Source organism: Onychostruthus taczanowskii, unplaced genomic scaffold (genome assembly GCF_017590055.1).
Source record: "Onychostruthus taczanowskii isolate IOZ18803 unplaced genomic scaffold, ASM1759005v1 scaffold90, whole genome shotgun sequence".
In the NCBI taxonomy this organism is placed as follows: domain Eukaryota; kingdom Metazoa; phylum Chordata; class Aves; order Passeriformes; family Passeridae; genus Onychostruthus; species Onychostruthus taczanowskii.
The window spans coordinates 1,009,387-1,070,334 of NW_024506994.1; the positions used below are offsets into that span (position 1 = coordinate 1,009,387).

General features: G+C 42.1%; 2 protein-coding genes across 2 annotated transcripts; both read right to left on the reverse strand.

Moving 5' to 3' along the window:
* Nucleotides 1–15,061: 15,061 nt before the first annotated feature.
* CDC5L (cell division cycle 5 like) lies at nucleotides 15,062–46,219 on the reverse strand. Its single transcript, XM_041426160.1, has 16 exons — nucleotides 45,932–46,219; nucleotides 42,862–42,965; nucleotides 41,867–42,028; nucleotides 40,918–41,045; nucleotides 39,944–40,043; nucleotides 39,642–39,860; nucleotides 38,389–38,533; nucleotides 38,090–38,278; nucleotides 36,558–36,706; nucleotides 34,754–34,916; nucleotides 33,530–33,694; nucleotides 31,835–31,915; nucleotides 31,281–31,526; nucleotides 28,336–28,533; nucleotides 16,648–16,860; nucleotides 15,062–15,527 (listed from the first exon to the last, which is right to left on the reverse strand). The coding sequence occupies exons 1-16, from the start codon at nucleotides 45,974–45,976 to the stop codon at nucleotides 15,423–15,425; spliced, it is 2,412 nt and encodes an 803-aa protein (XP_041282094.1). The 5' UTR covers nucleotides 45,977–46,219; the 3' UTR covers nucleotides 15,062–15,422.
* Nucleotides 46,220–47,609: 1,390 nt separating this feature from the next.
* LOC121347502 (zinc finger protein 845-like) lies at nucleotides 47,610–53,920 on the reverse strand. Its single transcript, XM_041426205.1, has 3 exons — nucleotides 53,815–53,920; nucleotides 52,982–53,587; nucleotides 47,610–52,339 (listed from the first exon to the last, which is right to left on the reverse strand). The coding sequence occupies exons 1-3, from the start codon at nucleotides 53,879–53,881 to the stop codon at nucleotides 49,701–49,703; spliced, it is 3,312 nt and encodes a 1,103-aa protein (XP_041282139.1). The 5' UTR covers nucleotides 53,882–53,920; the 3' UTR covers nucleotides 47,610–49,700.
* Between the last annotated feature and the right edge of the window lie 7,028 nt (nucleotides 53,921–60,948).

Here is a 60,948-nt window from a genome sequence, read left to right on the forward strand (position 1 = left end):
GTGAGGAAATTCCGTGAAAGCTTCTTGGCAGGCACCACCAGTCTGACCAGTAGCTAAGAAACACATAACCTTCCAGTTATAGGGAGGGAGCAGTGTGTGGAGGAAACAAAGAACACTCTGCCTTCAGGTTTGAGCCTGGGGTCAGCTGGAAATGCATTTCTGCCACCAAAGCCACAATCCTTCTGCACAAGGGGACAGGACATTGAAGTGACAGCTCTGGGTTGTTATGACAATGTCCAGAAGAGTCTTGTCTCCTCCTCTCTCTCATTCCACCCCACTGCACTCGTGCACAGAAACACACATGTCCAGACTCCATGGGGGTGACCTGGTCATAGAGATGCCTGTATCAGCCAAATGCATAAAATTAGACCTTATCCATGTTAACCAAGAGGCATAAATTCATAATAGTTTTGGGTTAGAAGGGACTGAAATATCAACCCCTTCCAACCCTCTTCCACAGGCAGAGATTCCTTCCACTATCCCAGGTTGCTCCAAGCCCCATCCAACCTGGTCTTGAACATTTCCAGGGATGTGGAAGCCACAGTTTCTCTGAGCAACCTCTGCCAGTGTCTCCCCACTAGCCCCCTCCTCTGAGGGCTAATGAAGCACTGGAGTAAGACAGGTAGCCCAAATCTTGTCTTATTTGGGCATTAACTAATGACAAAATTTGACATGTTTCTGCCACCATGATCCACATTTCTTTGGGTAGTTAATGGGGAGCACCTTAGAGAGCCTCTAAAAGGAAAAACCTGGCTGCTGTGAGCAGGTAGGTTAGGTACTTCTGTTCTGCAAAAAATCTTCAAAGCTGTGTTTGGTTTTTTCACTCTCACCACTGATTGTGTGTGGACAGAAAGGTCTTGCTTTAAGGGAACCAATTAATTAGACACCTATAACCTTGGCACAGATTGGGGCACAGTGATGTGGATTCCAAATTAAGCTGTATGAACAAATACCAGTGACCAACTTGTGGTTGTGTTGACACAAGCACTGGGCCAAGATCTTGCCTGGTACCTCAGAGACCATTTGAGCCTCAGAGACCATTTGAGCCTGGAGGTGTCTCCATTACCCCAGCAAAATGGAGCTTATCCACAAAACTCCTCCAACTTCAGAGGTTGTTGGTGCAGACAACTGCAACTGAATTTTTCAGTGATCCCTTCTTTGTGTCGAGAGGAAAGGAAGAACAGGTTCCTCTCATCCCAAGCTGTCGAAGCACCATGTGACCTCAGGTATCATGCAGATAATCTCACAACAATTTTCTTTCATGTCCCTGTGATATATAGACAATAAACCCAGGACACACTCTTGAAATTTGGGGTGTAGAATCATTGGTAGCTCTACATTAAAACTCAACAATGCAGCATTTGCTTGCTCTGTTTGGTCTCTAAGCTCTGCACCTTGTTATCTTTTGAGGAAACCCCAAAGCATCTGTTGGGGCTCTGCATGTCTCAGGTTGTAGCACAGAATCTGAGGTGCTTTGGGGTGTTGGCAGGCAGGTCAGCTCAGGGCTTTTCCAGTCACTGGTACCAAACCCACAAAGCCACAAAGCCACAAAGCCACAAAGCCACAAAGCCACAAACCACAAGGAGTAATTGACTCCAACATGTTGGGTTGGGTGATGGAAGTGAGACTGTCTGGGTTAGAGAGTGTGAAGATGATGGGGACCACCTTGCAGAGACTTGGGGACCACCAGAGAGGTGTGGGCTCCTGTTTGGGGCCCGCCAGTGCCAATATTTTAACAAGTGCTTAAGCAGAAAATGTGTGACCTGTCAATTCACCCCACAGAGTTTTCACACATTTAATTAGTTCATCAGGCAATTCAACAGTCGTGGATGATCACAGATAGAAGTCCCACTGAAATCCCAGTGCGTGAGCACACACGGGCCCAGGCACATCCAATGGAATGCGGCTCCCAGCTCCCCAAACCCCACCGCGCTTAAAATGGCCAAAGGAAACACAAATGACATTTTGTTTCTTCCCCGTGAAAAACACTTGCAAAACCCTGACCGGCAAGAATGGATTGCATTTCAGGGAGTTGTTTATTCATCCAAAGCTCAAAAGATTTAAGAGTTTAAATAAAACATCTGAATGAGGCTCTGAGTATGTGAGGCTCTGAAATGTTCTTTTTAAGAGACAGACGCCTGACGCCTTGGAGTTGCTCCTCGGTGGCAGAGAGGGGTTTAGCGGCTTCAGTTGGCTGCAATTAAAGCTGATCAGGGCTTCGAGCTGGTTGACAACACAGAAAATCATGCCCAGTTCAGTCCTCCAAAATGCCTCCCCATGTCACATATTTGCCACAGCTTTAGCTTCAAATTGCAGCATGAAATACACAGCCCATCGCCAGGTTAGGGGTAAAAATGTTCCTAGGAATTCAGAAACTTTACCAAACCGTTATTCTGACTGCTTTCCAGATTAAGCATCTTTTTTTTTTTTTTTTTTTTTTTCCTCTCCTTCTTTTGGTTGCTTTAATTTACTAGAGGAAGCAAAGGCAAATAGTTTAATCATAACCATCCCTAGGGGCAATTTAGAATCATTTTCTCATTAGTGCCTATAATATGCAGTATAAGTAATGTTCAATCAGATGGTGGCTACAAAGGCCTGTGCAGACAGTGAAATGAAATGCACTCCAAAGCCAGGAATAGATGAATGAGAATAATCTTGTCTTTTTGTATCTTGCCCCTTTGCTGGTGGGTGAACAGGATTTTTTTTTTCCCCCTTTATTCTCTTTCTGGTTTGGGGGGATGAATCAAACTTTCTCCTAAATAGTAAAATCAAGTTATAGAAGTGGAGAGATTCCAAGACTATTAAGGCTCCAGGGAGTTCAGCCACAGACAGCCAAAGGCAGGAAGTATTTGAAGGGGGAGAAGAAAATAAAAACATAAGGGAGCAGGAAATACGTGCTCCATAAAGATGACTTAAGCAGGAGACATGTGTCACACATCCATAAGGAGGGTCTAACGGGAGTACCTGAGGATATTTTGGGAGAGACAGTAGCTTCAAAGGCTTCTTCTTCCCCAAAAGATTCTCTGCCTGAGATGTAATTACCCCATCGCCAGTTTCATCACACAACCTTGTGTGGATCAGGATTGAAGTCAGATCATAGAAATTACTCCCATTAAAAAAACAAGCTATGAAGATTCAAAATGCTGGGGGCAGAAAGTTCTTGCACCATCTCTCCTGCCAAAGCTGGCACACATGGGATAATTCCCCTGAGTGTAGCTGGGTAGATAAGCAGAAGTAAAATGGTCATTATTGGATGGACACCAGCTCAGTGGTTGCCCTTTTGCTCCCGTTGTGTGGGATGTGCTGCCCAGTGACAGCTACACCACTTAAGTGGGATCTCATGGATCATCCTGACCATGATGGGGAGCCCAAAGAGCACTGCCTGTGATTCCAGCACAGGCTGGGAACTGAGGAAGGTAAATTCTTTCCTCTTTGCAGGGAAAAATTCAGTAAGACAGTTGTGCTCCTCTTTCTTAGGAGGCTCTTGGCTTGCTCAGGGTGGTACCTACTGGCTTTGATGGACCTTTTCTGGGAGAAGGGCATATTCTGTGATTTCCTGCTTTCCAGCTGGCCCAGAGTGATGACTAAGATTGGATATTGTCTCTTGAATTAGGCCTCTCCATTAAAAAATGGCTTCACTTTTCTGTCTTTTATAGGCTGGAAGAGACACTGGTGCTGCTCCCAGCATCCACAGAGATCAAAGGTATGAAATTGGACTCCATAGCAAGGGGTTTTGCAGATCATTTTTCAGGATCATTCAATGAGGGTTTGAACCTCCCAAGTTTCACTTAATTCTTCATAACTGAATAAAACCAAAAATTCAAAGTGAAACTCAACCCAGAAATCCACATTCAGCTTGGATTTGGATGGAAACCAAAGGAAATCATTTAATCCCAACATGGTTTCTACCAGAAGCTCTGCTTTGGTCTGGGTTTGGTTGAAGCTCAGCTTTTGCTTCCCTTTGCTGAATAGTTCATGTAAACTATGGGATAAGAAGAAACAAATTCAGGAAATACTTGTGTATTTTCCTTTAACGGTTCAAAAATATCCCCTGAATTCTATCAAACACATCAGTTCCATGAAACTCCAGAAAATACATCAGTCTAAACTCTGTAAATTAGAAAGAAGATAAATTTGTCACTGTTTGTCTTCAACACAAATACAGATACTCCAGCACTGAAAGAACTTTGATATGTAGCCTGCATTTTTTTTCCTATAGGTGGGGAAAAAAGACAACTTCAGAAAGGATTATTTGATTTGATAAACAAAAATGAAAGGTTTAATTAATGCCATAAACAAGCTGTCCTTTCACTTCTACAAAGCCTGAAAGAAGCAAAGCAGCAGATTTTCTGCTACAAGAGACTTGGAGGAATTTTTTTCACTGAGATCTCAAAAATGATGGTATTATACAAATGTCCTGTTGGGCAACAGGCTTCAAGTGATTAAGGACAAGCCTAATTATTGTCTTATTTAATGGATCACAACAATGAAAAATCTATTAAATAGGAGGATGGCAGGACTGTTCAGAGAGTACATGATAAGTGAATAATGGGTATGGAAAATGGATATTTCTTATTTTAGTATGTGTTTGTGTAAGTCTGTGTAAGGCTTGTCTGGCTCATATCCTCATGACTATGAGAATGTGCAGCTTCATACAAAGGGACAAGAAACCATAATTTGTGCTTATGGGATTAGCAGTTTTTTGGTTCAGCCAACAATTAGGGGCAGCCTGAACTCAGGAGATGAAGTTCTTGCTCCTGTGGGCTCACAAATGAATTGGACTCTGTAGAGATGGACTATTCAAGGGCAGGTTGGACAGGGCTTGGAGCAGCTTGGGATAGTGGAAGGTGTCCCTGCCCATGGCAGGGGTTGGAACAAGATGTCTTTAAGGCCCCTTCCAGCTGAAACCATTCTGTGACTCTGTGATACTACTGTAAACTGGTATTCCCCCTTAGGCATTTTGGGTGGTAAAAATACTTGTTTACAGAGTTTGGGGTATGATTGTTACTCCTCAGGGAGCGCTGGGCATCTGCAAACTGTGCTTGGCAAACTCACACCCTGGAGATATTTCGTGGAAATTCCACTCACTGGTTTTTTGGTTGTTTCTCCACAAATTCCTTGTTAATACATTCTCCACTAATAAATCTTTTCATTGCTCAACCAGCTCTGCAGAAAACAAAAGTACTGTTGGGGGAGCGTTTGATTGCAACATTTCTTTCTACAGAAATAATTATCATCCAATAAAGTTGGAAGGAGCTTGGCAAAGTAAAATCCTCCACTGGGATTGGATCCCCTTGAAAAGACTCAAATTAATTTTGCTGTTGCCATGATTTGATTAGATCTTGTTTCACATGTGGTTGAGCTTCAAAACAGAGATTTATATCTGTGCAGCTAACCTGTGCAACAGCACTTGTTGCTCCTTTTAACTTTATTTAATGCATTGAATGCAGTACATAAGCATATTTTAAAGCATGTAAAAAAGCAAACCTAAGGAAAATATTTAAAATACTGACTCACACACATGATGCTTTGTGCTTCTCTTCTTACACTGTCTGCAAAAACATCGTGTGTTTTGGCCAGGCCATTGTCAGAACAGACAGAGATTAATTACTGCAGCCATTTGTTCTGTTACAAAAAAGATAAAAATAACTCATGAGTCATGACAACAGTGAACACTGTGGAGCCAAATCCTGCATCTTATTTGCCATTTTCTAGCCCCAGTGTAGAAGTAGAGATATGATTTTGAGAAATGACCTGACATTATCTTCAGTCTCTTGGTGGTGTTTGCGCAACCAGAGAAGCCAGCGCCTGTCACTGCCTTTAGGGACACGCAGACGTGGTTCAGGGGAAGCTGTCCTGCTGCAGGCTGTGGAGTGAGCCCACACCTCCAATCCTGGATCTTGTTTTGGGCTCCTCATGACAAGAAAGACATTGAGGGGCTGGAGCGTGTCCATGGAAGGGAACAGAGCTGGGGAAGGGGCTGGAGCACAGGTCTGAGGGAGCTGGGGGGGCTCAGCCTGGAGAAAAGAAGGTTCAGGGGGGACCTCACTCTCTATAACTCCCTGGCAGGAGGGTGCAGCCATGGAACAAGGGACGGGACAAGAGGAAATGGCCCCAAGTTGCACCACAGGAGGTTTAGAGTAGACCTTTGGGAAAATTTCTTCATAGAAAGGGTGGTCAGACAGGCTGCCCAGGGCAGTGGTGTAGCCACCATCCCTGGAAATGTTCAGAAATTGTGTGGAAGTGGCACTGTGGGACATGGTTTTGTGGTGAACATGATTGTGGTGCTGGGTTGATGGTTGGACTTGATGATCTTAGAGGTCTTTTCCAACCTTCATGATTCTATGATTCTATAAAAATCCACAGGATGTGTTATAATAAGTATGAAATTCATAAACATGACACACATGTGTCACCAGTGTGCTGCACCCAGGGCCTGTGTTGTGTGCTCCCTTTGCAGAATATATTCCTCGGCTTTCCTCGGATGTTAGCAGGGGCCAGGGCAAATTTATGACACAGTAATCATCCTGGGAAAACCAGTTGAATAAGGTCACGTACACAATCCATGCAAGAGACAGAGATAGGTGTGGTTTAGTTTCCTGGCATAGATCATAGAATTGTAGAATCATAGAATTAAAGAATATCCTGAGTTCAAAGTGGTCTGCAAGGATCATTGAGTCCAGCTTTTGTCCTTGCACAGGACAGACCCAACAATCCCATCCTGTGCCTCAGAGCATTGACCAAAGGCTCTTTCGGCTCTCTCAGGTTTGGTGCTGTGACCATTCCCTGGGGAGTCTGTTCAGTGCCCAGCCACTCTCTAGATGAAGAGCCTTTTCCTAATGTCCAACCTAACCCTCCCCTATCAGGCCATTCCCTCAGGTCCTGTCAATGATCACCACAGAGCAGAGATCAGTGCCTGCCCCTCCTTGTCCCCTCATGAGGAACTTGTAACTGCAGTGAGGTCTCCCCTCAGTCTCCTCTTCCCAGTGCTGAACAGACCAAGTGACCCCAGCTGCTCCAGACGTGGCCATGTCCCACACAGAGCTCCCTGTGACCTCAGAGGGACAGCCAGCAAGCAGGGAGCAGCTCTGGATTCCACACCCAGGCCCGAGGACTGCTCAGATATGTTTCATTTAACAGTGACTGAATCTAATAAACAAAGACAAATCTGACTGAAGCCTCCCAACCTCTTCCTTGAAGTGCTCTTGTCTGTCTGGCCTGGGAAGGGGTGAAGAGAAGTTGAGTGCCTTGTTTCTACAGTGCAAAATTGGGCAGCTCCTGGTCCAGGCACCGCTCAGCAGCAGAGAGTTATGATGATGATGATGATTCTCTTCCAGCTGTGCTTGTCCCTTCCCTTGATTTTTATTGGGCCAAGTTCTCTGTTGAGGAGCTTGAGCCAGAGATGGCCAAAGACCAAATACGTCACCTGAGTCCCATCATCCCTGGGAGCGTGGTGATGCCAGACAGAAGGCATCTGAGGTCAGCCCTGCATGTGTTACATGAGCAGAGAAGTATCAGGACTCATTTTTATTATTTTTTAAAAATTTTGCTGGCACACGTCTTGCGTGTCAGGTCGTTCCTTCACACATGCACGTGTGTGCACTTCATTACAGCTTCTTGTCTCCCTCCCTTCCTCTGCCTTGCCCCGCTTCCCTGCAGTATCCTCCTTCCACCCTGGGGCTTGGAAGCTGTGCTCAGCCTCTGCAGGAAAACTGCTTCCAGCTGTGTGCTGTGACAGGCTCTCAGCCGCTGTGCAGCTGTTCCCGGGCTCCTGCTCCCCAAACCAAGGGGATGGGTGGGGAAAGGCTGATCCCTGCTGCTGCCTGCCTTCTGAAGCAGTCACCTGACACTGGGTTTGGAGCCCAGCCTGTGCCTGAGAGCACTGCCCAAATGTTCCTTGAGTTCTGTCAGGTTTGGTGCTGTGACCATTTCCCTGGGGATCCTGTTCAGTGCCCAGCCACCCTCTGAGTGAGGAACCTTCTCCGAATATCCAACCTAAACATCCCCTCACACAACGTCAGGCCATTCCCTCGGGTCCTGTCACTGGCCACCAGCGAGGGGATCAGTGTCTGCCCCTCCTCTTCCTCTGTAAACCACTGTCCTCGTGGGTAGGAAGGTGCCTCCCACCCAGCTGACGTCTCTCAACCTCTCCTTGCCATGCCACTATTTGTGGTCACTTTTTGCTTGGTGCTTCCAAGGCCGTGTGTCTGCCTGGCCAAAGTTCCTCTGCGAACCCTCGTCCTTCTGGCTGATTCAGCAGTTTTGTCAATTACAGTCACAGCCACATGGGCTTGGCTGTGCTCCTGCCATGCCCTGTTCCTGCTAGAAGAAGGGGAGGCAGGCAGACGTTTGTGCATTCTCTAGTGATGCACAATCCCCGTCCTGTGGTCACCGGGTAACTGTAAAATTAAATCAGATCCTTGCTGTTAACCAAAAGGCATCTGCAATGAAAGGAAGTTAAATGCAGAGCTGGAGGGGTTGTTCTGCTGCTAACAACATATTACAGGACCTGCTAGGAAATCAAATTCACTGTTCTATCCTCGCCCACATGATTAAGTTCACTCCCAGCTTAATGTAATTTATGTGATTTAGGATTAGGTGGGATATTTTATATTGATTGTAGGTTCAAGGACCTTTATTTTTTTCCTGGACTTTGGTAAAATTGCCATTATTAATGGCATATAAAATGGCCACAAGTTGCACCACAGGGGAGTTTTAGAGTAGACATTTGGAAAAATTTCTTCATAGCAAAGGTGGTCAGACACTGGAACAGGCTGCCCAGGGCAGTGGTGGAGTTACAATCCCTGGAAGTGTTCAGAAATTGTGTGGATGTAGCACTGTGGGACATGGTTTAGTGGTGAATATGATTGTGGTGCAGGTTGGACTGGATGATCTTAGTTTTTTTCCAACCTTAATGATTCTGTGACTCTATAAAATCCACAGGATGTGCTATAGCAAGCATTAAATACATAAAATAGTTTTTTTTCCCTGCTGTATAATCCTTCCATGAGGTAGAAAGTGGCCAGATACTCCCATCTTCCTCTCTAGGGACCATTCAGGAAGCCAGAGACAAAAAATTCTGCCTTCACCAGAATTTGGGTGTTTTCCAGGCAACACAGTGATGCTGGGGGGTTGACCTCTGGGACTGGCAAAAGTGTGACCAAAGGTCCAGACCTTCCAGTCCATGACAGGGCTGAAAGTTTGGCATCTCTCCCGGAAAGGGGGGGGATGCACTTTGTCACAGCAAAATGACACAGTTGTGTGACTAAAATCTGCTGCAACAGGGACAGAAACTGCTCAGGGCCCTCTGAAGCAATGCCCAACCATTTATTATGTGGGGTGAAAACACCTCATGGGTGTTCCCACCAAACTGCTGTTCCTGGCTTTGTCTTGTTTTCCTCTAAACTTGAAGCAAGATGATCAGCACTGTCTCTTTTCAACTAAAGCACCAGCAAAATGGGGAACAAAAACCCTGGAGGTCACTGTTGGAGCCAGAATGAGCTAAGGATGTAGAAGCAGCAGTTTGAAGTGAGAATATATTTGAATAAACCAGCTGGAACAGGGAGGTGAGTTTCAGAGTTCAGGGTCTTGTAAATATCTGTGCTCTTCACCTTTCTAATGGAAGACCCTACCTCTTCCCAGACCCTTGGAAGCGCTTGGCAGGAGCATAGATCAAGGAGGGATAAGTCTGTTCTGTGCTAGAGATTGATTTGGTTGAGGCAGAATCAAAAAAAAAAAAAAAAAAAAAAAAAAAAAAAAAAAAAAAAAAGGGGGGGAACACAATCTAAGGAATAATTTAACTTTTATTTATAGCTATTTTATGGTCTGCCATGGAGCCTAATTAATGTGGTCAGTAAACTCACTCTTTTTTTTAAGATTCAGCTGCAGTGATGGTCCTGCCCAAGCCCCAAGATAATTCATGAACAATTATAGATAAGAGAGAGACAGCTTTGAAATCAATGTTTTACACAAGAGCCAGATATTACAAAGATCAATGCAATAATTAGGTTTTTAAAAAAATAAATATATCATACAGTTGAATTACTCCAGGGGTGCCTTTTTGTCTGAGGCTCAACCAGTGGATTCTTTTAATCAGAATTAGTTCTGGAATAGATTTTGCTGGCTATGGAGCTAAAAACGTAATGCTGGCTAGCTCATTCAGCTTTAAGCATCATGACTATTTTTCAAAACAGGATCTCTTTCTTCTCCACACAGAAAGGCTCATCAAATACAGACAGGAGAGGAGAGGAAAGGAAATCTCAGCTCCATTGAAGCTGAAGCCAAATCTCCCATTGAATTCACTGGGGCCACAGTCTCACCTAAACTGCACAGCACACTTAAAAATGCTACTGGCCTGATAATTATACAAAATCGACCCCACATTTCTGTCCTGGAAGGGGAGAGGGAGGAGAAGAGGGGAACCTAACACACATCACTATGATCCTGTGAGGCATTTACCAGTAGCATGTACTTGGCAAAAGATGTGATGTATGAAGTGAATAAATAATAAAAGTCTGTGTTTCCTTGTGTTGCAATTCGTAAATGATCCTAAAAGACGAACTTGCATTTCCTTTGAGGAATCCTTGAGGAATCCAAACACATCAGCACCACGGTTGTGACTTGGAAACCTGAAAGTCATCGAATGAGGCAGACCCTGTCTAATCTGATCAGTGAAAGACTTTTGACTTGAAAGCAAGACTTTTCTAACCCTGACACTAAGGCATCTCTCAATGAATCACAGTAAACCCAGACAACACCCCCCAACAACTGGCAAACCATCAAACCCACTATGAGTAATCACACCAGCAGCAGAAGTGATGCTGTAAAACACTGCCATACCCACTTCTTTACCTTTTCACCTACTGTGTGCATCACAGTCATGCCTGAGGCAGCAGGAATTGGTTAAAGCCACCTCATATAAATACATAAAAAGCTAATGAGGCTTGCTGGAGGGAGATGACTCACCTAAAGTCCTGTATGAAACCAAAAAAGTGAAGCTCCTCTTTTTTTTTTATCCACAGCTACTCCCCTTTGCTTCAAAATTATTAAAGTCTCAAAGGTGCTTAGTGTGGAACTTTCAAAGGATGAGACAATTGCATGTACTTAGTGGAGATACAGGGTTGCATTGGCTTAGATATGTGTCAAATGTGTGTTTTGAAGTCTTTTTCAGGGTCTGATCTCACTCCTAATGTCAGTGCAAGTCTTCAAGATCAGCAGAACCAGGTATTTTTTGTTGGTAAGACAAGGTAGAAACTGGAGCCCTGGAAAGGCAGAGCAAGCAGGTCTGGAATCAGTTACAGGGACACTCTGCCTTGAGATGAGTATCTGGCTATTTTTCAATGTGCTTTTCACTCAGCTAGGAAAATGGGGGAAATGCTATTTGATACTCCACTTTTAAATCCTGCTTGGGAGACAGGTGTTGCTTTGAACCCACATTATGGAAGATAACTGCAAGCTGGATTCCAGAGATGAATGTGAGGCAGATTAAGTCCAGACCACAGTAATCTCTCTTCTCCAGCAACATCACTGACCGAGGATACTGAAGGCAAGCCAAAGTTCACACACTGGTTTATGATACTGTTAGCAAGTCTGCAGCCAAAACAAAAGTTCAAACATGGGTTTTTATGCATTTTATTTAGAAATCTATGTTCAGGCCATGATGACAAAAAACAATGAATTTCCAGAGATTTCATCAGGGGCACAGATCCAGCTGAGTCTGTCAGGGGACCTAATTGTGGGTAGTTACCTCATGTCAGCTACTGGCCCTGGAGCACCCAGCCCATGTTTCACACTCACTTGAGGCAGACAATGAAGTGGGACATCCTCTGACAGAAGCAATCACAGAATCATTAAGGTTGAAAAAGACCTCTAGGATCATCAAGTCCAAATATTAACCCAGCACTGCCTAGCCCAACGTTAAACCAGGTCTGTAAGCACCACATCTACATGGTTTTTGAGGACTTCCAGGGGTGGTCACTGCACCACTTCCCTGTGCAGCCCATTCCAGTGCCTGATCACCCTTTAATGAAGAAATTTTTTCCAATATCCAGTTTAGCCCTTCTTGGTGTAATTTGAGGCTATTTCCTCTTGCCCTATCACTGGTTACCAGGGAGAAGAGCCTGACCACCACCCAGCTGCCTCCTCCTGCCAGGGAGTTGTGGAGAGCCAGAAAGTCCCCCCTGAGCCTCCTTTTCTCCAGGTTGAGTCCCCCCAGCTCCCTCAGCTGCTCCCTTGTGCTCCACACCCTTCCTCAGCTCCATTGCCTCTCTATTCTGCCTCACTTCCACCTTCACTTGCACTTCCTACCTGGAAATGTGGCCCAACTCACATCTGCCCTGTACAGGGAATTGGACAATCAAGCTGGATTAACATATTTTAACCCAAATGTGCCGCCCCAATGCTTGTCTCAGCAAACAAGGGTGCAAAAGGCAAACAAGCAGCAACAGGCAAAGACAAGATGCTCCTGTTGGCACTGGAAGTGTCTTTTTAAGGCAGCCAGAGAGCTCTGATGTGTCTTGGCCACTGCTGGCTGCTGTGACTAATTAGAGTATTACACAGTGCTTTTTCTCTGGAGATTTGCCAGGTTTGGAAGAGCTGGCTTCAGCTCTGTTAGATTTCTCACAGGGAACCTCCTGTGCCTCCGAGGAGTCTCCCCCTTACCCCAAGCTCACGATCTCTGTTATCTGTCGGGTATGGATGAGACACCCAGCTGTTATAATTTAGTCCCCTTGGCTTTCCCAGGTACCGGAATCCAACTCAATTGAAGTAAATGACAGCCTTATCAACTCAACAGACTTTGAAGCAGGCTCCAGCTATGGGATTGATCCAATATATAAATGCCAAGTCTGATTCCAGGAAGGGAGGAAAATCATCAGCTGAAATTATTTAAAGGCTTGCAGATATATCTTGGCATGCTGGATGGAAATGAAGGAATTTCTCAGGGAGAATGTTAAATAATTCTCAAAATAATTGCTAGCCCACACAGCACAGCCCCCATTTCACCTCTGTCACACAGGTTAGAGCTTCCCCACTGTAGTGAAATGTTCACAAGTTCGCATTGTTTATGGTTATACTTATTGTTCTTCTTGGGAAGAATGATCAAATCAGTGACCGACTTCAGAATTTTTAAAATAAAAATTTGCTGTCAAGGTGTGCTGGTCACTCTTGTGTCCAACAAACATCTGCATTTAGCTACAGAGCCATTTAGAAGGAGATTCAGGGAGTGCTTTTCAGGACATAAACTGGGCCAAAGCCCAAGAAACAGATCAGGCAAGCTCGAGCTCCATCATCACCTGCAGCTGGAAGCACTGACATCAACCAGCATCCAAATATACTTGGACAGATTTCCTGAGCACTCCAGTTTAGGATCCCTCACCTGAATGACCTCAGGATGTTTTACCCAGGCTGTGCTGCTCCATTCACACCATTCTGGAACCAACAAATGCACAGAGCACCCTGTGTGAAGGTTTTGGGGTAATTTCAGTGATCTATGGCTACCCTAGAACAAGCAGCTGAGGGCAGGAAAAAAGCTAAAGCAGGGCACAGCCAAGCTCTAAGTAAGGAAAGACACTTTATTAATTTTCTTTCATTACTGAGATAGAAACTTCAGGACAAAAACTCTGACTAAAGACAGGAAAAACTGAACTTGCTTAAGTGTTGTGTGAACAAACTGTACTGCAGAAACACTGAGCAAACCTCCTGCAGGTACTTCCCAAACAGAACCACCTGGTGCCTGCTGCAATTAATGACTGGTTAATTGCATACATTTCAAGAAAAAAAAGTCTTTTGTGACTGATCAGCCCTGAATTTTTAATTTAAACAATTTAAGGCAAACTTTGAATACCTGTCTAGCTCCAAAGCTGTCAAAAATACAGGGCACATCAAAGAGGCTCTGCTGCAGCCCTAAAAAGAAGAGAAACAATTGTAGTTGTGGTATTGGTAAACCTACAAGGGTTTCTCTGTTAATATCTCCAGCTACCACACAACCACAGGAACTGACATGATATGCCATGATTTTTCCTTTTGGGTATAACCATCCAAGCTAAAATACCCCATATGCTACAAGATTGATGCTTAATACTTCATTCCAGATGTGTTCTGGCTTAGTTAAATATTTAACACATTTCTAGAAGAATGTAGTCTATAATTGCATTAATACTTCAGAAGAATGATGTCCTGGTGAGTAAAGGGAAAGATATTCCAAGGCTGGCTGTGTCCCTACTCCTGTCAGTGACAGCAGGACTCACTCAGGTTACATTTAAAAAAATCTAATAATCATTAATCTCCATGGATGGCATTGACAGAGCTACACAGGCACAACGCTGACAGTGTTCCCCAGTAACATTTCCAAGGCCTAAGCGAAGTGACACTGCAATCTGGTAAAATTCCAAACAGCAAAATCCCCATCTAAATTTCAAATATATCCAAGCAAAATAGCAGGATGCATGTTACTGGATGTATTTAATTGCTGGATTTTGTGCAGTTTTGCCTTTTTTCCTGTACCTTTTCACAAGCTATAGCTCAAAAAACCCAAAGTGTAGGCACATTCCAACCTTTCCCTAATTCTATCCCTTACCCTTCAAGACAAAGCAATGAGACACTTAAATCCTATTTGGATGTGGTGAAAGGAGGACAAAACACAGAGCTTCTTTCCTACCCCACACCACAGCAACAAAGCAGCAGATGATTTATAAAAATTAATACTTACAAAATTTAACAGTACATTTTCAGCTGAAATCTATGGTTCCATTAGGCATTAGGCCTTGCTGGGTGTCTTTATAAAATTTATCCCTGCCATGGTTCCAGGATGGGGAGATTATGCCAGTATGACCATTAGAGAACCAAGATAAAGCTGGGAGTGTTTATTCACAGGCACAGAGATGAGTTGGGAACATGGTATTTATTATGTGGACATCAACTATCCTGCACAGGTAATTCCCATTACAATTTAGTAATGGAAAAATAAAGGCAGCAGCAGGGGGAAGGGAAGACCAGAAACACAAGGGAGGGCTGGGATATGTGAAGATTCGATTTTAGTTAAAAGACAGACATTATTACTTCATTGTTTTTTAACATTCCAGATTTATTTAAAAGACATTATTCTGCATGTATCTTACAGGCCTTAAGACTGGTAAAACCCCAGGAATAACGTGATAACCCTAGCAAATGAAGACATGGCTAAAATCATACGAGAGTGATTTTTCTTTTCTTTCAATAGAAGTTTAGACATTTCAATCCCATTTTTAACACTGGCCAGAGCTATTCATACCCAGAGCATTTGGAATAGTCCATTGAAGGAACAAAACTTGACAAGATGGAAACAGCAGACTGCACTTGATTTCTGCAACTGCTGGCAAAAGCTGCTGGATAAGTATCTGCACACTTTAGAAATGTTACATCAGTAACAGATGGAATTTTGTGCTTTAATACTTTGCTTGAAAAGTCTCTTTATCCAACATGAAGTCAGCAAATCTCTGCTGGAGCTCCTTTTCTCTCTCCTGCTGTCGCTGCACATCTTCCTTCAGACACTGTAGGGAAAACATCATTAAACAACCAGTCAGTTTTCCACCAGGCACATCCATGAAGGTCATTACCAAAGGCTGTATTTTAGTTCCTCCAGAGGAAGAGCTTGGAATTAAGACAGAACATTGTTGAAATTACTTACTTTAAATATAAATATAAAACAGAGCAGTGGATGTAAAGTATCAAGAATCACAGTTGTCTTACTTCAAATGGCAGGTAGCTCATCCTGTTTTTGACAGCAGCTAAGATCAAATGCTTCAAAAGGAGAGATTTCAAAGTAGAACCTTGCCATTTACTAAAAACAGGTGCTATTAGCAGCTATCAAGCGATTTAATATGTTTTAACTGTTATCTTTCACTTAATCAATTAATCACTTCTGAGTTTGTAAACACATCTATCAGCATTTCTAAATCATCCTCACAAAATCAGTTTTAAGAACGGATGCATTTTATCTTTTTTTTAGCAAGTGATTGAGAGTATATAAGTATCAATGGAAGCCTCTGTTCTGGGAAAACCACATTACAATAAAAATTGTGCTTAGGTAAACACTTATTCCTTGGAAAGGAAGGATGGTGCTGGTTCAAACTTAGGACTTAGTCTTGATTAAGGGTTGTCTCATTAGCTGAATAAAAAGAGAATATCCTGGAGATCCTTAAACTAAGAAAAGTGGCTCCAAGGTAATGATTTCAGGTACATACCAGCATTTAGTCTGCTGGTTTTTAAGGAAGAAGGAGATTTTAGACAAGTTTTAAATTTACCCAAAGCTCTAACTGTAATTAAAACAAACGAAAAAAAGAAACAAACCAAATCAAGAGAGAGATGGAAGTTATGCTGATATGCATTGCAGAAGACTTATAAAATAAACCACACAAGGAAATAAAAAAAACCCAGAGTTAAAGAACACACTGCCAGATTAGTCCCAGCCTCTAATATGTGTATCACAGAATCTTTGATATTGAAGTAAAAGACAGATGAATCTGGTAACAGCCAAAAATATAATTTTAAGTGAGCATTAAAGACTTGATACCAACTCAGGCTGTAAAGGTCAGAGCTCATGCCTTGTAAAAACATCTTTTCCACGAGGTGCCTGTGTCTGACCCCAGGTATTGGATTTTGGAATCTCACCTCCAGCCTACGAGGGATTGCAGCATCCTCGTGTTTCTTCAGCTCCTCAAAGGTCCGCAGCTCCAGGTGGGCCTGCTCGATCTGGTCCCACAGATCATTCAGCTGCTTGATGAGCCCCATTGCTCGAGACTGGTAACCTCCAAGAAGGATCTTCAGCTTCTTCTCCATCTTGGCAGCCCTCTTGGCTTCAGTGGTCATGTGGCCTCTGTTGATCTGCCAGAAGGAACCCAAGAGTTGTTTTAGTTACCCAGAATTCAAAAGCCAAGAGGGAAAAAAAAAGGTAAAAATGTATCTGTGGAATTGTGTTGAGTTGATCAAGTTCTTTGATTTCTATTAAAATAATCATACTGTATATTTTACAACAACCTAGACTTCTTATAAATCTTTATAATAGAAATAATATATCTCTAAAATTGTAATCCAGACAAAATCCATAAACAGACAAGTGACACAAATTACAAAATTCTGTCAACTGGGACATGACACCAATAATTTAACATGTTTGTGTTAATATGTTATAAATGTTGTATAAAACATTTATAAATAGCAAAGGTAACAGAAGTCTTTGTGCATTTTACCACCTGGGGTAAAATTATATGAGCACTAAAAGAATGAAATAGCCACCAGGCATCAAAGAAATCTTTAACACTGAATCCCAATCACAAATGGACTACAGATGAGGATTAGATTACATTAAATATTTGGAGGAAATTGTTCCCTGTGAGAGTGGGGCCCTGGCACAGGTTGCCCAGAGAAACTGTGGCTGCCCCTGGATCCCTGAAAGTGTTCAAGTTTAGGCTGGACAGGGCTTGGAGCAACCTGGGATAGTGGAAGGTGTCCCTGCCATGGCAGGTGGTGGAATGAGATGATTTTTACAGTCCCTTCCAGCCCAGGCCATTCTATGATCCTATGAAACCAAGAAAGAAAACATGCCTCCACCATTGAGCTCAAGTGTGGAGAGGTGCAACAGCTCACATCTCTAAACAGGGACATAAGGCTCCTCGTTGAGGCTTTTTGAATGCTACTTCCTTAAAAGAATAACCCAACAAAACAAAATCATTTTTTTAGAAAGGACTGTGTGAAGAATGCCAAGCTCAAGAAAAAAACCATACTTCTCATATTTTGATTTTTGCCACACTTAATGATATATTAGTGCAGGACATGAACTACGATGTGAAAGTTTCTCAAGTATTAAAGCATAAAAGACTAATTCGTAACCACAGCGTTTGCGTCACCAATCCTTGCCTTGTTTCTTTAAAAATCAAAGCTTTGCTGGTGAATGTTCTCACATACAAAGAAATTACCAATAATCAACCAAAATGCAGCACCTTTTTCATTGCTACAATTATCCAATACATCATTTATTACCAATGAAACAGAACTCCTTTGGGAAGGAACTACTGAAGAGGGATCTGCCCTTCACAGCAATAACTACAGTCAGCCAGCACAGTCTCACACACCAAGCTACTGCAAAGTGCATTTCATCAGCCTTCCAACTGTACTAAGGTACCCTCTGTTACACAGCTGCAGGATTCTGTAACGTGCTCTCCTACTCCTTAACAATTTATCCACTCATTTAGAACAGTTTTAGTTGGTGGTGCAGAGATAAACAAAGTGAATGGTCAAGGGAGCAAACTGTTAATGGGTGAGTGAAAGAGAAATTTGACTTTCTGAGCTGTCTAGTTTGCTCCTGGGGAGAGAGATGAAGACTGCTACGCTTTTCAAACTCTGTTGGCAATGTAGACTTAAGCTATGCCCAAGGTGCTTTAAGCATACAGAAAGGCGCCTATTTTTCAATATTTATATAAATCTAGAGAAAATTAAATAAATAGATTAGGGATTTGTGAGGATACTCTCTGATGAAAAAGTATGAAAGCTTTAAATGTCTTCACTGGTAAATAATATGCTATTACTGCAACAACAAATACAGCTGTGCGGTCAATGAACTATTTTCCAATTACTGTTTCCTGGATGAAAAATGTGTGCTGAGCACCACTGACATTTAGAGATCATGGAATAGATGGATGCATAGGCAAACAGAATTTTGTTTGTAACAGAGGCCTGATGGAACAAAGATCAACTGTCCATGTTGCTCCCAGCATTACAGACAATGTAGAGTATGGATGGTATGAAAGGAAACTCCTATCACAATGTCACTCTTCAGAGCAAGCTAAACAAGACCATTTAGAGAAGTTCCACTCTTCTGTCATCTTGAGTGAAGATCTTATTCTTTACTTTGAGAGTGAGGGTGAGTCCCTGGCATAGGCTGCCCAGAGATGGGGCTGTCCCATCCCTGGAAGTGTCCAAGGCCAGGCTGGATGGAGCTCTGGGCAACCTGGTCTGGTGGAACGTGTCCCTGCCCATGGCAGGGGCCTGGAATGAGCTCAGCTTGAACCCCCTTCAACCCAAACTATTCTGCGACTCTATGATCTGTCAAAAACCTAATTTTCTAATAAAATGTTAAACACTGAGTACCTGAGGGCATAAATACAGTTATCAGCACTATTCCCACCATACAGAAAAGAGACTGGATCAGGGCACTGGTCACAAGCCCTGAATTATCCCCATGTTCCAAGCAGCACCAGCAGCAGTGGCAGTACTGGCTTGGTCTCACATTTTTACACTCTTCAGTTGGGATTCACTTTGCTTGGCTTTAGACATCAACATCTGAGTTTGTTACAGGAGATCCTTCTGTCATCAGGAGAGAAATCCAGGGCAAGGCTCATCTGATCCAGGGCCTCAGGACAAGATTAAACATTTCAGTGAAGGGCTCTTCACTGATGGTGATGGGTGCATAAACTGTTTGTTTAGACACTGTTATCCAAGACCAGGTAGATCAACCCCAACCCAAGTGTGTACTATTGTAAGGTGTTAGATATAATAAAGCATTTTAAAATTTAAAGCTTCTAAGAAAGCCAGTTCAAGTCTAATACTTATTACCATATCAGACCCTGATTATTTAAGCACTCTTGAAATTTTCAGAGAATTGGACTTAGTATTTCTGAGTTGGTCCGGATACTGGACTCTTTACTACTAGAGCTCCTTAGGTTATATGTTCCTATATTGCTTTTCTACTCAGTTCCTTTCCCATCTTGGATTATCATAGGCCTCACTGCTGTGAAAAGACAAAAACAAGAAAAAGAAAAGAAAAAAGCCTCCCAAGTTTCTAAAACCAGAAATAACAGCCCCTTCTTCCTTCTCTGTTTAGGGAGAAATGTGAACACTCACCACCTTTTCCCCTCCCTCCCAACTACAAAATTTTAGGACCTACTATGAGAAGGTCAAAAGGAGGTCTCAGCTTTTGTAACAAATACTATTTATTAAAAATTGCTGACTGCTGCATTAGTGCCAACAACTGCATATAATTTCAGTTCAAGCTTCATAAAATTTTAAGGCTCAGATACCAAGCTAAAAATTCCAAGCAGTTATGAAGAGGTGTGTTTAAACAGTAGTCTACATTATTTGCTTAAAGCAAAGAAATAGATTTGAGTAAAATCTGACAACCATTTCCCCCTGAACCTAACAGAAAGACATTTGAAAGATTTCTCCACTTACTTATTTTGTACTGTTCCTTGGCCAGCTTTGGTTCTGCTGACTTTTATACCAGCAACAGCAAAATGAGAACAGCATGTACAGACACGGGGTAAGATGATATATGATGTTAAGGCAAGTGTGAGAGCCTCATCCCATCCCAAATCTCCGATGTAAAAGCTTCCCCCATGACTCGTAAAGTGGTGTTCAGTTTTCAGTACTGCACCAGAGAACCAAGGAAGAGAAACCAAAACAAGCAGCAGACAAAAGAGCCAAAAGAGCAACAGACATAACCAAAGGTTTATAAAACATGATCTAGAAAAGGGAGACTGACTGGAAAACCAGGGTTTGTTTGATTTGTTTTTCTCTGCCTAACAAAAAAAAAAAAAAAAAAAAAAAAAAAAAAAAAAAAAAAAAAAAAAAAAAGAAGAAAAGACACAACACCCTGCTTTAAATATCCCAAAGTTAATTGTGAAAAATTCATCTGTTCTTACTGCTACTGAGAAAGGAAGATGGACTTAAATTTGGGAAGGAAATTTTAGATGTTAGTTGTAAGGTTTAACTAAGGACAACGAAGGACAGGGAAGGACTCCTTATGAGAACAAACATCCACTGGGAAAGATTTAAGAAAAACTGACCCTGTGGAAGGAAGAGCTCAATTGCCTTAAAAACTGCATTTTCAGAATTCTCATCTCACCAGGTCTACTGAGGACACTCCTCCTCAGTTCCAAGGGTTTTTCCGCTGTACTGACTGGTTTGTTTTCCTTCCCTTTAATGTGGAGCTTCTGGTAATCCCTGAACAGCATTAAGCTCTCTTGTCTTTTAATTGATCTTCCTAATCACGCTGGATGGATTAAACAAACATGGAAGAAAAACTGCTGCATGTTCAGAGCAGAGGCACAGTCAAAGTAAACCAACCTGTTCCGTGACCTTGGAGAATCAACATCATCACAAAGCTGCCTCGCTTGCGCAGAGAAATCCTCTGCCAGCTTCAGCTACGCCGGCTGAGCAGAGCACTCCTGGAACATACATAGGACTACTCTAAATGTTGCTGTAACTTCCTTCCTCACCTCAGACCCACACGTGGCCCTCCCAAATTCAGTTCTGCTGGCAGGAGGTGGATTGACTTAATTGGAATGGCAGGTTTGTGAGCTTGGCTCGTGCTGGCTCAGCTGCAGTGTCTGGGGTGAGAGCGCTCAGCTCGACAGCAGCTTGTGCTCCAGGCCAGGCACTTCCAACCACTTCAGGGACAAGGACCCCCACACTACGGAATTCTCTGGCCATGCTGGGGTCATCTGCCTTTACAAGCTTATGGTGCACTCAACAACAGCATGTTTAAAAAGAAAAAAAGTCATTAATTTCTCTACTTCAAAATGCTTTTTCAGTTCCAAGCTCTTGGACGGAATTCTCCATTTTTGGGCTGAAACACTCTTATATATGTCTAGAGTTTGACCAGGCAAAAACTCTCTGCAGAGCCCTGCCTGAGTTACCCCCAAGTCAGTAAAATATAACTCTGCTAGAAACTGAGGCTTGGAGTTAGTATCAAACCAAAACTGCACGTCCAGTGTAGAACAATAAGGCCTCAATCTATTAAACAACATTAGCTCAGCTTATCAATCAAAACCACTCCATGGGCTTGACACAATTTCACATTTCTGCTGTGGCACTAAAGGTCACAGAATCAGAGAGTGGGTTGGGTTGGAAGAGACATGAAAGATCAAATCATTCCAACCCTCCAGCCATGGGCAGGAACACCTTCCACTAGAACAGGCTGCTCCAAGCCCGACCTGGCCTTGAACACCTCACCTCCACTAAGGTGCTCTACTTAACGTAGGAGGGAGAATGAGGATCATGAAGTAAAGGTGCTGATCAGGATCAGAGCAGTCAAAGAGAGACTGACTTGTAGCTGGCAAGACATGAAAAGAAGAAATTCATTCTAATTGACTGGAATCACAGAAAGTTTTTTATGGAAAGATTCACTTTAAAAAAATCCTCAATTTAAGGCATTGCTGGTAAGCAACTACAACTTCCCAAGTGAAACTAGACCAGATGTTCAGAGCTTGCATAGCAATATAAAGCTGCCTTTTCCCACTTTAATAGGGGAGACCCAGATAAACTTCTATATTGTACTTTGTCACGTAGATCATGTACCATTATGACTTACTGATATCTGCAGAACACTATTTTCTCTACTCACAGCCAAATCTAATGACCCAAGAGCATGCTCCCCCTGAAGCATGTTCCAGAAATTATAATGACTTGTCTTCAAACACCATGAGTTGCTGTGACTGTTGAGTAAAAACAATACAGGGTATATGAAAAGCAAATGTTCCTACAGGGGCTCACAGCATCCAACTAGAACTAGAATAATCTAGGAAAGTTACTGTGTAAGTCAGTAGACATTGTTGATCTACAGCCATGACATTAAAGTCCACTTTGAAGATTTTTATTTTAGAACTGCTTATAAGACCAGCAGTTTTATGAGTGATACCCGTGTATGCTCCCTACAAAGAAAGGAAGTTGTACTGAGGTAGGTGTCAGTCTCTTCTCCCCGGTAACAAATGACAGGATGAGAGGAAATGGTTTCAAATTGCATCAGGGGTGCAATTTGAAAGGAATATTAGAAAGAAGTATTAGGAAAAAATTTTGTTATGGAAAGTGTTACCAAGCATTGGAACAGGCTGAACAGGGAAGTGGTGAAGTCACCATCCCTGTAACTGTTCAAAAACTGCGCTGATATGGCACTTGAGGACATGGTTTAGAGGTGAACAAGATGGTGGTACATAAGTTGATGGCTGGACTTGGTGATCTTCGAGGTCTTTTCCAAATTTAATGATTCAAGGATCCTATCTCAATCACAGCAGAAGCATGTCTGGAAGAGCATAGTTTATGACAAAAAACGAATAATTAATTTTTACTAAACTTTTTTGGAAACTCTCTACCACTCATTGGGAAAGAAAAACCTTGCATTAGGATCACAGACAGCAACACCCACCAGAGGCCAAGAGCTTTGATTAACCACAAGCAAACATGGGTTACTGCAGTGTCTGGTGAGGTCACAGGGCAGCCAGCACAGTGTAATTACCTTCAAACACCACTCCTGCACAACCATAGTGCCTGCACTGGCCTCTTCCAGAGGCTGACAACGTTGTGGAAGCTCAGGCAATAGAGCCTGGCAAAGAGCCTGGCTCATTCTCAATATAGCAGAAGCTCCACGGTGATCCTGCAGCACTCAGTTCTGGACAGTGAGGGTGTGCAAAGGCCTTTGCAATGAGAGCTTTGTCAATGCTGAACTTTATTTCTTAAGCATGCTAAGTTACCAGATTCTGAACAATCTGACAGTGAAGACCCCTGATACCTCTGATGTGATCTCTGGTGCCAACTACATTCCCAACAGACTTTATTTAAAAAAGTGTATTCCATAAATGCAAGACATTAGGACAAAATAAAACATGTGACCATAAAATAAATGCTACTCAGGATTTTCACAGTATTTTAGTTTTGTGAGTAATTTGTCTGTTTCTAGTCCTATAAAATCTCTTTTTTCTATGGGTGCTTTCTGAACACCAGCACACCTGAAAATGCAAAAGAAACTGCAAACTTTAGCACACAAACTAGAGAGAAATTAAATGCAATGTCCAATAAACTAAAGTGATACACCCTGCAGCAGAGTACACCATGTATCCTATAAAACTCCACCTAAGGAAGTTGTTTTTAATCTGGACTAATTCAGAGGACTTGGGCTGCAATTAAAAGCAAACATCAACACTTTGACAAATCATCACCTTGATGTATCTTGGATACTGCAAAGAATAGTTAATTTACTAGATTTTGCATATGGTAATTTACATAGATTTTGCACAGTGTATGTTGAATTTTTCCTCTGTAAGCTTCCAACAGCATTTATAATTTAGTAATCAACTGAAATGATAATGTTAACTACCACAATTTCAATTAAAGTATTTGTATTCTGCAAGCCAACTTTATTAACTGTCTTCAAAGGAAAAATAAAGATGGCAGGAAGTTTCTATGTTGTGAACTACAAAGAGAAGCAACTAGCTTGTTAAATAGATGCCTTTACTATCTCATTTCATCTTATTATATTCCCAGTTTAACATATGTTAGTAGGAATGCTTTTCTTTATAAATGTATTGTTTGAAGAGAAGGAAGCAGAGGTATTGCAGAGAACTGAAGGAAGGAAGCAGTTACTCAACACAACTGCAAGCATCAGACAACTTCAATTTCTGAGATCACTTGTTCTGCAGTGTAGCCTAGCCTTGGAAAAATACTCTGGATTTCTAAAGCTACTGGAAAGATCAGAAAATTCCACAAAGCTAAGGTATACCAGAGACACATACTGAGGGCACAGGGATTCACTTGCATAGACCTGAAACTCCCTATCTGTAATGCAAGAAAGTTCACATACTAATCCTCTAACACTCTTAACCCACATCAAGTAACACATTCAAGGAGTCCAAAATCCTCAAAACAGAGCAATGAAAACTATTACTAATAGACAGCAGTACACTCCAACATCAGAACTACTGATGAGCTGTGCATTACTGATGATGCCTGGACAAGATACCCAGCCAAACAGAAGCTCTCCACAACGGCTCCACTTTGCCTCCTCAAGTTCATCAATAACAGCACAAATCTGTTTGTGATATCAGCATCCATTTGAGAAAGATAAATGTCATGTCAACATAGGCTGCCACGACTAAACCACTCAGGCAGTGAGAACAGGACAATTAGAGGAAGATGAGTGTGTGTCCACACCATCAATCCAGCCAGGAATCTCAGAGTGACGAAGAAAGACCCAGAAACAGCTTGGGTTTTTTGCACAGGATGTGCAGGGTGTCAGCAGCCCCATATGGAAGTATTAGACAGTGACTTCCCCATGTGCAGCTGTGCCAAATATCACTACACTCTCGTGGTTTTTTCCCCCTAAAAATCTTAGTGCACTGTAAATGGGAAGAAGCAGCCCCCAAAACTGACCAACATCAGTTACTGCTGCTGGTAAACTTTGTTTTACAAGTTCTTCTCTTCTCACAAAGACAGCTAAGAATACAAGCAAGTGTCTTGGGGTACCGAAAGCTGATCTAATATCCCTGCTTTTCATTAAGCTTGTCTGATACTTCCCATTAAAATATCTATTTCAACTGATATTGCTTTCAGACAATTTTAATTGGAAAAACATTAAAATGAAAGTGGGTTTTGTCATTGCTGATAATGGGGTAGGAAAAAAAATCTGTGCTTTTTTATTGCATATTCATTTGTTCATTAAACTGCTATGCTTTTTATTTATTGTTTAAGAAACGACTCAGCAGGTGAGCTATGCTTAAAAAGCTATGCTTCCCTTTTAGGAAGGGCCTTTTAGGGTCAAGCCACAGAGCTGCACTAAACTGCATTTTACACACACCTGGGAGAGATTTTCAGGTCAAATTTAACTTTGCACAGAGTCCACCTGCACTTAACAGCAGTGACTTGTGAGAGGCAGCACAGTGCTCACTGCACCTGCAGGCACGGGGCTCTGCGGCCCCACTGAGGTGGTATTTTGGAACACAGGAAAATGGGAGAGCAGGATTTTGTGTGGAATTGCAGTAAGCCATCAGTCTCATCCAGCAGCACTCTGATCTCCCAGGGGATGTAGCTACATTAGCCAGTCTCATGACTGCAGTGACTGATAACAGACACAGATGGGGTGAGGCTGGAAGGGCCCACAGTGGCTCATCTGGTCCCTTCTCAAGTAGGGTCATCCCAGAGCACAGGGCACAGGATTGTGCCCAGACAGTTCTGGAATAATTCCAGTGAGGGAGACTCCACAGCCCCTCTGGTCTCTGTTCAGTGCTTGGTCACTGCACAGGAAAGAAGGTCTTCCTTGTGTCCAGGTGGAACTCACGGGGATCAGTCCCTGCCCGTTCCCCTGGTGCCATCGCTGGGCCCTGGAGCAGAGCCTGGGCCCTGCTCGGAGCCCTCCCTGCACACAGGGACACCCAGGGCTGAGGGCCCCTCTCAGCTGTGTCTCCTCTCCAGGCTGAACAGCCCCAGCTCCCTCAGCCTTTCCTCCTCAGGGAGATGCTCCAGGCCCTCCATCATCTTTGCAGCCTCTGCTGGACCCACTCCAGGAGCTCCATGTCTCTCTTGTCCTGAGGAGCCCAGAACTGGACACAACACCCCAGATGTGCCTCAGCAGGGCTGAGCAGAGGGGCAGGACCACCTTCCTCAGCCTGATGAGACACAGCTAACAGGATTTTGTTAACTGTCTGTCACAGAGTCCCATGCAAAGCTGGCAGAAAATAAAACCTTTTCTTTTTTTTTTCTTTTTTTGGCGAGACCTCTGATTTGTATTTTGCTTCCTGGGTGACTGTCTTATGACTGCAGAGCAAAGACCATTTAGAACAAACACACATGAGTTTGATAAATTATAAACTTGACCTTACTTTGCTTCAATATCCTTAATATGCATTCCACCACCAACTACTGATTCAAATATAGGGAAGAGAAGGACAGAAATCAACAGCACAAGAAAGCCCACACAGAAGTAACCGATTTAGACTGCAGAAACAGTGCAGAGGATAAAGACACAGGGCCACACACCAAACAATTAAGAGAAAACAAAATATTCAAGAGCTACTCATTAAGCAAGTACCATCCACCCTGCGCAGTAAATGAGTCTGTGGAAAAACTAGGCTGCAATCATGAAATTAAAGGCTGTCTCAAAAAGCATATGCACAGGCAAATTAAGGCTGTTCGTGCATTCCCTAACTTGGACTGTTTGACTTTACAACTTTAATAATGCCCTTCTAATGTCGTTTTGGACCTAAGATATTTAAATTTCAAAAGGATTTGTACACAAATTAGGTGCAGCCCTCTGACTTCTGGCGCGCTGCCTGCCAGGCCCCGCTGCCATGCAGGGCCAGGCTGCTGCTGAGCTCCCACACGGGTTTGGGAAAGCAGAGCAAGTGAGAGTCTGGCAGGCAGCGCTGGGCAGGGCAATGGTGCTCTCTGCTGGGTGAGCAGCAGCACGACAGGAGCTCCGGAGTTCAGACTTAACCCCTACTACCAGGCTACACGCAGGTGAACTGCTCCTGGCCCGAAGCTGGGCTAACAACTGCGGGATCTGCACCTGGACAACGCTCTTGACTGACAGACTTCACAAAAAACACACTCATGTTGTATTTCATGTGTATGAATCAAGGGAAAATTCAGCCTTTCTGGCCTCTCTAGTTATTTCTGGGGTAGCAGCTGTTCGGGTAGGTTTACTTCTAGCTACTGTAGCTATGTTAATGTTAAATACAAAAAACCTTTTTTTGAAAAGTTTCCTTTTACCATAGGAAAAAAAAAAATCTGATTCCTGCAGAATTTAGAGAGACTTTTACGCTAAAGCAGTATTTTAGAAAACATTTATGACTTACTTCAAGTCAGAACAAACATGTTCTGTGGGAAGAAACTTTCAGACCAGCTTACTTTGTCTATTTTTGGTTTTTTGTATGGAGCGTTTGGGTGAAAATCTAGAGCGAGGACTGGGCAAGGGAAATCAGTGTCAAAGTGAAATGGGATCACAAACATTCATTGTTCTCTTTTTTGGAGGGAATCTCGAACTGGGAAAAGATGCCAGCCTGGCAAGAATTCAAGACTACCTAACTTTCATGTATGTAACAGTCAGTCAGAAACCAAACATTGAGTTGGAAAGAGAACTTGAGAGGAACTTTGGCAGAGATGTTTTTTTTAGGCATCTTTCTCTCTGGTTTCTCCTCATACTGGCCACAATCAAGTGCAAACTGAGAAAGATCTGATCCACTCACAGTAGAAATTAAGAAAACATCAAAAAATCCACATGTAATTGACAGCAGAACCTGACCTTTTCTCCAGCAGAGAATGGAGTGGATGAACCATGTTACAGCTACTAGTGTAGAGAGAAACTTTGTGTGGGAATTCTCTGTGTGGGGATATTGTAAGGAGGAAGATGAGAGAAGGTGATTTAAGCACCTCAACAACATTTATAAACTCCCTAGGAAAATTCCTCAACAACCAACCTTTTCAAATTAATCCCTTCAAAAGACCTGACTGAACTCCTACACAGGAAAAAAATCCAAAAAACCCACAAGGAAACTCAAAAAAAAGGAGGTGCAAAAGGCAGAAAAAAGTGACACTGACCTCGAGTCTCTTTTCAAGTGACTCTATCCTGTCTTTTTTGCTGGCCAAGTTAGCCCTTGTGTAGCGGCTCTGTCCAGGCAGGTACAAGACTTGGCTGTAACATTCTTCCCACACCTGGTTATAAGCTTCACTTGACAGCTCTCCGTGCCCCATCCCTTGCTTTACCACCTCCATCTCTTGTGCCAGTAGATCCTGTGCCTGTTGGAAAGGATGAGAGAAGTTGCAGTTACAATATACAGGATACAAGGAAATTTCTCTTCTTTTCAAACCTTCAGCGTGCAATTCATGGGGGCAGCTTTTCTTTTCATACTCAAAGCTCACCATCAGGTTAAGCTAACTATGAAATCGAACACAGATGCTGTAGATTACAAATGAAACCCAGGCTAGAAGGCTCCTCACAGCACAACTATCCCTCATTTTATATAATTTGGCCAAACCTGACATCACTGTGGCGTGGCTAATGAAAGCTGTGGCACAGCGAGATACTTCATCCTGCTGCACAAGAACAGAGATAAAAGCAGAGACCTTGAGGGGAGGGAGAACGGTACAGACAGAAGCAGCTGTCCTATGAAACAAAAATCACTTTTCATTTCCTTTTGCTTGCCCTTCTCCACACAACCTGGAAAATCAAGTCTAAACATTCCCGGGTGAGCTGTGTAAGCTCCGCTGCAGGAAACACAACCCTGACTGTAACTAACACGTTCTGTGGCTGAAGTACTGGTGAGATATGAGCACTCTGCTGCTTCCAGTTTAGTTTACAAAGTTTACAATGAACTGAAAAGATTCCTGTTGGTCTCACAACTCTTAATATTTCTGACAAAGAGCATGGCCCACAAAACTACACAGGCACCCAGGTCCTTCTGATTTTATGAATAACTAAAAGACTGAAGCATCTTTGCCAATCTAGATTTCATTGGTTTTAAGAGCATGTCCATGTCCTCTTTCAACAGCATTTACAGGTGCAGCACAAATTTCACTATCAGCAGTAGCTATCTTACTGCAAGCAGCTGTTACGTTTTTTAACTGCACACTGACCAGGTAGAAATTCAGGTATCACCAGATTAGATGATTCCACAGACACTGGGGAAAAGAAAATTAATTACACGTTCTTGATGGTCAAGACAGATAAAACAGGAGTAACACAACCACACCTGACAAAGCTAAAGCTATAAATTTCAATTAGCCAAGATTAGTACACTGTGAGGAACTACTTGAGGGTATTTACTTGTGGCACCAGAAGAAGTTTCCCAGCTCCAGGAGCTCAGCACACCCTGCATAGCACCACTGCTAATCCTTCCCAAAAGAGAACTGCACATCAGGAAAAGAAAGGAGTATTTTATGAAAGGGTTTTAGGATGAAGATGTTCTAAAAACAAATGAAGTAAAATAAAATAAACAAGTCCCAGATGAGATCACAGAGATAGGAAAAATTTCTGGTTTGAACTGGATTTTAGACAAGAGGGAATATTGTGCTGAACATTAGACAGCAAGTAGGAGCAGGGATGCAAAAAACTTCTGCCCATCAGTTAGGAGACAAAACTTCCATGGACTTTGAAGAAAAGTTTCCAGACAAAAAACCACTGGACCGTGTAATAGTCTCTAAGGGAAGTGATAGCAAACCTGATTCTTGCTGCACTTCAAAACAACCATAGAAAGCACTTGGAGAACATTCCTCAGGGAACAATCTGACACTGGCAGAACAGTGAAATTCATGATCTAACTGTATTTTCCATCTTTAACGTCTCCTGGTAAGAGATCTTGAAGTATAATTTTTCATTTCACAGCAAACTGGAAGTACATACTGTTCAGTGTTTCTCCTTTTAGGCTCCACATTCATTGGTCAGATACGGTCAAGGACATGGATTTAAAATCTGCTTGTGTATCTTTAGAGTCATCTTAAAGGAATAAGGGATTTAGGTGCAAAGATACAACAGGTATTGTCAGAGGACCAGTCTAAAGAGACAGACAACTTGGTGGCACATGATTTTGCTCTTTTCACTCATTTTTATTCCTGTAGGCATTTGGTCAAAGGTTATTGGCACAGCTTCACAGGTGAAGCTCTTTGAAAGAGCTAAACCACAGGATTGCCTATCTGTCACTTGGCAGCAAAAGGCAACATCTGTAGCTGCTTAAATAAATGAACACCCTGAACTGGAACCCTGGTCCAGAGCTGCTGTTTAACTTGGGATTACAATGCAAAACAGGACACAGTGCCCAGGCCGCCCACTCACTGCAGCCAGCCATGGCCCAATCTGCCTGCTCAGCACTTCTGGATCAGGTATGGCTGCAAGATCAGCTGCCACAGCCCAGCAGGCTCTGCACCAGCACAGCTTGCCTGGATTGAGCTTGACAAACATAATTAAACAACTTGATTTGCTGCTCCAAGGTACAAGCTGACTACCATTGTCCTATTCAGTCTGCACGGTTTTGAAGAAAATGCTTTGTAATTCTGGATTAATAAAATTCAGAGGCAGCAGAAGGTGGGTATCACACCTGGTGAATGCCTCAATGATTTAACAGCAATGTACAGAAATGGCAAAGCAGAATTTGGTAACTGTTGGGATATTATTGCTCTTACCCTTATTTAAAATGATAAGCAACCACAAAACATTCAAATTTGTATCTCAGTGACAATGTCTAAGGGCAAATACAGTATCCTCATTATTCTACTGAAAGGCCAGATTAACAGCTCACAGAAAGCAGAATGTGCACTTAAATCATCCTTACTTACTAACTAATCCTTACTTAATGCTTGGCAGTGCTGGGTTAATGATCAAACCTGATTATCTTGAAGGTCTTTTCCAACCCCAACAACTCTTATGATTACAGGCCCTCACACAACCCTCTGGAGATCTCCCAGTTGAATTCTGTGCAGGCATTTTCCCCAGCATTACAGAACTATGCCCTAAGGAGACTTTAGGTCTCCTTAGGCCACACAATTCTCACCTTCTTGAGATCCTCTTTGGAAAACTTCTCATAAGGATTTTGTTCCAAGTAAGCCATGTGCTCTGCATTGTTGCTTCCAAATCCTGGGCCTTTGCCTTTCTTACCAGTAAACTGTTCTCCAAATGGATGGTGTAAAAGGTCAAAATGAAGCATGGTAATCATCTCTTTCTTTATGAGTTCTTCACTTTTCTGCAAGTCTGTTAGGGGTGGTTCCACATTTAAGGGTCTCAGTATTGTTTCATTAACCTGTCCAGAAACAAAAAAAAGTTTATAAATATAATATACACCAAAAATATTAAATACTCAAATATGAATTTTATGTATCAGTTAAACCCCAGTGGAGGTGCCAAAACCCTTGTGACACATGCAGCAATCTCAACATCTGTGCAGAAAAAATATCACATGACAACTCTGCTGGGGAAGTTTCCTGAAAATCAGCATAGTCAAAAATTTCACTGTCCTCATTATTTCCTTTGACTGTATTTCCTCCTATAATGGCTAAAGCCTTTATTTTTAGTTTTTGTTCCTTAACAGTGAATTTTGTTTCCACTTACTTCTGAAGGCCGTGGTAGATTCTTCTGCACAGCTTTGTGCATTCTCTTCAGCTCCTTGGCTCGCTCTGCTTCTCGGAGAGCCTAAACAAACAAGCCAAGTGTTACTCCAGCCACTGTTAACACAATCAGATGCTGCCTAAGAACGTATGTGATACAAAAACTAATTGATTATTGCAGCAAAGATTCCTTCCAGTACACAGACTTCATGTTACTAAGCCATAGCTAAATAATGTGATGACAACGTAATTCACTGCCTCTAAAGTGAATGGGAAGAGCACAGCAGATTAACTCCAAGAGAAAAGAGACCTTCAAAAGTCATTTCCAGGCATCACATTCTCCTTCAATCTCAACTGCAGCAAGATTTTGTTCTTCACACACATTTCTCTTTGTGTGACAGCTGCTCTAATTCTTCAGACATTAAATCCACCAGGAAAAGGAAGACTCTTAAATTAGCAGCCATGACTCTGTTTCTCATCTTCAATGACCTAAAGTACGTATTTCGCTAAAACAATACTTGTTAAAGTGGAAAAACAGGAGAGAGTTCTCTTTACAATACACTTTCAAGCAATAAATAACATGAGAAGCCAGTGTTGTCAGGAACTTCAGGAACAACAACCAACATCTTCCATGTTCTAATCCCAGCACATCTTCACTTGAAGGCAGGACGCTCTTCTCTGTATGATGGTACAACTCAGATTTCCTCTGTGCTACACACATACATTACTTGTATTTATTCAGACTTTTTATGAGGGTATGTATGCACAAGACATACAAATACAGGTATAAAACATGTTCCTCCCCAAAGAGGACACATGAGGAATCAAATTCTGGAAAATGCTTATCCGATTTAAAGATCAAAGCATAGGATTTTTAAAAATATTTTGTTCACTTGTCAAGGCACAGCCATTGTTAAAAAGTTCTCTGAACCCAAAAATCTCATTTATTTTTATAAAAATGTATATTTATATAAGGTATATAATGGAAAGAGATTTGTAACACAAAATTTAGGCTTAGCAATAAACAGAAAATGAACTGCTTTTAGAAAGATTTAAAGTGTCTCTGGTTACTGGCCAGTACAGCCATTTAACTGGCAGAATTTAGGCTTGTACTTTATCCAGCCTTCCTTGATTCTAAACCAAATCAAAACAACAGGGACCCGTTCACAACTTGGCTGTCTGGGTAATCCTCTTGTAGTGGCCACAGGTGCCAATTCCCTGCATGGCAGATTTTTATCTGTGTGCTACCTACCAGCTTGCCTAAATTTGTATACACCTGTCTAACCTTTCACAAACAGCCACTTTTAACCTTGAGAGAATAACCTGAAACTGAAAAAAGCACAGTTCTTATGTGCTTAAAATCAATCAAGTGCCACTGTAGAAAAAAGCTTTTAATTAAATTTTTATCTTCTGGGGGACAAACACCACAGGTAGGACACAGGCACTCTTAGGGACTTCGTGATAGAAAATTATGTGATACATAACATTAAGAAATTATGAAAATTATTTAGAGAGAAAACTGATTTGGCCTCTGTGTGTGTATACTCTGATAGCAGCAAAGAAAACAGGTAAATTTTTCTTTGCTATCCTGTAGAAGCTGTGCCTCTCCCACTGAAGAGGGAGTGTGAAACAATGGGAACCATACAAGGAAGACATTTTATTTTACACAAAAAGCACCATCCACATCTCACACACTGACCTGCTTGCGGGCTTCTATATCAGCAGCATCTTCTACAAAGGTTTCATCTACTTCATGTTCTTCAAGTTCCTTTTCTGCATTTTCAGGCAGAACAATCTCAAAGTCATTCTTTGGAGCAGGGAGGGCCATGAGCCCCATGCGCAGGTGCTCCCGAGACTCCCTCTCCTGTGGGAAGAGCAGGGAGATGTGATGCTTCTGGATTCATACCCTGAATGCAGTGCAGTACCCTGAGTGCAACACAGTCAGACTCCATTAATCTGCATTAACAGACAGGAACAACACACTAATTATTCCCTGGCCACCTCAGTCTGCTGCAAAGCCAGAAACCACCTAGATCTGGAAAGCACGGGAGTCCACCACGGATTTGAAGCCTCAGTTTCCCTCCTAGCAGTAAAAAGTCCTCTCACTATAAAAAGGCTAAGAGGGAACCAAAGTATAAGGACATTAAATAAACCTTCTCCTTCAAGCTAAGAGGAGCTCTGGAATTTTGAACTTGAAGAGGTTTTTTTTGTGAGAACATGTCAAACACTTGGAGTCGATATCTTCGCTAGGCCAAAAAGAAAACTGACGATAGTTTAGGTGGGAGATATTCAAAGCCACAGTTGAGGCTGCAAAATCAGCCACATAAAAGGAGTTCCCAAGGTGCTACCTATTAGGTATATGACCTTTTATACCATGTCTAATTGGCAGGGCCCATCTGGCTGAATCTCCAAGAATGGAAACATCTGTTGCCAAAGGTAATGAAAGAGTCTGGATGGGACTCAGATTTCTGAACATCTCAAACCCCAGGCTCCTAATGACAAAAATTAAACTCCTTTAGCTCAGTGTTGTCAACACGGCAGACTGATGAAAAGGTCCTGTAGGTAAATCAGGAAGTCAAGATGATGAGGAATTTGAGGATTGTGTAGGATTGCAAGAAAAACAAATCTTTGCTCAAGATGCATTTCCTGCTCAGCTTCAAAGATGGAAATAGGATGGAAACTCAACTATGCCTTCTCCAAAAAACAGTTTTAGTGTGTTTACTGAGAACAGTGAAAGCCATTCTAAGCAGCAAGACTTCTGTTCTTTTAAATAAAGACTGTATTTTATTATGTGATGAGGATAGACCCGTAGACAGGTGGAAGAAATAACATTTATTATAAAATAAAATTATTTTCAGTAGATGAGAACTAAAAACCTGAAAATTAATAGAGCACAGATTTCCACTTCTTAAGTACTACTTACCATTTGTTTTGCATAGGATGGGTCACTGTAATCTGCCATTCCCTCTTCTGGGTTGATGTTCAGTTTATCCCGCAGGGGAGTTCTCCCAGGAGTTGTGCCAAGTGCAGGTTTGGGAGTCAGTCCTCCTCGAGGAGTTAAGCTCTCTGACCCCTGAGAGGGTGTTCTAGTGAAGTGCAATTAGTCATTAGTTTTTCACTAAAGAGCTCTACTTACAGAAGTCTGAATGTTGGGAAAAGCTACATAAACACAGTCTATCTAGAATTTATTTTTTTTCCTGGGAGGCAGTCAAACTGTAAAGTGCAATTACAAGAATACTAAAAATAAATTGTTTAAGCCTGTCAAGGTGCAACCAAGGTCTTGTCAAGCTGAAATCTAGGCACATCATAATTTTAAGAGAAGCTTCAGGAACTCCACCAACACAAACTCTCACTGCTGCTTTTGAAAGAAGTCACCAGGCATTATTCTGGGATACAGTAATTAGGGTTGAATTGCAAGCTGTGATTTCCCCACCACCTGGGCAAATCATTCACTCTGAAATCATCTGGCCCAACAGCTGTCCTATGCTGCAATTGAATGGATCATCCTACAATGCCTCTTCACTTTCACTGACTATTGAAGAAGTAATTACATTATAATAATTACTTCTAAGCATCTATAGTTAGGCAACATGGATTAAGTCTTAAATTTTTTTGGCCACAATTGCTTCTCCTCTAGACTAGGAAGGAATATTGTTCTCTATTCCAATAACCTACTACTTGAATGAGGGGCTACTTCATGGATTGATTAATTTTTCCTTCTGCTCAAGGACATGGATTTTCCCACTGATAGAGCATTTCTGCAAGCAAGCCAAGTTGACCCACACGTAACATATTTACATGTGCAAACCTGAACTTCAGAAGCTAAAAAAAAAAAAACACCATAAAAAAATCCCAAATAACAAAATTAGAGCATCTCTATTTTTTAAAATATAAAATAACGCAAATCAACAGCCAGATCACTCCAGGTCAAATTCTACATTCATTTTGCACCACACTGACACCAACAGATTTTACAAAAAAGCACTCATTGCTGGAACTGCTCTTTTAATTAAAAGATCAGGAATTTTACACACAGCTTCTGAACAAAATAAAGCTGCTTTGGAAAAGCTGCCATAAAGGTCCTTTTTATTTCATTCTCCACTTTTCCTACCAACATGATACAAGTAAAATTAGAACCTAGTGGAAAAACCTGACACACAAAATGTACCAATTGTAACATGTTTTAGCTGTATGGTATTTGACATTTGTGGGATATATATTTGTTCACTGTAAGAGTTAAACCAGCAATTCTGTACTATTTAGATTGGCAATATAAGAAATATTTTATTTTGGATATATATGGCTTATAAAATATTTACTCCAGCTTTTCAAAAATTCAGTGTGGGTTTGGCTGAGGGACCTCCCACATCTTTGACTCCAAGGTAATACTTTGGAAAGGCCAGGATCCACATACAGAATGACACTCCAGCTTACTATTTATACTCCTGCATTACTCCAGAATAATTTATACTGCTCCAGACCACAGAAAGCCACATTTTGGATCAAAACTCCAGTGAGCTGTACGAACACAGATGAAGAGGACATGGCTGAGCTTTCTAAAGACACAGAGAAGGAGAAACTTGTACAACATGGGCTTGAAATACAAGTGATTTTCTTTTGAAGCTCTAATCATGACAGCATTTTACACATCAAAATCTGCTCTGTTCACCCACCTCCCAACAGACACGTGCCCACCCAGGCACCCATCAGAAAAGGAGTGTGTTTACCTGAAAGGTGTGGAAAGCACAGTATTTGGAGTCTGAACAACCTGTTTCTGTGGTGTTACCCCTGAAAAGTCACTTTCATGCAAGGGAGTATTAAGACCTCCTTTTAGGGGAGTATCCACATTTGTGAGTGCCATCAGATTCTGGGCCTCCTGTGTAACAGACAACACAAGCAGTGCTTCACCAGGACATTCACAGTCACGTTAACAGATTCAGTAGCAGAATAGCTACTGCAGCAGAACAGCCAGAACAGCTGAAGAGTAATTTGAACATCAGTTTGTGGAAAACGTTTAAAGTTTCTTAGCTTTAACACCCATACACTGGTATTTATAAACCCTACTGTTCCACTGAGAGGTATTTGAACTTCATTTCCAGTAAAATATGTTATAAACTGAAGTTGCAAAACTGAGTATGTTACTTATTGTTTCAGCTTCCTTCAGTTTGCCAGACTCCATAGATCTCCAAGATTTGTTAGTGACTGAACACTCAAGTAATCCTAAGAATCCTGATTTGAAAAGGGAAGAGCACACTTGAACTCTGAAACCTGAATTCAATCACCTTTATCCAAACTGCACTTCAAAGACAATGTTCCAAAAGACATGGTCACTATTCAGATTTTTGGTCCATGACTCAACTGAGGCTTTTATGAATAGCCCCCTTCTTTATTTAATTTTTCCTTATCACAGTGAAGAATTAAGTCTTTCTGAAAATGAGCTAATTATACTACTGCAAATAGCAAATATATTCCCAGAAGACCACTAATCCACCTATGTATATGCATAATGCTGTGACATTTATAATAAACTCCATTTGAAGGTGAGCCTGACCATTCCTGCAAACATTGTACAGACTTAGGTTATGATGTGCAGAGCCAGGAACTTTCTCCTTTCTCCTATCATGGAACTGTTGAAATACAGCTCATTGCCAACTAAGAGGGTTTTTGGGTTTTTTATTTTGGAGTGGGATTTCTGGGGTCTTGTTTTGTCCTACACACTAGCTGCACTGATTTAATTTATCCATTTCCACACACTCAATAAAATGTTACTCAACATAACCAGCCTTTGAAAAATCCAGGCAATCAGAGGTAGCAAAGGCAGGTTTTGGCTAACCTGAGTTTTAAGCCAATAAAGTGCTATGAAAATGTTCTTGCATTGTTGCAGTTAATTACTACCTGTTATTTGAAATAAAAGTTGGACAACATAAAAAGCACTGTTTTAAGGAGATGAACTCATACATCTTCAGCCCTGAGAGACACAAGAGAAGGGAAAATTATGCAAGACCCCAGGAGAATGGTTAAAAGCTTCACACAATATATGACTAAAAGAAAAATAATCAGAATGTTTTGAAACACAGTGAAAATTGATCAAATATAAACAGATCTGCTTCTATGCCCTTCAGTGTGTCCTGAAGATTGGGATTGCTTCAAATCCCAATATTGTACATGATCTAAGGAGTGTTTCTCTGGCACTTACAACTTCTACTAAGTTTACTCCTGCTCCAAAACTTAAAACCCATCCTGCACACTTATACTGTACCTGCAGGATCCTGTCCTGGGCTGCTGGAGTTTTGGGAGTCCTCAGAGCTATGCTGTTGTTGGTTACATTATATTCAGAGAGAAGAGTGCTGGAAGCTGAGTTTGTGATTCCAGATTCCTCAGCAGTCTGCCGTGCAATCTCACTTGCTTGGCCAACTTTTACAACTTCTTCAAGTTCTGTATCAGATATCTTTGAAAGAGAAAATCCCAAGGCACAGTGAGATACAACATAACTATGAGATCCATTTGATAAAACAAAGCACTGTTTTAGTGAACTTATATCATCAGTAAACACCTCACCTGAGGAGCTGGAAGCACCAGTTTACTCCTTTTCTTGGTAAATTCTGACACTCCACTGGTCTGCAGAATAGCTGAAGGCAGGTCTGACTCTTTTTTCCGTTTCATGTGTTGCTTGTCCTTTTTGCGCTCTCTTCCCTCCCTCTCACTGTAATTATGGAAAACAGAATCAGGTCAGAACACACAGAGCAGCTACAAAGCAAAGCAAACAAGCCAAGAGCAAAAAGGCTGTATCCTTATCAAACACTGGATATGCTGAAATAAAACACTGCAGGAAGAGTGAAGCACCTTTTGGGTGATTAGATGTGATCTGCAGATCTTGCAGCAGAACCTACTACAGGGCAGTGTAATGCTTTTAAATCACGGAATTAGCCAACAGATTTAGTTTTTAGGCTGAAAAACTACAATAAACAGGATAACTGGATCAATAAAAAAATGTCAGGCCAAGAATTTAGATAGTAAAAACAAGGGAATGTGAAGAGTCTCTTTTTCTCCAGCAGCTGTTAAGGGAAGGTGAACATTTTCTTTTGTGGAAAGTGGGAACCAATTTCTCTTCAGTCTTTAATAAAAATGGCATTTCCTTCAAACAGCAAGGTAGGCAGTCAGTGAAATCATAAACTTCAGTCTGAAGTTCCTACCTGAACCTCTGAACAAAGAGCCATGCAGAAAAATCAGTTAGTAACACCACATGAGTTAATAAACCAAATTGTACATGGCACTGGACTCTTTCAGTAAAAAGCAGTTTTGCCAGCAGTGGGAAATGCAACTGTATGATTAAATACGTACCCAAGAGTGGCATTTAACTTCTCAACTACACTTTTGGGGATTTTGGGGGGGGATGGGGAAAAATTAAGCATTTAAGGACATCAACTTAACAACAACTCCATCAGAAGTAATACTATAAATCTCCTATTATTTAAAGGTCACTAAATACACAAGCAAATAAACTGCTAAAAAAAACCTCAAAAAAAAATTTCAACTTAAAGAGCAAGAACATGTGTGAGAAACATTATTCTGATAAAAGGTGAACTAGAGGAAAGAAAAAACATGATCATAGACAATAGGTGAACTAGACCTTTTGGAAAAATAAAACTCAGAAAACTGAAAAGGCAGAAACCATCTGCACTCGTATTTGTCCCACGGAAAATACATTTCCCACCCACACTATGTTTCCAGGACTTAACACACATACATATGGGTTGCTTTTTTTCTTTTTTCAAATATGCTGTTCCCTCCTTGTAACAACACACACTTACGATCTTAATTCTCCATCCAGGTCTTGCTGACGCAGTCTCCTGAAATCCGCATCCAGGGACTGATAATTTTCTTCTGATGTATCATAAAAACCAGGGGCAGGCTTCTTTTCAAATGGAATTTCTGCATTGTAATCCACACCTCTCTTCTTTTTTCTTTTCTTCTGGATCTCAATTCCAGCAGCGCGAAGTTCTCGTCTTTTCTGGAGAGCAGCAAGACGTCTAAAAAAACAGTAACACCACATGATTTAAAGTGTAGAGTAAAGAAAAGCAAGTCCCAGGATATGAAACCAAATGTAAGTTACCGAGCTTCTTCCAGCTGCTTCTCCCTGGCTTTCCTCTTGGCCTTCTTTCCCTGGGTATTGGCCAGACGTGCTCGAGCCTCAGACAGCATTTCAAGCTCATCTACAATAGTACAGATAAATACAGCAGTGAATCTGCACTCAAAAGATGAGAGTCAGGAAAAAGATGACATTAAGATCAGAATACCATCTTTAAAAGCTGAATCAATCCATCACCGGTACTCTGTGTCATCACTAATCTCCAAGTTATCCCAATTATTTACTGAATCACTGATCTCAAAGTTATCCCAATGTATTTACTGAATCACTGGGCAGGTGAAATGAAGACTTTTAGAAAAAATGCCTCGTGTTGAAAATAGTATCAATAAGTATCAACACCAAATCAAAATACTTACATAAAGAGGCCAACTGACCACATTAATGAAAGTAAAACTTCATTTACATCTTTATCTGAGAGTATTATCTTGAGAACTTGTTAATTGCATGTACTTCCAGAGCTGAGAGTGCTGTTTTTGTGAACCAGTGACTGTTTGAAACCACCAATGGTCCATTCAAGGAATTTTAACAATGTTCATTTTTCAGTTTATAACACTGCTTTGTGCAAGGGAAAAAAAAAGGAAGTCAGGCAATCTTTCTGCGCTTGAATTCAGCATGGAGTCACCTGAGAGGTGTGAGCTAATGCACAGTCATGAAGATACAGAATGCAAACTAGCAGAGCAGTTCTCAAAGTAAAAAACAGCCAGTCATGGTAATAGATGAAGGTGACAGGTAAGGAGGCAAAAAACACACCAAGAAAAGGAAAACTGGAAAAGTATAACTGACTGGCCAGATAGGGAAATAAGACAAAATGTGCAAGTAAATTAATGACCAGGTGGTGGTGGGAAAAAAAGAAGAAACCAAGGTACACTGGCTGTATAAACAGAAAATTCAAACAGATCAGATTTCTGTCAAAAATGGTAAACACACTCCAAACTCACCTTCATCCATGTCAATGGGATCTGGCCTGGCAGGTTTGGTTTCTGGATTTGGATCGATTTCTCCAGGTTTCAGTTTCCGAGGATCATCAGCAGTTTCTTCCTCGTTGTCTCTCTGAGCAGCTTTGTCCCTAAAAACACATTGCAGGTGTTTGTTTTCCAGCTCTTGTTTTCCCCCAGACTCAGAATAACCACCCCTTAAATGTCTCCAAAGGCTGATTATAAAGCAGTAACCTTGTGCTCTGTACAATACAGTAAATCTGTTATACAATTCACAAACGTGGTACAGTTCCATAATCTTAAACAAGACAAGAGAAAGAAACCAACACGGTATTACATTACAATAATAAAATATTATATAAAATACAATACTAATACAGCTAGTAAAGAAATCCCCTCAGGTAATCTTTAATAATAAAAACAAGAATTCCAGCAGTGTGACAAAATTAAAAAATCAAGTTTTATATTATGTTTTTTCTACTCAATCAATTGCACCAGAATTAAGAATGCTCACATGGGAAAACAGCACATTCTTTCTTTTCTCGTGGCCAAAAGAAACTCTTTGTAGCAGAGATGGTATCTGCACATTCAGCCACTTGAACACGTGTTTTATGTCTCTTTTCTTTCTCACACACCCACTCCTGCTGATCAGCCACTCAAAAAGTGGCCAGACAGCCTAATAAAAGCACAGATCTGGGTGATCCCTTAGCCAGAATGACCAGGAAGAAATACACTTATCTCTATCCAAGCTGCTCTCTAGGTTCCAGGAGCTTCTTTCAAGCTAGATACAAGTGACTGAAAACAACCTTTAAAGATTTGCTTACAAAAGGATTCAGTCAACTTGAAAGCACCCTAATTTACCACGGAAGAAGGGAATGACACACTGCTACAACTCCACAGATTTTTTTGGGTGTTCTTGGCTAGATTTTCCTCTAGGCAAGCAGAAACTCACAGCAGAAATTCATAGTGTTCCAAGCACTGTGCAGCAGTTCTCCCAATGATGGGGGCAATGGTTCTCCACTGGGTTGGCATCAGCTTGGCCAGGTGCAACAGCTTCTCCTCCTCCTCCCGAGACCACTCTGTCTTTTTGATGCTGGGGTCCAGCCATTCGTACCTTAGTAAGGGAAAAAATTAAGGATGACAGATCCAAGTTATCCATTGATCTGTCTTCAAAAGTGTTTTCATGACATATGCATTTCAGCTTTAAAATCTATTATTTATCTAGCACTTTTCATACAGATACTGTATCATATTTCTTTTCCCATCTCTATTCTGGCAAAGTAAAGTCACAGAATTAATCCTGAAAAAGATAAGTAAAAATTGCAACCATCAAAGATAGAGAAATGGTAGAATTGTTTTATCTTCAACCTTTAACCTTCAACCTTCAACAATTATCTTACTAATCCTCAACTGTGCCACTATTGTTGTCTCTACAAGAAGTATTCTATTAAATATGTGTAGTTCAGTACTTGAAATAAGTCTGATTCTAAAATACATTTATGCTGCATCAGTATTTGCATCAGTTTAAAGCTCCTATTTTTCATAAAATACTAAATTTCACAGTGCAATTTCTTAACCTTTACTCCCAAGTAAAACTCCCATTACAGGAAATTAGAAAATTATATGTAAGAGAGATTAGTATCTTACAATTTTACTTCTTTGGCAATATCCACTGATTAAAACATGTTTAAATAAAGGGAAAAACTAATGTTTATAATTTAAAGTGATCCTGCATTTGCTAACACTGCAGTCACTGGCAAACAGAACATCTGGCTACTTTTTTTCAACTACTTTCAAGCAATAAGAATTTGAAGTTTCCATGATAAAATCAAACAGTGTTAAAACTGTTGTTGGTCTGTGGACATAAGTCAGTCTGTGGTAACATTTTTTCCTAAATTTCCACTAACTATGAAGGTCATATTCCCAGGCACAGCACCTCTCACTTACCATCTGGCTTTGCACTGCTTTGCTGATTTCCTGTGCAATAATGAGGCAATTCGAGACCACTGGTTTTTGCCATATTTCATAACAGCTGCTTTCAGAATTTCATCCTTGAAAAAAACATAAATAAATACCCTTATGGACTGCAAAACAGAAAGTCTGAGCTCAAGCAAAGAAGAACATGGTAAATTTCATGGGCTCTCCCAGAGGAAACAGCATAACACAGCATAACACTGCTACTTCTGTTCCATTTTATACTCAAGAAAAATGAGGATTTGTATATCAAAGGTCAATTAAATCCATAAAGACTAAATTAAATAGGCACATGATTATTGTTCCAAATTTCATATAGCAAACAGAACTTCCCAAATGACTATTTTCAATGCTCTCTAATGCACTAGTGTTTAAAGGCTCCGTATGTCTTCCCTGAAGGACAGCAACACAAACACAGGTAAGGAAGTGTTTGTCTGGTAATGACATCACAACTGGGAAAAAAAGCAGAATTGGCAGATATCCCTGGTTGCCTTGTTTTAAATAATACTATAAAATTATCTATTTTTCATATTTTAATACAACTGGAATAAAAATGTAGTAGACTCAGCTTGGGAGCCAGGTTGTTCACATACAATGAAGTGTGCACTGAGTTTGATCAAAAGCCAGAAGTGCTACCAATTGTCTGTCAATCCATCCATCAATTCTTCTCTCCCTTTCTTGACAGATGGGTTCATTATTTCTGGTTTATTCAGAGAAAGTGGTATTTTAAATGCATTAAAGCTATTCTTACAGCCCTGTCAAACAAACGTGTCCCTCTTCTGTACCCAGTGAGTGTTCAGTGAGTCTGACACTGCCTCCACTGACACCTCCCAGAGAACAACAGCTTTAACTGTGAGCTTATGATGAGCCCTTGATCTGGCTTGAGCTGCTACAGGCAACAATTCATGTGCTTACTGTTCTGAAATAAATAATAAATCCTCCCCTCTGTGCTTTTTTTTAACTTCTTGGTACTCTGTGGCACACAGGAGCCGTACTGGTGACATGAACAGGCTTTTTCTGTGTGTAATGGGTCATTTTATGAATGACCTGGTATCACCTGGTTCCACTTTCTCTGTTTTTAATGCTGTATGTATGATCAAAATGTCAAAAAAAAAATCCAACACCTCTTTTATCTCTGGTACACAAAGCCTGGTGAACCAGGGATCTACTTGGCCACTGCAACAGGCTCCTCAGAGCAGTAGCCACAGCCCTAAGCCTGCCAGAATTCAAGCAGCATTTGGACAACACTGTCAGGCACAGGGTGGGATTTTTGGGGGTGTTCTGTGCAGGAGTTGGACTTGATGGACCATGTGGGTCCCTTCCCACCCAGGATATTTTGTGATTCCATTTAATGCACTGCTCTTTCTCTGCAACTGTCACCAAAATGTATCAAGTATGGAAGACCCTCAGAATGGGGTGAAGACAACATGAGTTTTCCTGTTTTTTGCTGACCCCAAATTTAGCTGCTTCCTGGCACACCACTGATACAGCACAAGTGCTTAAAAGCACACACAGCACATTTTATCTTCTATTACTTTTTCCTCACTGTTTCCTGGAACCACCTACATGCCTGGTGTTCACAGTGTGCAGTAACAGAGTTCTGTATTTTACAGTGCCAGGTACATCCTTTTGCTTTAAACATGCATCTAATAAAACTGACATCCTTGATTTCTCATGTTATTTATTTCTTTTTCATAGCCACTTGTGGTTCTGAAAGCTTGTGCCAGCAAAACTGAAGGGATTTGTTCTTTTTTGGAACAGTAATTTCTGTGTACAGGATTCTTGGGGCTGCAGATGAAGAGCCCACACACACTGACAAGTTGAACCAGAGGTTTAGATTAGTTATTAGGATTTTTTTTCCCACGGAAAAGGTGGTAAAGCATTGGAACAGGCTGCTAGGGAGGTATTGGAGCCACCATTCCTGGAAGTGATAAAAAACCCATGTGGATGTGGCACTTAAGGACACGTTAAATGGTGAGCATGGTGATGGTGCTGGGTTGATGGCTGGACACTTGGTGATCTCCAGTCTTTTCCAATCCTAAAAATTGTATGACTCTGTTATTTCCACGTTTGGAAATATGTTTAAGGGCAAGAGATTCCTGCTGCCTCATCCCCCTAGAACATAAGAAACCTGCCTATGCAGTACAGGTCACACTCCAGCCTGCGAAAGGCACATCTCCAAGCACAGCACAGCCCATGCTTCCACTCCAGTGGCAGTGGGAACAGTTTCTCTGGGGCAGAAGGACACAACACACACATGGCTGAGCTTCCCATCTGCAGCCCAACGGAAAAAACAACACCGACGTGACCTTGTGACCTTTGCCCACTGAGGCAGCAGGAAGGAGGAAGGCACAGGTTACTGGGGAATGCAACCCAACACACAGCCAAGGAATCACAGAACCAGTTAGGTTGAAAAAGGCCACTCAGATCACTGAGTTTAATCTACACCTGATCACCACCATGTCAATGAGACCATGGCACTCAGTGCCACATCCAGCCTTTCCTTAAACACCTTCAGGGACGCCAACTCCATCACCAGCCTGGGCAGCCCATTCCAATACTTCATCATTCTTTCCTGTGAAAAAATTCTTCCTGAAGTCCAACCTAAACCTCTCCTGGTGCATTCTAAGGCCATGTCCTCTTGTCCTGTCGCTTGCTGCCTGGGACCAGAGCCCGATCCCCACCTGGCTGTCCCCTCCTGTCAGGGAGTTGTGGAGAGCCAGAAAATCCCTCCTGAGCCTCCTTTTCTCTAGGCTGAGCCCCCTTCCCAGCTCCCTCAGCTGCTCCTCGTCAGACCTGTGCCCCAGACCCTTCCCCAGCTGCGCTGCCCTTCCCTGCACTCGCTGCTGCAGTCCCCAGACCCTCTGATGTCCCGGCACAGCGGCTCCAGCAGACCCGAACCTGCCCCGGGATACCCCAAACCCTGAACCCCCCGCGCAGGCGCACCACGACGCCGGCGCCTGCGCACCAGGGAGGGCTTCCCCCCCCCACCACCTGCCCGGGCCTGAGGGGGGACGGGGGCTCGAACCCCGCCGAGTCTTACCTCGGTGTTCCGCCACACGCCGCCTTTTATCATAATCCGCGGCATCTTGGCGGCGAAGGGAGGCGGGGACGAACCCCTGGACCGAAAGAATGGAGAGGGGGCGGGAGCGCCACTGGCGTCAGCGGGGCCTGCCGAGACGGCACACGGTCGCCCTCAGCGGCGGCGGGTGCCGTGGGCGAGGGAAGTGGGGCCGGCTCTGCCAGAAAAGAGGGAAGCAGGACCGGCGGCTTTTGCAAGGGAAGTGAGGCCGCTGCTCCTCCAGGGAAGAGGGTCCGGCCGCTTCGCGCATGCGCAGCCCCCCCCCCCCCCCCCCCCCCCCCGCAGGTCCTGAGGCGGCGCTCCGCGCTAGCGCCACCTGCCGGCCGGAGGAGCGCACGGCAGAGGCCGGCGCCGAAAGGAGGAACTGGGCGTTCATTAAACTTTTCAAATTTCCCCAAGGGACGCAAATGAGGGAGGAAAGGGACAGCGGAAGGAGACCACATCTCCCCAGTGTTCCCAAGGTAGTTTGTTAATTTCAGGAAAAAGCCCCATGCGTTTATGTGTGGAATAAATTCTTGGCTGTGAGGGTGGTAAGGCCCTGGCACAGATTGCCCAGAGAAGCTGTGGCTGCCCCGTCCCTGTCCAAGGCCAGGCTGAACAGGGCTTGGAGCAACCTGGTCTGGTGGAAGGTGTCCCTGCCCATGGCAAGGGGTGGAACGAGATAATCTTTAAAGTGCCAATGCAAAACTATTCTATGATTCTACAAGAGAGCATCATTGATAGTGCATTTGCATATGAACACTCACGTACACACTAAAGGAGCGTGTACAAGGTACATAGGTGAATTTGGGAACTTTTCATAGGTAGGTACTCATGTCACTCTCAACAGGTGAGGGGTTGAGTCTCAAAGAGTGGGGATCTCAGCTCAGGATCTGTCACTGTCCCTCAGCTGTGCTTCCACAGGTGTCTCCAGTCTGGGAGCTGTATGGCTCAGAGAGGCCCCACTCAGAGGGAGATGCTGGTCAGCTTGCTGCAGTCTGGAGAGCTCAGGGGGTCTAAAACACCACTACTTAGAGAGTCACAACAGACTTGGCTTAGCTCGTAGCCATTTTCCACCCTGGCTGCAATTCAGGTTGGTAACTTTCTCTGAAAGTTCAAAACCAAAAACATTGTTCCACCTGGGTGGTTATTCAGGTAAGAAAAGTTCCCAAAGGCTCTTACAAGCCAGGGAGCACCTTAGCTAGCACAAGTTTCTGGGAGCAGACAGTGTTTTGGATAAGCTCAAGAGGAGCTTGGCTCAGCTTGTCAAGGCCAAGCCCTAAGGAGCATTTCTGAGACCACCGTGTGGCCCACACAGGAGGATGCACCACCACACCATACAGGTCTGATTCACTATTGTTCATTTACATCACCTCCAGTTTAACTTGCATTCATTTAATTTGCAGATGCACAGCAGGTAAAATGACAGCCTCTTGCTCAATTTGTGTTGGTACATTTCCCTGTTTTGTCCAAATTCAGGATATGTTCATGGAGAAAATTATGAAACTTTTTTGGTTTAAATAGGAAACTTCATAGTATGATTTAGGAAAGGCTTTGGCCTCAGCCTTTAAATTTCACTGACTTAGACTGAGAATACCTTTGAAACCCCAGAAATCCAGTGTAGTGCATAAGGAACAGAAAGCAACGTCAGGAGTCACTGAGCTGCTTATTTTTATTAGAAGCAGCGACTAGGAATAATTATTTTTATAAAATCAAGCTCTAACTGAAAATACCTTCTTGTTCTTACTTAAACAAGAAACTAAAACTTGAAGAAACTTATATTTACAAACTCTTTCAAAAATTTACTGCAGTTAATTTATCCCCCTAAACCAGGCTCTTTTCATCACTGTTGTACGCCACGCTTCTAAACAACAGTGCTCTATCAGATTTAGCCTTTCTAGTCTCATTTGATATAGAGGCTTACAATTCCTTCAGTATTGTTTTCTCTTTGTACCTGTTCTTTTCAAATAAATGATCAGAATTGTAAAGTAACGCAGGTAAAAATGCCTCTAAGCTTGAGTAACCAGTAATATTTCCCAGAATGCTTTTCTTTCTTCATACAGGAGAACATTCTTCTTCCTCAAAAGTGGATTAGGTGGCTCCAAGGTCTAAATCATTCATCTGTAACCACCATGGTTCAGGCACAGATACTTGTCTGACCTTACTGAAGCTGCCAAGAACTGGATCACCTGAATATCTTTGCTGATCTGGCATTAAATACATTCATCTGTCCATGAGTTTCAACCTATTATTGGAAAATTGTCTTCCAAATTGCAGAATGGCTGCAGGGGTTCTGGAAGACAAGCCCCTGCTCAGGCAGGGCCACCCAGAGCTGGCTGTCCAGGATTACATGCAGATGGCTTTTAAATATCTAAAAAGAGAGGAACTCCACTACCTCCCTGGGCAGCCCTTCCCAACCTGTCTCCTGTGTTACCAGAAAGCCTCTACAAGACATTATCTGTATTTCTACAGAAAGACACATATCCAGAAGCAGAAAAAAAAAAAAAAAGCACTGAGTTCCACATTTACATTCTCTAAATTAAACCACAGGTTTGTTCTGCTGTTCCACGGACTGAGCTGTAGCATTGGGACAGTTTGTACCAGGCCTTTGCTGTTGTCTTTCCTCACACAAGGGGATAACAGACTTGTTAAAACCACTTACCACACTCAGGAGTTCCTATCACTGCAAAACTCCAAAATAAAGATTTGTCTAGATATGAATATAAATTAGAAGCAGCATCCATTTGGGTTCACCATTCCCTGCACCAACTGCTGCATAGTACAATGGTTCTTACACACAGTAATTTAGACTAAGAGTAAAGTTCTTAAATAATTTTAATTTCAAATACTGCTAAGTTTTCAATGTAACTAAATAACATTCATAATTACCAGCAACTGCTCTTATTATCAGAATTTCTTTGAAAAGTATTTAATCTACTTTAACAAACAACACAGTAACTACGAACCTGAGAAAAGGTAAGGCATTTCATACTGGATTAACATTAGACATTCACATAAAATTGAAGATTTAAAGGTTCCCAGTATCATAAAATAGATGTTTCCAGACATCACCATTTCTGTCAGACTACTCAAAAATTATCAAAACTACAGACAAGGTAACAGCTTAATAAACATCTTATACATACAGACATATGTAAAACATTTCAATGTCACAATTATCCAGTGATGACATGCATATTTTGCTTCTGTAATTCGGTGACATACTCTTTTTTTTCCATTTTCTTAGAAGTATTGCAAAAGTACCTGGAAGTAAAGGAGGCAACTTTCAGCAGATGGGAGGTAGCATTTAGCCTCCAGATACACTGACAAAGTTCATATGAAAAGTTATTACTACAAAATATAACATGCCCTTCCTTCCCTCCTGTTACACATTCTTTCAGTCAGAAAAGAAAGATTTTTTTCTTATTAAATTTTTACAGGAAAGTAAGTGGTGCAGAATAACTGCTTAAACAGAGATGAACACTGGCCAAAATAACTGACCTCTACTGAAGTGGTTACTCAGGGATGAAAAAGTGTCTCCAAGATCTTCAGCACAGCCTGTGCTAGAATTGTTGTTCCCAAAAAACACCTGCAGCAAACCAATACCCCAAGTGTCACTCTCTTGACCAATATGCTGGATGCATCCATTACCAACCACTGTTCTGGGCACAGCAAAGGAACATAAAGCCATGAAGAAATTCAGGACATGCAAACCTGTCCAAAACCAAGCACCAACTTCCAATTCTCAACCTCACATTCCAACGTTGTGCTGCTGCTTATGCTTCTCCAGCAGTTTTTTGGTGGGCAGCACCACATTACAGTTTGCACACCTGTACTTCTTTCTGTGTGTTTTTATGTGCTTTTGGAAAGCCTGTTTATCCACCGTGGAATACCTGCACCTCCTGCAGTGCAGCTTGAGGTGAGTCAGCCAGTGGCGCTTGAGGTGGCTGGAGGTGCGGAAAGCCAGGGAGCACTGCCCGCACTGGAACGGCTTCTCCCCCGTGTGGATCCTCATGTGGAGCTTCAGGTTCCCGTTGTGGACTGTGCAATAGCCACACTCCTCACACCTGTATGTCTTGACAGGCAGCTCCTTATGCTCGTAGAGGCAGCCAGGAGAGGAGGTTCCCTCCCCAGTATGCGAAGCCAGGTGCTGCTTCAATGACAGCCATTTGTTGGTTGAGTAATCACAGCTCAAGCACTTGAAATGCCCCAGGTTCAAATGTGTGAGTCTGTGCCTTTTCAGGTGACTGGAAGTACGGAACATCTTCTGACAAACGGGGCAACTGTAGGGCCTCTCACCTGTGTGAGTTCTGATGTGGAGCTGCAGGTTGCTTAAACTGCCAGTAGCATAGCTGCACTCTGAACACTGATATAATAGTGGCTGACTTTGTGCTAGCCCATCATTTGCTGTGCCCCTCTGAACACCTTGCTGAACTCCCCAAACTTCTGAACCAAGCAAGGAGCTGTTTGAGCCTTTGCAGGCATCAAAATCCCTTTCTGGATATGTGCCGCTCTGGATTTCATGATGCAACTCAAGATTCTCTAAACACCTCTCTACAAAGAGGCAACTTCCAAACTCCTGTCCATTTTTCACATGAAGAAGGCTGTGTTTCTGCAAATGGTTTGATGTTTTAAATGTCTCATTGCACTCTTTACATACGAATGGTCTTTCATCCGTATGTATCTTTAGGTGCAGCCTGAAGTTGTTAGGAACAGCAGTAGCATAACTGCAGTGCTGGCATCTGTATGTTTGGAATGTATTTAAATTAGAAGGATATGTATCCTTCAAGTTTTCCACAAAGTTATGAAATGAAGCATCATCTTGCACTTGTGAATGAGAGGTCTTTGCTTTGAAGAAAGCCTCCTCTTTGTGAGGAGTGACAGGGTCCATTTGGTAAGAGGTCCAAGGAACTTCTGATCTGTTTCCAGTAAAAGCCAAGCTGTTGTTTCCTTGGCTGTTTTCAAGGAATTTCTTTCCAGAGCATATTTTCTTATTGTCCCACACATCACCTTCTTGCTCAAACTCCACTTCTGAAGCCAGGATTCCCCTACCCAGACAATCATTTTCTCCACCAAAAACAGAGTGAGAAGCATGGCCCTGAGAATCACCATCAGCTCTGCCTCTTGTACAGTATTTATTGCTCTGGCTCGTGTAACCATTAGACTTTAACTGTTCATGAAATTTCTTGTGAAAGCTGAGATGTCCTTTAGTGTAGAACACCAGGTTACATTCATCACATGCATAAGTCTTTGGAGAACTTTTAGTTCTCTTTCTCCCACTCAGGCAGCTGGGTTGCTGCGCTTGGCACGTTTCTGTCTCTGCATGCGTCCTCCTGTGTCTCTCCAAACCTGAGGTGCTGGTGAATGCCACCTGGCAGAGCTCACAGCAATATGGTTTATCCCCTGCGTGGATGTGGCTGTGCCTCACCATGCTTGCAAAATACAGTGAAAAAAAGGTGCAGAACCTGCACTGGTAGAGCTTATAGCCAGCATGCCAGTACATGTGATTTAACAGGTAGGACAAGCTGCTGCAGGAGTAATCACACTGAGGGCACTGGTAAGGGGGTCTCTCCTTGTGTCCCTTCAAGTGATGAATAAAACTCCTAGGACTGGATGAAACAAAGAAACAAATTCTGCAGGAAAAGCTAACTGGCACATCCAGGGGTGTTAAGTCCCTTTCAATTTTAATGAAATATTTCTCGTATTTACTTTCTTTTTTCTTGGTCTCAGATTCTCCTTCAGATCCATTCTGCCTCCCCTTTCTTGCACTTATTCTATTTTTTCTTGCCTTTTTCAACCTAGCAACCTTCTTATGAAATTTAAGGTGATTCTTGAGATTGAAAGAAAAGAAAAAGGCTTTTTTACAAAAGCAGCATTTATGTATTTTCTTATCTTTATGAGCTGAGTAAATATGTTTCTTCAGGTGTGCACTGAATTTAAACACAGAACTACAAAACCTGCACTTGAAACTAAATATTTCATTCTCCTTTGTAAAAAAAGATTTTTTAGGAAGTGGTGTGATGGTCACACTATCATTCAGCCACGTGAAACCTTCTTGCTGGCTCTGGAACTCATTTGGGCTTGCATGAGAAGAAACAACTTTTTGTTGCTGGTATCTCTTCTTAGAGAATGGTGTTAATATTTTGTGAATATGCTCTCCAGTAGTAATTGATTCAGCAGAAGTAGAAGCATTCATGTCAGGTTTCCCTACATCTTCTAGATGTTCCTTAAAAGTAGAACATCCATTAACAAATGGATCAGAACAGTTATAGGTAAATTTCTCCTCTTCTTTCATGCCATGTTCCAAAGGAGAACTCAGAGTTTCATCTTCAAATTTGCTTATTTTCATGTAATCAATTTCATCATCTCCGTTCTTTGAGGAATCAGGATCTACAAGGAGATATAAAAAGTCACATTTCATACAATCACAAATATTCATTAATTCATAGTAATAATCCTGAATTGCCTAATGACTTGCTTGTTCTTCATAACTTCTACTTCCTTGTTATTTCCCTCTCTCCACTTTTTTCCCTAATGCCTCTCTTCATGCTCCCCTCTGCCCCAACATTTAAATGTTGCTCCTAGTTAGAAGCCACCTTCTCTCCTACTTTCTATTTTCACCCAAGACTCTGAATTCCACAAAACAACACCACATCCAGAACACCTTTATGGCAGAATTTCTATCAAAGTACTAACACCACACTTTTCTAATGCTCCATTCTCACAAATACCACGCTTTTTCTGCATTTTTATTTTGAGAACATTTCCCTGATGAAACGACACCCTTTTTCTCATTAGAGGAGAATGACAAAGTAGTAACATTTTGTAGTTTCCCTGCCTTTCGCAGGAGTCTGTGACACAACTGAGCATACTCCAGGCAATATTTTCCTTCTGTTGCATTTATGAATCTAATTTAAAATGCTTACTCCAAAAGGAATTGATTTCATAGCCTCTCTATACAAATTTTTATTTCAAAAACTTGAGGTTTACCACGTTTCTTAAACTCTTGCAAGAATCTTATTAATATATTACCTTCCATTTTAACAATGATCTCAAATTCCTTGTGGATTTCTGGTTGTGTCTGTGGACTGCCATCAAAAAGAACACTTGCAATACTGACAGGTTCTTCCTCCTCTTTGGGTACCACTACCAATGTCTCCAAAGTGTCAGCTCTGTCACTGTCAGCAGAGGAGAGGAGAGGAGGAATCTTCTGAAAGCCATCATTATCAACACAATCTTCTCCAGCACTGTATTTCACTACCTCTGGAAGCTCTGTTTTGCAAGACGATGTAGGTAACATGCAATTTTGACCATATTTATCCGTGTCAGCATCACACCCATCACCTGAAGATAATTCTGATGTGTTACACACACTCTCAGCGAAACATTTCTCCTCAGAGTACTTAATACAATTATCTTCATTTGAAACAGTCTTGTTTGCATCCCAATTGCCTAAACTGCTGCTGTCATTTGAAGGCTCCACTTCATTTTTTGGGCAAAAGCTGTTGTTTAATTTAAACTCTTGCTCCACCTCGGGAACGGACACTTCCTCGTCCTTATCATCATCATCCTGGAGAAAATCCTCATCGCTCAGCACCAAGATAGTGATTGGCAGCACAATCTCAAACACCTCGGGCTCTGCGAGGAGAAACAGACACAAATATCGCAATTCCCAAAAAAAACCCCAAACACACGACGGCGCCGCGTCCACCATCATCCCCACGCACGCCCAGTGCGCATGCGCAAACCACGGCGGGCCCACCAATTCTCCCCGTTGCCGCCGGCGCCGCTTTCCGCGTTCTCTCAGGCACCGCCGCTCCCGCAGGACCCGCGCTGCGTCCCTGCTCCGGCCTGCAGGCACCTACCGCTGTCTGCGGCGGGCTCCGGGATTCCCTCCGCGCCCGCCTCCGCCACTCCCGGCTCCGTCGACATCTCCGGGCCGCTGCGCCACGAGACTCGAACCAGCGGCCGGGCGCGCCTGCGCAGGAGGGCGGCGGCGGGGCCACTGGCGCCTCCTGGTTTTGGGGGAGAGGCGGGGTCGCGGCCGGAGGGATGTCTGGGCTGGGACCCGGGGTTTTTAAATATGAGTTAAAATTCAGATTTAAACGTGCTTATAAATGGTTTAAAAACTCCGTTTAATCACCCATCTGGGCCATGGAGCCCCCCCAGCCCTGGGCAGAATTATTCGAATGCTACGCAAAACCTATTCCCGGTTCAAGCAGTTTTGATCGGTTGTTACTTTTCCTGTAAAATTAGATCTCAGCTAATACCGATCGTACTCTTAAGAGTGGAGTTGTGCCAACAATAAGGCACTCCCTTGCTGGGTACAGAAAGAATCATAAAATAATCGCAGGCAGGAGTCACAAAATTCATGGAAACACAAAACAGCACCTTTGGTTTCATCCTGTTCTCCTTGGCTGTTCAGGCTGAAAGTGGAAAATGTATGAACCTATGTGCATACATATTTACATTATAGAGATGTAGGTCTTTATATACATACATAAATTTATATACATGCAGGATGTCCCTGTCCATGACAGGGTTGTTGGAATGAGGGTCTGTAAGGTCCCTTTCAACAAAAACTGTTCTGTAATTCTGTGACTTGGGGCTGGCTGAAAGGGACCTCTGGAGATGATCCAGTCCAAACCCCCTGGCAAGGCAGGGTCACCTGGAGCAGCTGACACAGGGATGTGTCCGGGTGGGTTTGAAATGTTTCCAGAGAAGGACAATCCACAAAATCCCTGGGCAGTTCGCTCCAGTGCTCTGTCACCCTCAATGTAAAGAAACTCTTCCTCATGTCTAGGTGGAACTTGTGTTTCATTTTATAGCCAGTTCTCCTCACCCTGTTGGTGGGCACCACTGTAAAGACCCTGGCACCATCCTCCTGGCACTTGACTTGGAAATACTTACATAGATTGTTGAGATTACCTCTCAATCTTCTCTTCACCAGACTCACCAGGCCCAGTTCCTGCAGTCTCTCCTCACGAGAGATGCTCCAGAGGCCTCATCATCTCTGTGGCCTCTCCAGTATCTCCTTGTCCTGCCATCCCAGGGATCCCCCCAGCTCCCAGCACCCTGACATTGCTTTATCCCCACCCCAAGCTATGATCCCACATTCTGCACTGCTAGAGGATTCCCAGTTTCCATTTTCCAGGCTCAGCACTTTGTAGTGGTGCCTCCAGAAGAGGGTGGATTGTTTAGCCACTCCAGTGAGAGGAATTTTCCCTATTCCCTATCTTCTTCCCCCAATAAAAATCATGGAACCAGTTATCTGCCTTAATTTCAGAGCTTTGCACTTCTTGTATATGGAACTACACCCATTTGTAGGAACATTTGTTCAGTTTGTGAAATTTAGGTAGCATCTTTTTATTTTCAAGTAGAACTGATGAAAACTTGGGGGAGGAGCATTTCCAAAATCCTCCTAGCTGGGAGTATTAAATTAGGAACAGGTGAGAGGAGTATTGGCCTCTGTGTTTCAGCTCAGAGGGAATTTGGGAATCTCTACAGAGTGAGAAGACTTGTTGATACTCCAAGGTGAGTGAAACAGATGCTGGGCTGAGCAGCATGTCTTGCATAGACTTTTTGCTGCCTGAGCAAGCCACAACATGTGGAAAAACAAAAGTAAAAAGTTCTCCTCCTGGCAGAACCGTCTGAATCTCCCCACAAGATGGCTCTGCAGCCACAGGTTCTGCAAGAGAAGAACCTGGAAATACTGGTTATTTCTCTTTTTTTTAAAAGCATTAATAAAATAATCTCATTTGAAAGATATCTGCCTCACTAGAAAACCTGCAAATTCTGCAAAAACTTTACAAAGATGTTTATCCAAGCCTTTTTCTTCAAAAGTGGCTTTTTCTACTCTTTTTCTTAAAGGAACAGACTATTAGTCTCAGCCTAGTTCTTAATGATGCCATCATGCAGTGAACAAAGTGACTGTGAAATGGCTCAGGAATGAATCTGGTCAGTCTGGACTTCATCTTCTTTGTTACAAGCCCTTTGCACAAAACCACGTTTTGCATTCAGCTTGCAATGGAGTGATCTGAACCTGCTTGCAACTGTGCATGTGTGCACGCTCCTGCATGAAAAAGTGATGGAAAGTATCAGGAACAGGATGGAGGATAATGGCTTTAAGATGAAAGAGAGCGGATTTAGAATGGGTATTAGGAAAAAAAATTCTTCCCTCTAATGGTGGTGAGGCCCTGGCAGAGGTTTCCCAGAGAATCCCCATCCCTGGAAGTGTTCTAGATCAGGTTGGACAGGACTTGGAGCAACCTGGTCTAGTGGAAGGTGTGTCTGCCCATGGCAGGGGCTTGGAATGACGTGATACTTAAGGTTTCTTCCAACCCAAACCATTCTGTGATATTTGTGATCATATGAAATATTAGATATTATGAGAAATTGAGGCAACCCCAATAACTTCTGATTATTTGAAGTGTGGATTTTTGTGGCCAGAATGGTGGCACAGACTTACTTCAACTAACATAAGATATTGACCTAAAAAGTGTAACTTGAGACTGTAGTCACCTTAGGCTGCAAGTGGGTTTTATCCTCTTGCATTTAATCCTGTAGGTTGGAAGGGCCTGTGCCAGTAATTTTGTAAGGTCTTACATCAGTATCCTTCACTTTACCAGCCAGGGCACATAACAAGACGTCATGCTGGATATATTGAAAAAAAGCCTGAAAGTTGAGGGATAAAAGACAATGTCACTTTTAGACCAGTGAGAGTCAGAGAATTGTTCCTGGGGAGCTTACATTGTGTAGGTGCATAATGTAAGTGCATATGGTCTGGCAATAAGAGATGTGGTAGCTGAATACAAATCCAGCTGGAAAAGCATAGAAAAGGATCTGGATAAGTTGTAAATGAAGTTACTGATCGATATCAGCTAATATAAAGAGGCAAATATCTCCAGAAGGATTGCTCAGCCCAGTTTCAGCTGTATTAGGACTGTGAACTACAGGGATTGGGAGCTTTTTAACAGCCCAGATGTTGCAGTAACAAATCAAGGCTTAGTAACTAAATGGAATTTTTAACTGTAAAACCTGCTGGTTTATTTTTCTCTTTCTCACACTGCCATCGACTCTTTTTTTTTTTTTTTTTTTTTTTTTTTTTGTCCCTTTTTGAAAACAGGTCCACTGAAGTCTGCTCCAGAGGGAAGAGAAGAAAACACATCAGTGAGGACAAAGAGCACTTAGGCACAGAGCCTTCTCACACCAAATGCCCACAGAGAGATGCAGCTGAGGATTGAGAGTCACACAAAATCCCAGCACACTCTTCTTTCCAATACCTTCTGTCCCAAGCAGATCTCCTTATCTCTAAGTTCACCTTGAACTTGTGGAAACTACAAGACCAGGAAAAAAAATCAGTCTTATGGTTAGGGCACAGGAACCAGGAAGTTTGATTTCCATTCCTGTTTTTTCTGCAGGTGTGTGAAAATCCCTATTGTTTGCAGACTGTTTCAAGCTCTTCACTTCATGAGAACAGAGCAGTGCTCTTGTATGTTTTCAGCTCTCAGTGTTGGAAGCAGAGTTTGATTTATTGCCATATGCAGCATTTCCCTTAATCTGGAGACAAAAATATATAAGGTAGAACTCAGGCAAACCTGGAAATACCGAGTCTTTTCTCTGCCAAATAGTCCATTCCACTGATTTTGCATTTTTTGTCTTCATAGAATCATGGAATAGTTTAAGATAGAAGCACCTTTTAAAGGTCATTGAATCCAACCCCTCTGCCATGGACAGAGACACTTTCCACTAGACCAAGTTGGTCCAAGTCCCTTCCATCCTGGCCTTGAACACTTCCAGGGATGGGGAAGTTCTCTTGTGCCTTTCTTATGTGAAAGACAGAGAACTTCTGAATCAAAAATAATTGTTTTTTATGAGGCCATACTGATCTGAACAAAGTTAGCCCCAAACTGAGTTATGGAGTTTGTTACCATTTGAGAAACAAACGTGGCAAAGGAAATTTCAGCTTGAAAGTTCCAGCATAGCAAGACCTCATTGTGAAAAGTGTGAGGAAATCTTAACAGAGGGTGTTAGTGCCTCTGCCTTCTATAATAATTTGAAAACTGTACATTAAAATACTGACAATAACAGAGGGTAATGAACCATTGCTTGTCAAAAATAATATGTAGGAAAAGGTCAGCTCTTTGGGAAAGCAAGTGCCTCTGGATTGACAAGGTTAATCATAAAAATAAATGTATTGTTGCTAAATTGCCTGTTGCTGAGTAACCCACAGGCGAAGGGAAGAGTGTTTGTTTAGTGGCAGGAATTTAATGATTCGCCATCTGAGTGAAGTTTTCTTCAGTGGAGCGTGTAACATAATTAATTTCTGGAAAATATGCTTCCTAGGCACAAGGTTTGAGACCAACCTGAAAACATGATAAACTTTTTTTTTTTTTTTGTGAAGTTTTCTTCAGTGGAGCGTGTAAGATTTTTATTTAGACAATGGAGTCTACCTGCTCAATTTGACCAGCTAATCTGCCTCTAGACTCCATTGATAATACTGGCTGCACGTTTAATTCAGTTGTCTGAATATGAATAACAATAAAAGTTCTCTTATTAGTTTTTCTATATTCCTAATGGACTTGAATTAACTTAAAATAACACATCCACACCAGATAAGATAAACTAGCATAATTAAATTCTGGAAAATGTGCTTCCTAGGCACAAGGTTTGAGACCAACCTGAAAACATGATAAACTTTTTTTTTTTTTTAAGAGAAAGGCAAAGGTGCCTCACTCAAAACAGAGAATGTTCTATTTACTTTTTACTGGATATTAGTTGATTGTTTTGCTGAAGAGAAAGGCAAAGTTGCCTCACTCAAAACAGAGAATGTTCTATTTACTTTTTACTGGATATTAGTTGATTGTTTTGCTGTTTTTTCACATGTTTTTTACATTAAGTTTTTCCCTGTGAGGGTAGTGAGGCCCTGGCACAGGTTGCCCAAAGAAGCTGTGGCTGCCCCATCCCTGGAAGTGTTCAAAGCCAGGTTGGACAGGGATTGGAGCAACCTGGGATAGTGGAAGGTTTATTTCCCTGTCCATGGCAGGGGCTGAAACGAGATGAGCTTTCCAGTCCCTTCACCCCAAACATATGGCTCCATGATTTTGTGTGGCAGGGCTTTTCTGCAGGTTGGAGGCCTTTTGGTGTGATCTGGTCCTGCCCTATTGTGAATTCCTGTTACCCTCCCAAACTGGGTGATTATGGACACCTTCCACTAGCCAGGTGACTCTGACTTGGACGCAGGCAAACAAAATTTCCAGGTACAGTTTAGGAGTCAGCATGGCCAGGGCTAATTTCCCAGAACAGAAAGAAACAGAAGGAATGAGCAGAGAAGATTAATGCCTGTACAAAATCAGATGAGAACCTCTAGAACTCATTATGCCATCTAGAAAGATGTTTGCTATAACATGCAAGTCACTTTTTGTTTGTGTGTTTCAAAAGATTTCCTAAAACGTCCCCCCAAACCTGAACTATATGGTGATCAGATGTAGTTTATGGAATTATAGTCAGACTGGTTACTTGTCTACAGCTGGGAGGAGTCTTTCAGCTAAAAGCAAAATAGATGAATGGTCTTTCAACTGATTTTCAACTTTGTTTTGTATTCTGCAGCTGCTTCTAAATCACAGCAAAAATCAACAATATTATTCATGCTGACAAGATTGAAAATAATGAAAGTTTATGGAAAAGGAGAAGCCAAAGCTTATTGGTGTTTGAAACCTTTTCCTCAGCTAAACACATCAGATCCCTCCTGTCTTATTCTTGTATTTTCCTTCCAGCTTAGAGTATTCCATTTTAAAATATTTTAGGTAATTTTTGCACTTTTTGCAAGTGCAAAACATTGGGGTTTCTTTTGTAATTTTGCCTTGCATAAGTGACAGTTACACAGCATGTTGGAAGTGATCGAGACATTCACCAAGCGGTATGGATTTTTCATTAAAGTAATATCATTACTAGGTGACTGAGCAGTCTAAAGGCATTATATTTATATTTTTTCTGGTGAGGGTGGTGAGGCCCTGGCACAGGTTGCACAGAGAAGCTGTGGCTGCCCCTGTTCCTGGAAGTGTTCAAAGCCAGTTTGCATGGGGCTTGGAGCAACTTGGGATAGTGGTAGGTGTTCCTATCTTCAGGAATCTCATTCCTTGTCTGTATTCATTCCTTATCTGTATTTCTTTATGGAATATTTAAAAAACAGAAATCCAGATCTTGCCCAAAGAAATCTGCATTCCCTGATAGATGGTATGAATCCATACATCTTAGAGATGTCTGTTAAGTTCACAAAGTGATCTGAGATTTCAAAATACAGCTATTATGGAAATAACCGTTGTTATTCTTGTTTTTAATAGCTGCTGACAGAAATATTTTGAGGTAAGTGCCAAGTTAGAAGCTGTGATTCTGAATAGAGTTTTTCAAATACTCAAGGGGTCTGTTATGTTTGAGGTAATTTGTCTGGACTGTCATCCCAGAAACATCTGGTGGAAGGGGATCAGACTGGCACAACAAAGACTGGCAGTGGTACTCACATGTCCTCTTGTGGAGCCACTTTATGGGTTTGGTTCTGCTAAAGATTTTGAACATTTTGCAGGGCATTACTGAATTTTCTTGAGCTATCTGAAACTCAGCATTTCCATTTCATGGCAAATGTCGAAGTTTCAATGTATGTTTTCATTCTCAGTGTGATCACACCCACAAGTATAAAATCTTTCCTGCCCATTTAGAAAAGTGTTTTAAAAATTAAATATGTATGGAGAAACTTCACTTCAAAATTAAATTACTAGTTAAAAGCTTATTTTGTTTAGTTTCTCATCTTAGGATGAGGTGTTGGTGCATGTCCAAAGAAGAATAATGGAGCTGGGGAAGGGTCTGGAGTACAGGTCTGATGAGGAGCAGCTGAGGGAGCTGGGTGGGGCTCAACCTGGAGAAAAGGAGGCTCAGGAGGGATTTTCTGGCTTTCCACAACTCCGTGACATGAGAGTGCAGCCAGGTGGGAGTCAGGCTCTGCT

Excerpts from the sequence above, each read along its gene's own strand:
- CDC5L (XM_041426160.1), bottom strand. The coding sequence starts at position 45,976 with ATGCCGCGGATTATGATAAAAGGCGGCGTGTGGCGGAACACCGAG. Across the intron at positions 31,527-31,834 it reads ATCTACCACGGCCTTCAGAA|GTTAATGAAACAATACTGAG; the intron begins GTAAGTGGAAAC and ends GTTTCTGGACAG. Across the intron at positions 16,861-28,335 it reads CACTTGAAAAGAGACTCGAG|ATCAACAGAGGCCACATGAC; the intron begins GTCAGTGTCACT and ends TCCTTCTGGCAG.
- LOC121347502 (XM_041426205.1), bottom strand. The coding sequence starts at position 53,881 with ATGTCGACGGAGCCGGGAGTGGCGGAGGCGGGCGCGGAGGGAATCCCG. Across the intron at positions 53,588-53,814 it reads GGAGCCCGCCGCAGACAGCG|AGCCCGAGGTGTTTGAGATT; the intron begins GTAGGTGCCTGC and ends TTCTCCTCGCAG. Across the intron at positions 52,340-52,981 it reads GATCATTGTTAAAATGGAAG|ATCCTGATTCCTCAAAGAAC; the intron begins GTAATATATTAA and ends ATCTCCTTGTAG.